Source organism: Pollicipes pollicipes, unplaced genomic scaffold (genome assembly GCF_011947565.3).
Source record: "Pollicipes pollicipes isolate AB1234 unplaced genomic scaffold, Ppol_2.1 Scaffold_6138;HRSCAF=7277_pilon_pilon_pilon, whole genome shotgun sequence".
NCBI classification, from domain to species: domain Eukaryota; kingdom Metazoa; phylum Arthropoda; class Thecostraca; order Pollicipedomorpha; family Pollicipedidae; genus Pollicipes; species Pollicipes pollicipes.
The window spans coordinates 13499367-13571455 of NW_023596818.1; the positions used below are offsets into that span (position 1 = coordinate 13499367).

Consider the following 72089-nt stretch of genomic DNA (forward strand, 5'->3'; position numbering starts at 1 on the left):
GATGTCTCACGGTGGTGATACGTCACAAAGGCGTCACAACTGCGTCCTCTGGCACGCGGCTTCTTTGTTGGCGCTTTCTGCAACGACCACGACATGCCAGAGCGACTATTTCCGACCACGACACTGCCGGAGGCCTATTCGAGACCACGGTTACTCCATCCGTACGGGGACCCGCAGCCAACAGCTCACGTTGTGTCAACTGCCAGGACACGGACGGTCCTCAGCTGGCCATAACTGTCAGGCTGTGTGGTGCGTGCTCCAGCGATCCTGTCGCGATCCATTGAGCTCCAGCGATCGGTCGTGATCCTGAGCTCCAGCGATCCTGCCGCGTGTGTCATGCTCATGTGTAGAAGAAGACAACCCACAAAGAGAGGAGACAAGGAAGATGTCAGGCCGTTGTCACGCATGACCATAGGCCAGCTGATAAGGTTCATTAAAAGTGGGGTACATGGCTCCATTAAACTCATTTGCCTCTGCTTGGGGTGAAGTCGTCCAGTTAAGTGCATGTTTCGTGACGATGTGCGGGAATGCCCATTCTAGAATAGTGTGAAATTTTCGACCTGGTATATATGAATCAATTCATCCCTCGGTTACATGTTCATGTTGTGGTTCGGAGGTTGGAATACAACACTGCTTTGAATTCGGAATTTTGTTAACTTTCTTGTGCTTGTGCTTCATGGTTTGAAAGTTGTCGATGTTTTATGTACAACATGGAAGGTCTTCTGTCCCAATTAGATTATATTACTTAAAATCTAAAATGCCTCGAAATAGATGTTTGTTTTGTGGCCTCGTGTTGGTCGAAATGCAGTAATGGCTGCAATCGTCTCAACGATCTAAAACTCCCTTTCACACCCGCGTCTCTCCGAGCCGTTTTTCATCCTGCGGCTGGAGTCAGCTTCAGCCGCTGTGGTAAATAATCCCGCCCTGACACGGCAGCAGCGATAGCTCACCGGCTGACGGGGCGTCAGTGGCTCACTATCGTTTCTGGACCGAGCCTCTGGCAACGGCAGCGCCGGTGACTCAGAGGCGTGGCGGGCCAAACACCGCGCCCGGGCCGGGCGCCGCCGCACCTGCCACCTGGCGGCGGAGGACGGCACCACCGGCGGCCTGCATTGCCGGTGGCACGCGTCTCAGGACCTAACGGGAAGCAGCGTGGGTGAGGACAGAAAGGGGTCGGTCGAAATGTCAGCGGCAGAGCTGCTGCGGTGCTGTGGACAGTCATCTAGTGGTCTATTCTGATACCCGTATTACACAGACCGCATTGGTATGGACCGTCTATTTGAAACGGTATCCACCTTGTAACTGCCACACTGCCCTATAATACGGAACTAATGTCGACGTCCATGCCATTACGTGTCTGATAGCTAAGATGGGGATCCTTGAGTGCCTTTTTAAGTGTCATGTTTATCCCTGTAACGGGCTTCATTAGATGAGAAGTGAGCTCGAATACCTGTACGCTCTTGCCAGCCAAGTACCTAAAGAGGCTCTCCTTTTATGTTTCTCCGCGTTAAGTCTCATCGTCTGTTTAATCGAAAACTGGGATGTCTACATTTGACATGAAGTGAATAAGACTCTGAAGTTAATTTCTCGCTAGGGTTTGAAGTGGGCAAGTGCCAGCACCAGTTATTCCGGGCATGAGTTCGCCATCTCTACCAATTTTCAATAAATGAACTTGCTCATAAGTAATGTTAAGAAAATGACAGGCAATTTGCGTTGCACTATCGTGAGGAATAGAAATGTTCTACAGAAAAGTCTGCTCTAAAATTATTGAAACACAATACGAACAATCTTGCCGATTTTTTGGTGACCCCGCTCATTTTATTTCATTAAGAAAACGTGCACGAGCACCAAGCAAAGTAGCACTCTCGTAGGACACTTTCATACAGTCAGAACCGAGAAATGTCCAGAAAAAACGTGACTCACTACTCACCGGCGGCCCAAGTTTCCCCATCTACCGCTTCCGATTTCTTTAGGCCACGTCCCGTTTACCCTTGCCTCCGCACTCTTCGCAACGTCCCGCATCCTCGCGACGCCTGCTGGGCTGGGAATATGTTGTCAGTACTGTCATGAGTTCGGTCTCACCGGCCGCCCTGAGTCCCGCTGGAGCAACAGCACGGCCCCTGAGTCCGCTGGAGCACCAGCACGGCCCCTGAGTCCCGCTGGGGCATTAGCACGGCCCCTGAGTCCCGTTGGAGTACTAGCACGGCCCCTGAGTCCCGCTGGAGCAACAGCAGTCCCTTGAGTCCCGCCGGAGCACGAGCACGGCCCCTGAGTCCTCGCTGGAGCACCAGCACGGCCCCTGGGTCCCGCTGGAGCAATAGCAGTCCCTGAGTCCCGCTGGAACATGAGCACGGTCCCTGAGTCTCGCTGGAGGCACTAGCACAGTCCTGGTCCGGGTATCTTGTGCAGGGCGTGTCTCGGTGTTGAAAGCCATACAGGATAGCGGGAGTGTCATTCCACTTACAGCTTTCACCTCCACGGACGGCCGTCAAAACTTCTCCGAGAGTGAGCATACACTTTGTGGTGCATTTCGACGGATAGAAAGCCTTCGCAAGCCAGAAGAGGCCTTCTCATACACAACCTTTGGCACATGTAATGCCACGAAAAATGTCGGAAGTCTTAGGGGCCGGACACTGGATCCCTCTGCCCCTCCCTCTGCCTGCGCCACAACATGGCTTCACAAGATCAGCCAACGCGTATGTATCACTGACCCTGTCTTGCTGTGTCCTCTCGATCAGTACGAGGCCTCCCACCGGCCGCGACAGGGCGTGTCCCTGGTCATGCAAGGTTATATGAGGATCTTCTCTTAGTTTGAAGAGGGTCTCGTACCTTTACCGCACCATGACCATATATCCATCAGGATAGGGGGCAGCTCGCCGTAACACAAGGTTCATCCATCCAACACCTCTCTAGTTCAGGGCGGTGGACTTCTCACGGCCATGACAGGGGCTTCCGATCATATTTAGGCTCTCTATCACACGACATGTGTACCTCATTGGATCTCCTTTCGGTCTTCGCGGGGCCTTACCTTTGGAATTCAAAGAGACATTGCTATATCAGAACTGTTTGTCACAACCGTTTTTGGCGCTCAGGCACTGGAGATCACTCGATTGATGAAGACCCTGATTCATGACAGGGACCTCATGCTGCACAATCACTCCCGACCATACCCCGTCATCGATAAACGGGGCGTCACCCTGATCATAAAGGGATATGTTGCTCATTATAAGCCAAAACCAAACTACGTACCTAGACCCATCACGGCCTTTGCGGATTCCCTTAGATTATCAGGGAAGGGTGAAATGATCCGTTCAGCCACCCTATATGATGACCGTTGGGTGGCTGCTTACTTTGCCTACACGAGACCTTGGCCCACTCTTCCGCTATCCGATACCTCTAAAGATTATAATTGATGATTTGATGAATGAGCGATTTGATGAACTGATGATGATTGATTGATGATCAAAAGATTCATACGATAACCTAACCAAACCCTCAAGAGTGTCGTCTTGAAGCTTCATTTCAGTGAGGTAAGTCGCATTGTGGAAAAATTAGTGTTGGCGTTATGTTGCAGATATCGGCGCAGCGCTGCATCCACCGGCCTCCCCGGTTACGCCTTGCATAATGTCCCAGCCCAATGCATGCGCTCTCTATCGTCTTTGATAATTTGCTAAACATCTTCCTGGGCTTCATCAGCAGACGCCACGAATTAGCACACCGCGCTGATGCATTCGGGTATAACGATTGGAGGCGGATAAAATGTCATCGCAACTGTGACGGCTTTAACGCCACTTAAATTGTTTCGTTGTTCGATTAAAGATGTCCGTCTCGCTGCTCGACCACACACCCATTTTTATGACGCTGTTTTCTGCGACCGCCTGGTGTATGCTGTGCTGCCTGCTTACTAGTACTGCGGGACAGCATACCCTGCGGCTAGTCCGGCACATTTTCACTGGCGAGGAGTGATAGTTCAAACGAGGCACGAGATTCCGCCTTTGAATGTGTCGCGATCGTGGCATACACAAGCCAAATATAACTACGTGTAAGTCTGCCAGCCCCGTCTCGAAATGGTCCTGGCGATTGGTGAAACCTGAAGCCCCATTAGTTATTGGTCTTAAAGTTTTCAGCGGTAAGATGTGATTTATTCAACGTCATATCGATAAAAATAGACACTTTTGGCCCGGACCCATTTCGATGTTGGTCAGATGGGGTCTAGATGAAGAACATCACGAGCCCTTATCACATCACAGCACACAGACTGCTCACAAAAAATCGATGTTCTGCTTGCCATGCTAGGCGTTGATCAACACATGTAGCGGTAATCCGGGCGTTCATTGGCCATAATAAGCTTTCCAAACCTCATTCACCGAAAATAAAAGGAAGATTTTATATGGGCCCTAAGGTTTTCGTAGACACTGATTTTACTTTTATCCCTGCCTTTGCGCTATTTATTGACGGGACGTCGCCAGTGCGAGATGGGGGAAGGGCGGGAGGGGGAGGGGAAGCGGTGGCGGAGCGGCGGCAGCGCTCCACTGAGACTTCGCGCGCCCCGCGTGCAGCAGAGACGATCAAACAGGCTACCCCTCCCCTGCTCAAATCAGGGTATGCCCTCCAGGTATCAAATCCTGGCAAACCGTGCCCATCTTTATCACGCTCTGTAGTGCCCTCGAGATTCAGAGGACAGCAGGCAACGCACCACGCGTCACTCAAATTGCAGGATTTTTTTAACAAGATCACAACTTCATGTAATCGCCCTACTCTGAACCAATGTTTGATACTGACAATTTTAACAGCCTATTACTTAATCTATCGCTAATACTTTCATTTCACGTTAGCTTTCGAGTGCAGTTCCTCCGTGATGACGCTAAGCTGTTTCACAGTCATGTTTTTAATGCTTATCAAGCTGCCTCGCTTGCCTTAGGACATTGGAAAGTTCCAGTCGGCCAAACTAATCTTCACAGTCGAAGAAACCCTCACCTCGTTACTATCCCACAGTTCAGGTCCGATTCATCGTTACAATCCTCTGACGCACCGAGTAAGCCAATGATGATGCGGCGTTTCAGGGAGATGTTCACTTCACATGGTAGGTGGTTTTGCCATACTTGGTTCAATTATCATAGGAGCTCAACCAAAAATACACATTTGGCTCTCTCTAAGGACAATTTTGGCTATTTTCTATGAAAGCACCCCTATTTCAACAAAAAGCTCCGGAAATGAGTCTTTCTGCAGTGCTCATTCATATGTATATTGCCTTTGCAGCTGCCAATATGAGATTTGCAAGGATGTAAATGTGATGCATTTCATTATTGTTTTTGCTTTCACTGAAGTGAAAAATTCCCTGATAGAACCCGTAATGTAATCGTTACTTACATGAAGTGCAGGTAGTGAAGGCAGATAGTCTACCTTAAATTCAGCCTACAATAGCAGTGCAAATATATATAGTTTGTCTGGTGGTAGCACCATGCCAGGGGTGTCAATCCTTTTACGTGATTAGGGGGAGGGGGTGGAAGTCATGTGCCTCGCAGCCTCCCCTTTCCTAAATGTGTTTGTCGACAGATTTAGCCAGCTTTGTTTTTATACGGACAATTTCTTTAATTTATTTGTCTTGTAGTCGACAATTCTTTATTTGAGCAGCATAGTGTTTCCGGCCAGTGAATAAAGTCCCGGATTTGATAGAGTTTATTAGTTAGTTAGAGTTAGCTGAGCGTTAGTTAGCCTTTTCGATATTTTTGCTTGTAGTCTTCCAGCTAGAAGTGTTGGACGGAAACCAGCATTAAGGTCCGAAATCAGTATTAGAGTGGCGAAATAATTTAAACTGACAAAACCTCATTGTGTACGCATCATAAGCATCATGCTATTTGATGTGCAAAGGGCTATTTTGGCTTGCCGGTTTAGTTTATGCCAGTATATGGATGTTGGCAATGAAAGGTGTCCTTCTGGCGTCCCAGCTTATTTTTCCATCGTCTGAAATGCAGATTTTTTATAATATGCGTGAAATGAATAAAAAGGATGACAACCTTCATCCTAACCTTAAATCGCCAGCTCCATAATGCGAACTGGCAGGGGAATGCGAGCCCCTACCTTTTCCAAAGAAAGAAAGGTAGAGCCTCATGGGAAACCATGGATTGTTCTCAACGAGATATCACGATTAGTTATCGGCTGTATGCCGGTAATTAACTCTACAAGACCAAATCAAAGGTCAGGTCTTCCTAAAAAAAATTATTTCAGCCCTGCATACTCGTAGGCACGGAATCATGTCCCATGACATTGAGCATAAAAAGGCATATTTCTTGCTTAATGTTGAGTACAATGGTATGCAGCTTTACTTGTTTTAGGGCTATATTTGTAAAGAAGGGCTTCGTCAATGTAACAGTGTTACCTCTCACGTGTGGTCCTCGGCTTCATAGGTTGCCTCCAGTCACCCTCGCCAGCCGTGAATTGTCCTGCAGTGCTCCTAGAAAAAAACACCGCTGCCTTGAAACCAGCAATGTAAGGAACATAATTTGGTGTTAAAACACACTCAACGGAGGCGCTAGACTACCAAGAATTTCGGCGCAGCTGCACAAAATGTCGAGCTGTTGTTCACAGAAAACCTTGGGGGTGGGAGTCGCATCCCAGCCCCTTATCAGGGCGAGGGTTAATACATGTTGTTCAGAAAAAAAACTAAGAGGCTGATGTAGGGCTAATAACATACTTGAATGTAAAAACTTCTTTGAGCACCGGTTGTGGCCCCTCGCCTTTCCGAAGGCCTTTCTAGGTACTGAGGGGTCCTCGGAACTAATCACGAGTTCCTTGGCCGTTCAGGGGTCGCATGCACCGCTCAGGGCCCTCCACGTGCTCAGGATCCCTCTGACTGCTCAAAGACCGGTTTGGCTGTTCCGAGCTGCTCTGGTCACTGTGGTCTCACCGGGTCACTTGGGGCGCTGATCATTGAACAGCTCTGATACTTACATCTAACTGCTCGCGGGCTTTGCTAGCCGCTTAAGGCACACCCGATCATCATGGGCACCCCTATTTGCTCGGCGGCTCTCCTGGCCTCTTTGAGAGCTCTTCAGGCTATGGAAAGGTTCCCGGCCTCTCAGTGACTTATTTCGTCACCAGAGTGATTTCGTTGTCCTCAAAACCTGCTGGGCACTTGGGATCTTCTTGACTAACCAGGGTCCTTTTCGCCACTGGGAGGTCCCTTCTTCCGCCCAAGAGCCCTGCTAACTACGCGTTGGAGCCCCGGACCGGTGAGGGGCACTCTGGGCACTCATGAGTTTAGTAAATGTCCAAGTCTGTCCACCTGCTTAGTGCCCCTCCTGCTTCTCAGGGACGTGGCTCTTCAGGGGCCTGTCTGGCCATGGAGAGGCCACTTTGGCCCCTACATGGTCCTTCCGGCCATCGTTTGTGGGCCATTCTGGCCATCACAGTTTTTGTTTGAATGCTGATGACCCACTAACCGCTCAGCGACCCATTTGGCCACCAGAGCATGTTTGTATTTCCTCACAGCCCTTCCGACACTTTGGGGGGGGGGGAGTAGGTCAATGATGGACCTATTCTATCATCTGAAAGCGTTTCTAGCTGCTCGTGGGCCCCTCCGGCACCCCAAGCGTACTCTGAACGTTAGGGCTCTTAGGAATCGCACAAGGCTTTCTTGTCTGCTCCGTGTCCCTCTGGCCACCCAAGAATCTTTTAGCTTCTTAGGGCCTTGAGAGGCTACTGATGGTCCGCCTCAGCACTGAAGAGCTTCTGACCACTGAGATGACCTCCGCTTTTTGGGGGACTACGGCACGTTCAGGTCCCTTTTGGCACTCAGGTCCCTTTATATCCGCATGACTCTCTGGGTGCTCGGGGTCCTTTCAGCTACACAGGGTCAATTTTCAGCCACACTCAAAGACCACCTATTCACCAAGGGGCTCCTCAGTTGCTTTCAAAGGCGGTTCAATCTTATGCGTGCCCTGTGGGCCTGTAAAGGATTCTCCGCCTGCATGAAAGCGCATCGAAAGGCGCTTTGAATCTTGTAAAGTAAAGGAGCCCTGGATCCGCCAGTATCATCCGAGTGCAGTCAAATGGAACAGCTCTTTCTTTGAGCCCCGTAGAAAGAATAAGAATTTCCAGTGGCGATGAAATTCCATACCCACGTCTTCCATCTTGCCCATATGATTCGAAATGGCTTGGATGCGATTTTCTTGCTGGAAACGATGCTGCCAATAATCATGTATCAACTAAGACCTTTGCATGCGGTCTGCGTGGAAAACATGTTAGAGTGGTGCTCAAACGGGCAGTGTATGCCAGTGTTCAGACATGTATTTGTATACAGTTTTATGGGAAAAGTCGCCAGGCTATGCCTGAAAAAACAGCAGGTCGCGCCCTCGGCATATTCAAATCAACGAATGAACTGTTTATTTTCTGTATGTGAAGTGTAATAGACAGCTAGGATCGGCAACAGCTCGTTTGCATCAAGCTGGTAGAAACAGATGCCCTTTCATTGTTCAAACGGCGGATATCATCGAGCCTTAGTCTGGAATTTCTGGCACCTTCGTTTCGTCAAAACATGCAACATTCTTCTTAGGCTGGACTACAGCCGTAAATAATAGTCTTATTACCGTTGTTTTTCTCTGCTCAGCGTGACAAAAACATGTAAGGCCTGTTTTCTTTACAAACAGTCCTGTGATCCCCACGTTTCTCTTTCCCGTGTGCATTCTTCTTCCAGTACGCCCCCGCTTCCACTTGCCCAACGTTGGTGCAGTGGCCTTCACCTGAATCTGAGCCCGACCCGAAACCCAATATGTTGCTCTTTCCCTTCGAGGCAGCATAGAAGCACAGTTTATACCCGCATATACAAATTGCTTTGGCTCAGCGAAAACGTGCCTACCAGGCAACAAATGTTGCGCCATGCTTGGAGCATGCCTGAGGTGTGATGGAGAGTATGGTAATTGAGGTGGGGCTCGAAGCGCACACGTGATTTTAATAAAGGGACATGGCTTCGAGGAGACCCACATATTAGACGTTATTTCGAGTACTACCTGCCACCGGCTCAAATTTTGTCATGCATTTAGCTATCCTGACTGTCGTGGTTTTTCGTCGTTTTTTCGCGTTCCAGAAAAGCAAATCCAACCGCAGGCCGAGCTTAAACGCAAGGCTCCGACAGGTTCCGCGGGTAGAAAAAGGCCGATATTGTGATAAGCCTGTCCTATAGTCTGGGGCCGGTAAGCCTACATTCCTAGCAGCAGCAGTTATCGCGACATTAATTGAATAACATTGCAGAAATGAACGTTTCGGTTGCGTGCATGATATTGAAAATTTCGGTGATGAGAAAGGCTTTCGGTGATTCTCAGATTGCTGATGGCACTGCGGGGCATGGACATCATTGTCATTTTATGACATATGGTATCGCGTTACGCTACGGGCGACAATTCTGCCTGCAAAACTCTGGTCTGCGACAACAAAAAAAAACTTTTAACGGCCCTTGAGTAAGGTGTTCCATAATGACAAGGAACAAGATAAGCAGTTGCTTAAGGTAATGCTCGCTATGAATAGTGACAACAGTGATGCAAATGTCATTTCCTGAAATCCTTCATCTGCTCGTGATCGGAAGTCCGTTATCTTTTACATTTCATCGTCATTTGTAACGAAAGAGGTCGCCACCTGGGCGCTTTTTGTTTTAAGTAAAGAACAATGTTCAACCTGAGCAGCATGGCCAACCCAACCGTCACGTTTTATTGAGGCTAATATCTTTGCAACCACTGATCTCAGGTTCAAGCAGCTTTCAGTAATAATATGCGCATTCTGAAAGGCTGGCCGCATAAATTACTAATCGCTTGCAAGCAAACTGTTTGGTCAGGTGGCTTCTTCTGCGACATTTTATTCTCATCGCCACTTCTCTCGCCAAACTTGATTGATATGAATTGTAAAAATGGTATATGGAATGACAGTTATACTATGAATGCTAAAAGGCGTATGTAACGGCGCATGTTTATTTCTTTATAGGTTTGTCTTCTAACATCGCCAACGGAGTATCATTCTAGTGACAGGCAAAGTCGTTTAAATATAATACAATAAATACACAGCACACAGTAGTATGAACAGCATTGAAGGATGGCATGTCTCAAAACTAAGTAAAGATGCACAGCGATAAGACCTACCTGATCGGTTAAACTCTAAAAATGTCAAAGACTGCTATGAAAGACGCCCGCGCTTGTGTTACTAGCTAAAAGAGTGTTCCTGACACTTAGCAGTCTGCAAAACAGACCGCTCTGTACTGTTCGCACACGATCGCGAGGCACAGTGAGCAGTTTGAGTGCGGGTCGATCGAGACGTCACAAGCAATGAGAAACAGCTTAGCATGGTATGAGAGACCAGTTTACCTTGGCAGATGCTTCTCAGCACAAGTAAATCGTACTGTACCCTTCGTGCTGCTAGGGATGAGACTTTGAAATGAAGCAGAAGAAAAAATATGGTAAAAAAATATATCTTCTTTTTTCTATACCGTTGACCAAGAACAGGTAACCAGGACTGTCCCTTCCTCTATCCCAGCGACGCAATAAACCGTACGTTAACACCAGAAAACATAAAGTCAAGCCGCGGCACTCCCAGTTAGGAAGAGAAAACAAATATAAAGAAGCAGACGAAGAGGTGGTGCAGACCCGTCAGGAATTGTGTTATGCGATTGGCAAGAACAATTCATACATGATAAGGCTTAAGGTAGTCATAGCCAAAGTCAGCTAATGACAGCTCACTATAGCCACCCAATAAGCTACCACCACTCATTCACAGTGTTAGTGAAGGCTGTACAATGGCACTATTCGGAGGGGCAGTTAACCGGCCATTTTCATGCTGGGTCTTGAGCTGGATGTCCAGGGAATCCACCCAGCTAAGCGGATCCTGTTGCTGGGAGAACTCCCGGAGCCAGCGCCATGAATTTGGGTACAAGTGCATGCATATAACTGTATCAGAACGTGATTATGGAGCATGAAGGAGGTTAAATATGAAATGACTTACATACGTGCTGGGCAACAAATTGCTATACCTTCAAATATGTTGGTTATGTTAACATGTATTCACGAAATGCTTGCGAATGATGTTCTTAACAATGTTTTTTGATACAAAGATATAAGCTATTCTTGGAAAATATGAAATAATGACTTCGTTCCACAGCTTAGGGACAAGGGAAGATGTTGTTAATAGTCTATACTCACAATTAGAATTAGGTTGGTCGGAATGTTTTACTTGCCTCATATCCATTTCATGTGATCCGTAGAGCTTGTGCATTAAATCGAATGATGCAGGACGCTGTTAAGTTAGAAACTTGTGCATCACAATTAAGATTTGGGATTTAGAGATGTTCGATAATTTCCAAATTTTGTATCGTTTAAAGATCGGCTCGGAAATTTGTGGATGGTACATGCTTTCTATCAGACACACAGCCCTTTTTGGCAACATTACTAACCGATCTAGTTGAGAAGCATTATTTACGCCCCAAATCGAGTAGCCGTAATCTAGATAACGAATAATCAAAGTGTTATAGAGTAGATGTGACGTTGTTTTATCAAGGAAGCATCGGACCCTACTTATCATTCCAATAGTTCCACTTAATATGTTTGCAGCTAAATAAGTGTGGCGCTTAAATTTAAAAGATTTGCCAATCAGCACACCAAGGTATTTCATTAGTTTCTTTTCTTCAATAGGTGAATTGTTTTAATTGGAAATACCAAGAAAGGGTAGTGCAATGCTGTGTGAATGTGTTTGATACGTCCAGTGAAAGAAAACTAACACCAAACTAGGAAGTCATTAGAAGCAAAAAACAAGAAAAAAGAAGAACATAGCTTAGGAAAAAGAAGGCTGTTACAAGAAAGAGAAGCTGTTGTCCCGTAGAATGTCTTCAAGGCTCCTAATTTTACATACAATGCACACATACATACATGTTCAAGCTCACTTCTACCAATTAGATACTTGTCTGGACAGGAGAACGCCTGAGGATCATGTGAACATTTTACATTTTACAGGGTTGAGGGCCAGTCCTCACCTAACCAACCACGCTACCGGATGATCGAGATCATTTAGCAGTTGCAGGCACTCAGCCTGGGACGTAATTTCGCAGATTTTTTGGGCGTCATCAGCTTAAAAAGACAACCAGGTTCAATGACACGGGGAAATTCGTTAATAAACGGTGAAAAAGGGGGGAAGCCAAGAGTGGTCGTTTCGGGACGCCGGAGGTCATCAGTTTTTAATCAGAAGTTTTTCCGTTGACGGTAATCCTCTGAGGTTTGCGGGACAGATACAAGGCAAACCAATGTAGTCCAGATTCCCTCAAATGGCATGAATGTTTTAGCCTGTGGATTTGGAGCTCGTGGTTATCACTCTGAAAAGCAGCCGAATCATCAGCGTAAATGGCATTCGTATGGCATCCGTCTGACATGGTCTCCCAAGCCGATTACAGGTAAGCACTTAAGTTCGTGCTGCGCGAACGCCTAGTACTAAAACCATGCTGATGATGGCACAACATCGGCGAGACGTGATAGAACACCTCATCATACGCAACCCGTTCCAGTACCTTTCCGAAGAGACGAGGAATGGATATGCTTCTGTAATTTGACGGCTCCTTCCGGTCGCCTTTCTTGAAGCTGGATATGATGTTGACCTGCCTCCACCTCTCCAGGGAGACACCAGAACTCACCGAGAGGTTACGAATCTCGGTGAGCCGAGCTACTGACCCCTCTGTACACTCGGTATATGCATGCTATGTGATTTCGGCATGCAACAACGTATATGCAACAGCTCATATGTAGCAAATATGAAAGCAAAATTGCCTCATTACAGAGCAGGCCGAAGAAAGCCCTGCCCCAGGTCCCGCAGAGCCGGTGTAACAGCCACGAGAGGTTAAGTTCTACTAACGAGAGCTGTACGGTTTTGTACAGACAAAACTACATCTCAGTGTGTACAGACCAGCTTGTAGTGTGGTGCGGGAATGGCTCGCTTTGGAGTGTTTTGTGGAAGGATGCCAAATCGCAATAACCAGGGCAGATGAAGATGTCAAACTCGCAGGCGAATGGCGTAGGTAAACGCGCAGGCACATCGCAGGCGGATGTGGCAGTTGCAAGTCACTGACAGATCTGAAAACTGTCCGACGCCAAGCCATCTGAATGCCAGTAATCTGTTGGGAGGTGAGCGGCGCCATCTGGTTCGAAGACAATGCCAAATACATGACGCTGTATCTTAAGTTGGCGTAGATTGGGTCATTTAGATTGGTATGTTCATTAGCCAATATCCACCAAACAATGTTTGTATTTTCATTGCCAGGATTGCCATGATAGCAATGCATATTAAGAAATAATCGATGTTCGATTACATTCGTCGAGCTTAGAATTTTGATGTGCATTTGCCTTTCCCTCTCAATCTCAAATCCCTCTACAGATCTCTGTCATGAAACCCGGGGAAACAAAACGGGACATGTATGTCTTGATTGCGACTCATCAGGCTCGAGGGCACCCGTCTAGCATTGCTGGTGCGTTACACTGGACAAAACAAGCTGCTTCACTATTTGACTCATTGAAAATACACCTATGCACTTGACGGTAAAGGACAAAGTGTGCTCTTACCGTGTACATGCTTGCCGTGATCTTAAAAAAATGACAGTGACAGACATCGATCGTTCCCATCCCACATGCACCTACGTAAGCCAAGCATGCCCATCCGTAAAGCGAACGGCCATAACTTTTCGGAGTCTCGAGGGACCGTGACGACACTCCTGAAGACGGCCTCGCCCCGACCACTCAGATCCGTCGGCTGGTGCGGCTGGGTGGGTGCGACCTGTCATTAGCGGCAACTGTCTCCAGTCCCCAGGGCGACCAAGCGAGTTCAGCGTCATATATACTGACTCGTGAGTCATACTCACTGGGGCCGGTGTGCATCGTGATTTGGCACGTCATTACTGACCGTTATCCAGTTTCTAATCATCGTCACCACCCTGTCACCTATAGACTAGGCGCACCTCCCCTCGTCATCCACGCGGGGCACCGCCACCTGCATATAGGTTACTCGACTGAGACCGGCCGCATCATGATGTGATCACGCACCGCTTTGTTCCTCCGCGCGCGGCGGCCCGCCGGCTGCGGCCTTGACCTTCGATCGGACGCCCCGCTCCACGTCTGCCTCTCCGGATTGGCTGCCGGCGGCCGGTCAGCTGTTGCGCGGTCTGCGCCAGCCACCGCTCGCCCGTACATGGTGAGGAAAACCCGTAAACGCTGGCATCACCGGCACCGTCAACGGGGTTCCCGCGGTGTTATGATCTAGAAGGCGGCCTCGGAGCTCGGCAACCTTAACATCGACGCGTGAAATATTCTGTCGCTGACACCAAAAATCATCGAAATATCTGACGACCTCAACACGTTCAGATATAACATTGTGGTCAGAAACAAAGCACGGTTGAAAACAGTGTTCAAAATAGACATTTAGTGCTTTCCGGATGCTCAGCATGCATTCCTACAGGAGATCTGATCCCGGAGGCTGTGGTGGTGTCGCGATGCTGTGTCGCGGTGGCGTTTACTAAACAAAATTAAGGTCTTCACCTCTACGAATATAGCGTCCAGAGCCGAATCCATTCGGAGTGCTCTGGACTGGGACCTCCATAGCACCCCAAACCTTTATAACAAAACTATCAAGATTGTCGGTCACTGTGCTACGTGCGTGAGGTCGTGCTCAGGAGCACGACCTCTGCTCCTGCGGGCGACTTTTATAACCTGTACGTACAGTTTCAGCATGGGTTTGTGAATTATCCCGTAAGAACGGCTGCCATTACGGGCGAGCTGAGCTGTTACAGGTTGTGAATGTCAATGGCGCCAAGCGTGAGTTAGAGACAGCCTGGATAAGCACTCTTACTCAGTCCGCAACCCAACACTCGTATTACTCGGGATCATTGTTAAGCGTTTTCACTGTCATTCGTGACTTTGTAAAATGCCTGGTTATCCGGCACTGTCATCGCACCAGCCATCAGTGCATTCGGAAGATCTGTGGCATGCCTAGACACCGCCGCTTTCCGATCATTATGGAATTTTCGCTCGCATTGATTTCGTCGCTGGGTGAAATCAATGTGGACCAGCTCCATCGTGACTCTAAGAATTGTGATAAGAGCCGCCACATCTGACAATTTGAACGTTTTCCTCAATAAATTTCAAGACCTCGTCGGGTTGCAAATGTACAGGCGGATTAGCACTCGGAATCGCTAGCATCACCTATCTCCGCCACGACCCTGGCTCTCCTGACACCGAAAGCCAGCACGGCAGGCATTGGCCCCGGCTATGATGCATGACGAGCCGTGAATAGGGTCGTATGGAGTATTATGTAATCGGCTGCGACACAGGGCGTGATGTTCCCGCTGTGCCACGCCGCGGGACTGCGGCACGGGACTGCGTTTTTAGTGAGCACCAACCGCAGCATAGCTTGAGAGAGAATCAGCGTTGTAAAGCATGTCGTACTCCTGATGAGTGGAACCAATTCTTTGTTGACGTTAGCAAACTTGACCGTACAACACATACAAAGGGAACTGAAACGATGCGTTACCAACCACGTGAATGTTTTTTTTTGCAGTGCTTGACAATTTGCCGTGTTTGTAACGGCCGCTCTTTTCTTGTTAGTCTTATCTGCTTTATATCAATCACTTGTTCTCTGGTAGCCCCTGGGTTTCGACCACGCGCAGGACAATCCTCTAATGCAAACAATTAGAAAGCAAAATATGTCACGGAAACATTTGCCACACCACCACAAGTTGTGTTGCGGACGCATTGTGCATGACGACCCAAAGCTGGTCAACCTATACGAACTCAAAACTGTTCGAGAAGAACCCGACCGTCCAACCAAGTCCAACCCAACATAGGCATGAAATACCCATCACAAGGACCGCTCTGAATTTCATCCTAAACTTAAGTCACAGTCGCGGTAATCGCCGCTTTGCAGTGTAAAAAAACATTTTGGAAATCGCCATAATGTCGATAAATTTGAAACGTGCAAAATAGGAGTACGTTTTGAACGAAACTTAGGTCTCGAGTCCAACGTTTAATTTCCCCTGAAGACAATTCCCGTCTGACGGAAACGCAGTTCAACATTCTTGTTCATAAGTGACCACCATTGTTGCTCACAGAGGCCTTTCCGCGCCACGTACTTGTAGCAGGTACGTATTTTCGAAACACTCAAAATTAATTCGCCGATGGAATCCAAAATTATCTTGGACAGTGGAACTTCTTGAGGACAGGGGAATGTGGAAAAGGAAGTTTTCGTGTCGTATGTAAAACAATATTTTCTTTAACTTGATTCGACTTGGACTGAGCTGTGGTCTATAACCTCCGAAAATTCACATAGACCGAATGTGGTAATATTTTTGCATGTAATCAAGGCGCATCAGTGCAAACGTTTTACCTCGATAAAGGATGCAATAACCGCCTCGTTCTAAGCTATGAGACGTCAACGCAAACCATTTGTCCCGCAGCAAATTTTTCAATGAGTATTTTAACTTCTAACACAGTATCATTGCATTATTCATTACAGTAACACCACCATTGAAGCGCTTCAAGCATACGATAACTTATTTCTGAATCCGTCCGATGCATGACAGACGCTATGCGTAAAAACTTCCTGACCCTAGTGACAGCCACTTCAACCGTCGACCCCTGTAACTCATATAACCCTTATAAGTTTGTGCTATTTTTCGCAATAAACTATATCTCTTGTTCAACGAGCCTTCCTCGAAAGTAAGCGGCCAAAAATGTGCTCTTAAATGGGGGGGGGGGGGGGGAGGAGGGGAGGATTTTCCTGGACTGATTCCTCTGGATCTCAGGCTCTTTATCCTGAACTTCAACACCTTTCTAGAACGATCTCCAGACCGTCTCAAACTGACGGAAAAAAGTGGGTTGGTGGGGGCGCAAGAGAAAGCACATCGGTATTTTTGTCCCCAGCTCTTGAGCATAGCGCTATAGGAATGGGTGATGTATGGACCTAATTTTAGAGACCAACATAAGCCACATTGGATGACATCCGATCACAAATATAAGTAGGTATATGTTAGGCACTTCACTCAGATATAGGGCCATCGAGCCTCAATATAGTTCACGCGGGCGTGCTTTGAATATGTCATCTGGACTCCTAAGTCACAGCCTGATGCCAGAGATCTCCCTGGCGTTAATGAATATCTGCTCCCCGATGAATGCAGCTGTTATGACCCGCTCCGACATTTCCTTCAAATTAAAGGCATTGATGTCATATAATTCCCCTCCTGGTACATATGGAAGTAGCATGACAGCGCTGAACATAATTGTCTTGCTACGAAACTGGCGCACCTCTGTTGAGTTGCGAAAACGGAGGTTGAGCAGCTATGCGTGAGTCAGTTCATTCCATCTTTGTGAACGGCTAATTTCCAGACCTGTGTGAGAAACTAGAAGGGTGACTACCAGCCGGCGTGGTTGATCCGTTTTTCTAAATTAAGTGGTGAGGCGAGAAGGATACTATCAGCATATTTTCTAACAAGTAAGCATGTTGCGTACATAATTTGATTTAGCCTCGGTGTAAGCTCTGTAGGGCAAACTAAGCATTCCCAAACCATCGTTCAGTACTTCTGTGCAGATGTGGCATGGTTTTGTACATCAAATTTGTGTAGCTGACAGAAGACATTTGGTGTGTTCCTGAACTCTTCATTTGTCACAATGGAATGTTGTGTGGAACTTTACATTGAAAAGGAGTTTGATCACACATTGCTGCCAACCTAACGCATTGCATCCCTGGACATTTTGTGCAAAAGCCAACTTTATTTTCAGTTAATTAAAGCAAGCCTTCAGAGGAGATCTATTGTGTAATGTTGCATATAGCATCTTTACAAATGTAGAAAATGATGAGTAAGAGTGCTGATTGAACTTAGCAAAACTGTTTGTCAGCAGGTGGAGTAAAAAGTTTTTTACCCCATTCATGTATCTGTGATAATTAGGTAATATTTACTGACTTCTGCATAATAACTGTGATCCATTAATTGTTGCATATCATCAGCTATTTCCACCCCTCCCCCAGTCATGCACCAGTTATGTGAAGCAAGACATGTTTCCCTCCCTTACACTGTTCAAACATTTTTCAGAATTTTTTTAGCATGATCTAGCTGCATTGCAGCACAACATAAGCTATTCAGAACATTTTCACCCTTGTTATGCTTTGTTGATACCCTTTCATAATGCTTTCCATCCCCCCATACGCAATATCATTTATGGAAGGATTCATGTTAGTTTAAAGCTTACTGAGTGCAGTGGTTGGAATATGTTTTTAGTTTTGGAAGCATGATTCTTCTACAATTAGTTAATAATCACATTATCCAGCTCTAATGATACTAAGTGTAGCCATCAGCTGAGTGGTCCTTTCTTTATTTGTAACAAAGCCTGCAGCATGAGCCACCTTGGCCAGACCAGACCCATTCTGATCAACTTGTTTTCTAGATGCTCATCTTCACCACCATGGATGACAGGTGGATGCATCTCATATCAGCAAGGAACACAATTCTTTAAAAGGTGTGCTCTATTCATTGCTGGTGTGCCAAACAATGCTGTCATTTCCAAATGATCACTTGTTTTGGGATGCTGTAAGCATTGAAATCAGGTCTCATGATCTGTGCATATGAGGAGATGTAATCAACTGCATGGTGTAGGAAAATATACCAATGGAGCTAATGTGAAAGCGAAACTCACAATGAGGTATCTCTCTGGTCTTGGGTATGGCAACAATTAATGGGAAGCCCATGTTGAATGCAAGTTGTTATGGCCTAAATGGGGGTATATTGTGCTGTGAGGGATTCTGACCTGAAAACCACTGACCCCTGCAGCTCTGGGCATGGCACCAATATCCATCCAAACTATTCATATCACTCTTGCTACTTTGATCTCAATTTCCAAACTTACTTCTCTTTGCAAATTCATTGCTATCCTTAATTGAAATTACTGGGTGGACTGGGCTCATATCCGAGTTTTCTTGCAATATTATCTGTGGAGTAGTGCATAAATGCTTTTCAGTGGACCTTTGCATAATATGTTTTAATCAATAGTGCCTCTCAATGGATTACTTATTTGTATTATTTTATTTTTAAGAACCCAAACTTATTTTTATTGCTGGCCAGTGGAGTTGGGCTGCATTAACTTAGTCCTTGGCACCATCTGCGTGGTAAGAATTTACACCATTCACATCTCAACTTGCATTGCATCTGACAACCAAACAAGTTATCTTATTAGCTGGTAGTGATGGCAATATGTCATGAGGACCAAATGACAACATATCATGAGTACCAAATCAACAAGCCTCATACATGGTGGTAACATTCAAGGTATTGTTATATGTCCTTTTTATTTATTCCACTTAGCACTCATGTGTACTTTATACTTCAACCTTTCCCTTGTCACACAAGGAGGTTGAATGAATGAGGATGCTTGTTTTGGAAATTTGCATAAGCTTGGTCATGACTAAGCAGCCAGTTTAGCTTTGCACTTATCAATAATTGTTGAAATTTGCTTTGTGGTCCACTAGCTGAACCATGTGAATGTCCATAGTTACCATGCATATCCACATGCATGCCTTTTCATCAATTTGATGACTACTCAAGATATGAATATGTGAAATTTCCGAGCTGGCATGTAACTACATGCCTGCTTGCAACATATCAAACATCTTTGAAGATGAAAAAACAATGTGATGTCCATCTGTGAAGGCTGGAACCTTACTAAGCCAGGTTGATGAAACTGAAAATAATTGTGCGGCCATGAAGTTCAGGTGCTCTTGCCTGGTGGCTTCAAAGCAAGCTCCCCAAGATAATGAGCATTGGTGACTGACAAAGCTTCCTGTTCCAGCCGCTGTCTACACGCCCGTGATGGCGTCGATGGAGGTGGACACGATGGACGAAGAGGTGGCGGCCGGCTCGTCCAAGGGCGACAAGAAGCGCTTCGAGGTGAAGAAGTGGAACGCCGTCGCGCTGTGGGCCTGGGACATCGTGGTCGACAACTGCGCCATCTGCCGCAACCACATCATGGACCACTGCATCGAGTGCCAGGCCAACCAAGCCTCGGCCACCAGCGAGGAGTGCACGGTGGCGTGGGGTGTGTGCAACCACGCCTTCCACTTCCACTGCATCTCGCGCTGGCTCAAGACGCGCCAGGTGTGCCCGCTTGACAACAGGGAGTGGGAGTTCCAGAAGTACGGCCACTAGGCGGCGCGCGGCTCGCGCCGGCAGGGGCCGCGGCGGCCGCGGTGGCCGCGCTCTCCGGCGTGCCGCGGTCGCCAGGCGGCTCCGAGTCGGACGCGCTCGACGACGGCTCGAAGTCGGACGCGGTCGGCTCGGACATGTGCCCGCTGACATGGACTTAAGCGCGGATGGACGGCCCGGCGCGGGCGCGGGGAATCGCGTGTGGTTTGCTATTGGGCCGCCGAGTGTGGTGTAGTGCCGATGCGAGGAAAAGGTCGCGAGCGTCGCATTTTGTTCAGTTTTCCCGCCGGACCTTTGACAGGAATTGCGTACTCTGGATCGTGAGCGTTTCCTCAGTTTCCGCGGAGTCCCGGACGAAACCTCAAATCATCATTGTTTTAATGTTTGCCATCACGAATGTTCCTGTGCGTTGCTAGTTGCTACATGTAATTAATAAAGCTGTGAAATTGTATGTTTGGTCAGCGTTTTCGCCAGCAATAACCGTAGCTTTTCTGCCACGTATGCATAACAAAAACTGGAATGTCGGGCACTGCCGGGATTGACAATGCTGCCCGAGATCTTTATCGTGATTAAGGCGAGCCCTGAGTAATGTAAAAGTCCGGCGGTGAACATCCCCTACAGAGCGGAAGATCAATGTCATCACCGACAATAGGCCTCATCCCAGTAAAGAAGACAAGTCAGACATGCAGGTCAGTTGTCAGCTTCAGACACATCAATCAAATACCTTGCCATTAATGAGAAGAGCCTTGAAATGCTGTTTTTTCTCGAAATTACGAATTTGAAATTCGTCTCCTGACAATCGGCCACCAACATACCAGGAGCTGGCGTTAGACGATGTTATCACCCGTGCCAGGGCGTACGCCCTGAAAGCTGTGTTCTATCAATACAGCCAATGCTTGCTTGGTAACGTCGCTTAATTAGCACCGGGCACATGCAAGGCTGATTGCTGTCGTAATGTGAACTCCCAGCTGATAAAGCAGGTGCGTTATGCCGCTAATATAATCATGCAGCCTTGGATGTGCTCAGCCAGATGTGCAATTATTCAGATAAACACGACTGCTTGGGCGGAGAGCACCCATTGAATTCCAGCGGGAGGACATGCCATCGCCGGGGGAGGTTAAGATCTTGCCAATAAGTTAAGCGCCCGCTGCGAGAAAGAAGCTGCTGTCACGACGGAGGGAGGGTCCCCTGCCCTGCACCATACGCATGCGATGTGTAGGGCCGTGACAGGGCCGTATGATTCGGACTGGAAACTTCGATTAGATATGATTGAAATTTGCATTCTTTCACGGGATTTGTCCTGGCAGCCCCTCAAGTATCATCGAAACATGCCGTATCACTGTGTGGATCTAATGAGGGTCAGTTGGCCTACACTCGTTCTCTTCTCATGTGGTACACGATACTAATATATATATATATATATATATATATATATATATATATATATATATACATATATATGCATATTTGTAGATATGTGTGTATGTATATATGAGTGTGTATATACATGGTGTGGGCGGATGTGTATACAATCTTCGATGCAGACGCAGGGCGCTCCCTACCTTTCGCTCCCGGCATCCCGTGCTCTACGCTCTCAGACACCGGCTCTGGCTACCAGACAAAGGGACCGGCGGGCACTCGTGCCGACCCTGCCAAGGCCGCCCGGTGTGCCCCTCTCTTCCGCTTTCTCTGCCTCTCCCGAGCTCTGCCCCGGCCGCACATTACTTGAAAAGCGGGTGGGATGCTGCACGCCAGGCGTGCTCCCATTTTAGCTCCGGGCAAGGTGAAATGAACCGCGGCAAATGAAGCCCTTGCGGTCTCCGTGTGTTGTGTTCGAGGGCAGTCGTAATGTTGGCCGCATGAGAGTAAATTGTAAAGCGATATCGTCTGCTTTGCCTTATTGTCAGCCTTTCATATTGCCCAGACATGTGATTAAAATAAGTTGCCCAGACCAGGGCCTAAATTGAAAGCCGGTCTCCACAGGGTCGAGCCTTTCTAAAGGCGCTATGTGTACGCTGGAAATGCGTGCTCTAGAGCTTGCTGTCTTGCAAGATGGGAATTATGTCATTCCACGGGCGATAATCTTGTTTGCTGACGTCTTGATGCCATTGTGCAATGACATCCTATCCTTAGAGCTGCAAACTCGTTTAGTCATTAACCAAACAGGCCCAACGAACCTCCGCGGACCGGTTCCACAGATTATATTTTCCTCATTTCTAAAGTGCGTTTAAAGGATTCTGACTCTAGGGTTACCTCACTTGAAACGTTCAATCACCACGACCAGACACAGCTAGATGTTCAATGGGCCCAAGGAATGGGGCCGCCTAAGCGTTAGTTACCTAAACGCGTAGACGGGTGCAGCTGCGGGATATCCCCGGTTCCTAATTTGTTTTTGGCAGTGGTTTAACATTTACGCTTCAATATTTTCACGAAGTTTTTCCTTTAGCACGTGCAGCATAAAAGTTCAGGATGATGGAAGGGTCCCCGGATTTCGATGATGCATTGGTAGACCATAGCTGTGTGGCTCTTTAAACTGAAGCAAATAATGTGAGGATGGGACTTGTTGAGCTAAAATCTGTCTATTCAATTAAGAAATGTTGCATGCTTTCCACCGAACTAAAACTGCAGAACGTTTCGCTAAATGTAGTTAATTTGAGGACAACAAATGAGCATCCAACGATAACTCACTAAATATGCTCCGAAACGTCCATAGATGAGACTTTCATCGCTCAGTGTTTTAGCTGTACACCCACTCCTTAACGCAATCAAACCTGTCGTCGGCACGATTATTCCTTAATTACCTTCGTCGTTTACCAAGCCCCGCTTCCATCGCAGTCCCGTCATGCCAGGTCGGGAACCTAATGTGAAGATTGGCCCGTTCTTCAAGGCACATAAGGAATCTCATTAGCATTCATTCAGTTTGTTCCGGCAAACCTGTGAAAAGGAATTGTAAATTGTCATTTACAAGGCAGCTTGCACAGGGCTCTGAGATGAAAGCTTATAAGAGCACACTCGGCATAGCACACATGTTCCACCAGTTTGCAGTTACTGCACGATATTGTACGGATTTCTTGCTTGATTCTCCGGGAAATCCATGCTTATCATTAAGTGACACCTGTCCTGACACATCTCCCCATCTCATTGTCCTCGACAGGATCCTTGCCAGGCCTGTGCTGACATGCGGCCCAGAGCTCCAGATCTCTGCCGTGGGTTTCACCAATCGCCGTTGGAGCTCGCAACTCCCAGTCACCAGTGGTGACAGGTCCCGCGGGCCTCCGGTCACCTGTGGTGACAGGTCCCACGTGTTCCTACTACCGCGGGTGACAGATCCCGCAGGGCCCCGGTCACCTGTGATGACAGGTCCCACGTGTTCCTACCATTGCCGGCGACACATCCCGCAGGGCCCCGGTCACCTGTGGTGACAGGTCCCACGTGTTCCCACCATCGCCGGCGACAGATCCCGCAGGGCCCCGGTCACCTGTGGTGACAGGTCCCGCGCACCCCGGCTGGGGCGCCGAGCGGCGCGACGGCGCATCGCGGCGACCCGACCCGGAGGTCAGCGGCGACCGGCGCGCCCTTGGCTGCCGACCGACCGGCTGTGAAAGTGGTCGGACCGGGCAGGGGCGCCCCGCCAGACCTCACACCAGCCGTGCCCGGACCGCACGCGCCAGGTGGCCGCGCACGGAACGCCACCCCGCACCCCCAGACCCGCTCCCGAGCGTCGAGTGACGGTGGTGTGACGCCGGAAGCTTCGCAGCGAGCCGGGTCCATAGGGGCTCTCGCACCGCGTTGGTGACACCCAGTGACCGTTGGTGATCGGCGGGTAATCCAGGCGTGACCTAAAGCTGGACAGTGAGGCGCTCTTCAGGGAGACTGCCTTGAGGTTGGCTCGAGCCTCCGATCTCCTTTTCTGGTGTGCTAACTGACCCCTGGTCAGTCGCTCGCCAGGGAAGGCCGAAAGCGGCGAGGCAGGACAGTGCTGTGACCGAAGTCGAGTCGCGATGGGAGCTGGCACGGTGGTGTGCGTTCGCGGCTGTGCTGTGGCTTTGGTAATGCTGGCCGTGGCTGTGACTGGAGTCAGTTTTCCCGGAGTCAGGAACAAGTCCTTCCGCAGCAATTCAGGTTAGACGTCAGAAACATTCTGTGCCGTGCTCAGTGTATTCCTGGGGTCATGCTGGATACTCGGCAACAAGGGAGCAGCTACAGCTTACAAAAACGGGCTCGTGTGCATTGATTCAGAACCAGTGGGGAACATTTGAGATCAAAAGTGCATTGGGACGCGTGAGATGAAGATGGCTTTTTAGCTCATCACATTACTGCATAATTTAGATACATGCGTCATAATGGAGACTATCGCTAGAATTTCAATGCGTTGGTTTGAGAAGACATGCGTTTTAAGGCGTTTTGCTGAAGACTTAATAAAAATAACATTTAAATGGACGTTCTCACCTTTTTAGAAGCGTGCTGAGTGATAGACATACTCCGGTGACGCGAGCTGTATTATCTAACTGTTTTTACCCCTAAAATACCAAATCATATGCACACTGATTGCATCAAATGTGACAATATTGATTGCTTGCGTAGTACTTGAATTCAAGGGTAAAACGAATCAGGGAACTATAGAAAGGTCACGCGTATTTATGAGCAAATCCCAAAATGAGCGCGCCATGGTTTTTGAAGCGAACTGGTACCACAGTCCTCTGAATTATTCGTAAAATGGATGGGTTGCGGCTTATCAGGGAAGCGAAACCAGTCAAGGATGGTCAAGTTTAGAAAACGTTGAAAACTTAATGGGATCTAGCGAACGTGATGCTCCAATGCCATTGGATGCAGTATTAAAGAGACTGCTCCACATTTGAAGATATTGACGCAGGCATCACGCATGCTGGAAAAGGCTGACTTGCCACCACTGGTATGCTTCTAAGAGCAAAAGACTGCCTTAAGTATCAAAACTTCACTTTTCAGCAGATGTCTTCCTGAATACGTAATGGTTTGATTACATCATGAAACGTTTTTAGGGCGTCAGAGTCAAAGCCAGACTGACTGTGTCAAGGCTCCCACAGAAGCGGACAGCATGACTCGGTTGTGATACTTCTACGTGTTGTAAGGTGGCGCTGGTGGTTAATTCGTGTAAATCATTCGTTCCAATGTGATATGCATGTGTTTAATTCCTTTCTTGTGGTGTGCATGTATATTTTCCGTGATGAAATCTCCCTTCCTTGCATTTTCACTTCCGTTCATGGTGCTATTCTTAGGTTAACCGACCCTCAGGCCGATATCCGTCATAAGCAGCAGTTGCCTTTCAGTTTGTGTTATTTTGCACGGAACGCTGTTCGTGATTGAGCATCCACTCTTTTATCCGCTTTTTTGTTTTAGCTTGCATCCTCCCAACGCCTCGCTCGTGCGGGGCCGGCTGCACGCGCCAGCAACGAACGGCCGTCGGGCTCCTGATAGGGACCCCCTCTGAGCGCCGGCGCTCGCCCTGCAGCGGGTTACTGCGTGCGCTTAGTCTCAGCCGTTGGGACCCCAGGTGCATGTAGCTCTGCCCCCGTTAGCCATTCTCCTTCATTCCATGGTCCTGAAATGGTCGCCACTGAACGAAAGAAATTTAATCCAAATAACCAGGCGTGATCGAGACGTAGCACTGTTTGCTCGATCCCATTAACCCAAAGTTAGCCATAAGTTAGCCAATTACGCTATACCGTTGGGACACTTGGTGTTGAACCACTGCAAACATGAAAGTTTCTCTGGCCACATTTTATTTGTCCAAGAGCCAATGAGGTGGGGTGCTTGCGTAGCGTTCCTATGACGTCATGTTTTGGTGGGTTCCGAACAGGGAGCGCGAAAGAACTGCACAAGTTTGCATGCGTCAAGCTCAGACACAAGATATTTTGAGCTCTAAAAATTTAGCCTGGCTGTGAGCTGCAGGGAACAAATTTGCAAACTAGTTATCTCGATCTAAAACCCCGTACAACTGTGGACAATGCCATCAGCAATCCGTTTCAGTTATTATCTTCAGCACAATGATTATCAGGTTACTAATACGACCAACTTGCGTAAATTTAAAATATGTATTTTTGAGACCATCCTTCGCGTCTTGAGGTCTCAAATGCAGTAAAGTAAAATAAAACAAGCTGTGCGTCCTCCGAATATCTACGTGTAGTCTTCATGTTACAATTCATGCAGTGCAGGTAATATTGGCCGGACCGAGGTCACTAGCGTGCTATATTTAACCAGTAATTGTTTTCGTTTGAAGGCTGCATCGGTATCATTCCATTTAACACGCCCGAGCAGACAAATTACCAAATTTATATTCACTACCCATGTCGTTGAGTTGTGCCACTGTCTCGTAAACCAACACATAATTTGACCAGCTATCGACAATTGGCTCGCGGCAGTCACTAGAGATCAGTGGGCTTTTAGCGTCGACTGATTTAGTTTGGCTGTTAGCGCGAGAGGGCGGGGCTGACGACGTGGTTATGCATTGCGCCGTATCAATAAGCCGTCCATTGAAGATCACTTGCCGATAACACATGCCCGGGGAAGTGGCGATGCTTATCACACAGCACGCAAACGCAACGTCAGCTCCGCCGAGGCCGGTCCGCGATGGACGAGTCCATTCGTACTCGCATCAGGCGCCGCTCGAAGCACCTGAAAGCCCGTTAGCACCGTCGAGGTCGGGCCGCGGTAGACGAGTCCACTTGGACTCCAGTAGACGAGTCCATTCGTACTCGCATCAAACACCGCCCGAAGCGCCTCGAATTATTGACGTGCAGCCGCCGGTATCGGTGAGTCGCCTGCACGAAATTCGACCAGCGCTGGTGCGGAGCGGCCCATTCTCGGGATATTGCACAGCGATGTTTATCGGTGATTACTGTGCAGCTTCATCAGGCCGCTGTTTACGCCGCCAGGCGGAGTTCGAGAGGGCACGGCGCGCTCGGTGATCTGACGCAGCTAGGTCATTTGTCAGTGTCCCCCGGCACCGGTAGGGCTGAGGTCAGGGAACGTTCGTCCAAATACAAAACAGGAGTATGGAGTACGGCCGGCTGGCGGCCCCAGCCGGCATTCTGACCCCGATCGAGCTATGCGCCGCTGGGGGCGATTTGGAAGCACTGTGGACTGCCCAAAGTTTGGTATTTGACCTATGGCGCGATATCATGATGCCGAGTGCAACTGCTCAGAGACAATCAACGTTGCTGCCCGTGTTTGCCTTGCTCTAACGTGCGCACCAAGCAGTGTTAGCCCCACCAAAATGCGCACACCAAACGACGTGATCAAACGACCTGACGGCCGTTAACCGTCCCGCAATGTGAACATCTTACTGCGCGTTGGCTAAAACATCCAGATTGTGAACACACGGTTGGAGATTTTCTGAAAGATGAATGTCTTTTCAGAACTGTTGAAACATTGGGGGACGTTTCCCGTCTTCTTTCGACCACAGAGAAGAGCTTTGTAATGCCAATACATGTAACGAATGCACCCAGCAACAAGTGTTGCCAACATCACCACCACCATCAGACATACATCACTGCAGCACTGGGTGGGCCATCATAAGTTTTCACGTCCGTCGGTCATTTCTAACCACCCATCGCCTCTTTGTTTCCATTTATGAGCATTCTAAGTTGATGAGCAAACATCGCCGTCACGGGTGTCAGGCGATTACTTCAAACAATGCACGCGCGATGCCTCGAACAGCTGCGTCACGATCAGCATGCGCACTCTAACGGACCAATGAGAGACAGTGGGGCGTGACCCAGCCGCTGCAAACGATATCAATGTTGCCCAACTGACCTTGAGCATGTGGCAGCAATGGGCCGTAAAGAAAGAATCAAGGCCACACCACACACGAGTCCCTGACCTGCATGATCTCTTGCAAATTCGTGTCAGGTAATTACGTCGCTTAATAGCCCAGTCGGTTGGTGACAGCTAGGAGCATACGCACTGAGCGTTCGAAACTTTTCCATAACGAGGGAGTTACGCGTGTTAACTGCGATTCGTGCATGGGAGCAAGACCCATATTTCGAGAACTGTTCTTCTATAAAAGAACGCCAAAGGCATTGATATCGACTTACCGTGCTGACCTAACCTAGTCCTGCAGTTCCGAAGACAAGCGGACCATGGTCCCTTTCCAGGCGACGCCGGGCGCCGGCGAAGGATAGGTGGGAGAAAACGCGACCCAACACCCCCAACGTCGAAACCGGTTTACGCTTTCACCAGGGCCTCGTAGATAAGGTCCTAATACACTGGGAAGGCACGCCTATCTAGGCGTGGCGCTCCTGGTGCTCGGAGCCATTGGGCTGCACGGCATAACTCGAAGGTGGTTTTAACAAGAGGATGCGGCTGGCGTACAGTCGCCAGTTTATGCCAGCCGAGTTTCGTCCTTCGCGAGCCGGGGGCGACGATAAGCGTATAGCGCGGCGATACCGCTCCGCCTCCACTGATTTACATATGCTGCAGCATTTGGAAGCATCGTTCCTGGCTCAGACGTATTGAGGAGAGATCGCATTGCGAATGCACGCGAGCTGGCCTGAGCATCAGGGACGAGGGAGCAATGTCTAGCGACGTCATGAACAAGAATTTGTGACAACCCACAGCCGCCAAGAATTATGCCCATGGAAACCATGCTCAAGTGGTTTCCAATCTAGTGGTGGCTGGCACTTTTACAGACCGGGCGTCAACTCTTTAACATCATCTTCTTTTGGCAAATACAGTGTGGGTGAAATTAACGCATGTAACGACATTCAAAACGTAAGAAAGACATAAGAACTATCCACACTTGTTACAATCCCGGATAATTGCAATTGAAATCTGCTGAATCTCTAAACTGAAATTCTTACATAAATCCTCGACAAATCCCAAGCCTGGTGTTTTTATACCACTCTAGATATATTTGACCATAACGTCAGTGCATATTTACTGAATATTCCCTGATGTTTCAGTGTGCGACAGCTGCGTGGATGAAAAAGGATCATCTGCCTTGGACCGATGGAAAATGCCGGTCCAAACCCTAGGAAGGAAGCAATACTACCTTGGGATCTTCTTCAAGGTGAGGCAATACTTTGAACGTTAACAGTTGTCTAGGGAAATCCTCCTGAGCTGTTATTTGCTTCTCCTGACCTTAATTTGCAATTAACTCGCAATGCTGTACACCAGTGACGCCACTTTCCACTCTTCGCCCCAGGCCTAGTATTCAAAATCTGAATTTGTGAGAGGGGCGGAGAATCAGGAGCGCAGAAAATGTCACCCCTGTTGTCCGCATGATAATTAAAGTGTCCTATGTGGTACACAATGAATACGTTGTCTTGACTGTAACCCATCATCAGCCGGCTAGGATGCTTCGTTCTTCTTTCCAGCAATCATCAGTGTCGTACGTTATCATGACATAACAGCCATGATAGGTAAAGCAAAGTATTTGAGTGCATGCGAATTTTAGAATGTTGAGATAAACAATATAGGAGAGAGTATAGAGGAATTAACAATATATCATGTACTTTCGATTTAATGGGACAAGTGGTACACAACACTTTTTTAGCAATTTGGTAACACAACCTAAAAAAATTAACCATCTGGACGACACAACTCTTAAAGTTCAATTCGGATTTGTATTTTGCCAATGTTGGCAGAGTGAGCTGGCATGGGGCACGTATGGCCACATCGACTCTCCTGCGTACAGCAAAAATCCATGTCCCTGGATAATAACGTTAACTGATTACTTGCAGTATCAAGTTTTGGCGGCTGACATACGTATATTGCAAAGCGTACTACATCGGTAATATACAGAACGTTACTGACACTGGTAGTGGCTTCTGACATTCCTTCAACCAAGATTCGTGACAGGTACCAAGTACAAAGCATGACATAACTAAACTTATTCCTTGGCGTGAAAATTGTCCTGGCAACAAAATTGTCTGACGGAAAACTAAACCAGGTGACGGTCCTGACAGACGCACGACGCATTTCAGCCGGTATGTTTGACTGCCGAGCGGTGGTGACATGACCTTCCTCCAGCAAGCCAACCTACACCCCTCAATCAGTCGTCTCCCATACTCAGAACGTTGGTTTGTCACCCCTCTGGATTGGAACGTCAGCCAGCGGACCTTTCGTGCTCGCTTCCATCGCGTTCATAGCTGCCGCAAGCAGTCCGCAGAGAGCGCTCTCCGGAAGGATAGGCACGAAGCCAAAATTCTCCCGGGTTTGGGGGTCAGATGTTAAATTTCATCCAAAATCCTGCAAATTTGGACCAAAGCACTATGAAGCTGCCCACTATCTAGTGTAAACGTCTTGGCCCAGGGTGGAGGAAGAGGCCCAGCCCCTTTGCCTGCCCCCTTAGCTATGTCTCTGATCTATAGACATAATATGCATGCGTAGAAATAAAACTGCACACTGCAAGTTCAAACTGGCGAGCTACGAGTTCAAAAGGCATTGTCCGCATGTTTTCTTTTTGCTAAGACCAGCGCAGGGTATTGCGCGATGTCGTAATAACGACCAGCGCCAGAGACTGGGGTGAACCAGCAGCCAGCACCGAGAACTCCCTTCGTGACCCCGACAGGCGCTGGCACAGACTGGTGACCCTCGCGCCTGGTGTGCTGCTTCTCCGGCGTGGTGTGGTCCGACATGAGAAACCAAAGCGCGGCAGCAGCAGACACGGTATCAGCGCGCCCGCCACCACGCTGAAGCCTTATACGTGCCGACCAGTGGCGGTCATGTTTGTTTGGGAAGGAGCGTCATTAGCGGCTCTCCGCTGGACTCCGAGCGTCACCAGCGCCGCGTCAGATAAGGTCGACCAGCCACGGATGCGCCGCTAACTCCTGAGCTCCCAGCTGGTAGGTGGCACGGCCGGGAGCCTGTGGCAGCCGCCCGTCGCCCGGATACGCACCCAAAAGAGAGACCTGCAGCCTGCCACAGCCAACACCAGCCACGAACACACCGCCACCGTTGCGCCGTCATTGCTAGAAACCTGTTGTATTTTGCGGATAAGGCGTGGCGCTGTCTACATCTGAAGCGAGAAGATTTTATGATGCTTTAAGAAGACGCCATAAGGTGATGCAACCCACACTAGCTGATTCCACCATGGGCGACCACTTACAAGTTTGAGCTCATTTGTAGACCAAAAAAAAAAAAACATTTTCCACACCTGACCACACCCTCGCAGTTTGAGTCACTTGCGTGGCGCACATAAGCACACAGTTCGACAATGGCATATACAACATACTGTGGCACAAAGGTAGCATCGCTTTCATAGCCATGGTCACGATTAAGAGTCCGCACTGGTTAATGAGTAGTTCAGCGATGCTCTTGGGCAAAGTTGTTAGCTTCACTAATATGAATGCTAAAAACCAGGACAGCGTGGCGACAACAATACGAGATTCCCCTGCACAGATGTCATTCCGACGAGACACCGATCACAGCGCTGCAGCGCCCAGGCTCACTGCATCTCGACCGCGCCGCACTGGCGCTGCTCCACATCCTGGATGGTCTCCGCCAGCCGCCTGCGGACCGTCTCGGGCAGCAGGAACGTCACCAGGCCGGCCGAGGCGGCGCACACGGCGAACGCGCAGCTCGGGGCGGCCCAGTGGACCGCGCCGAGCAGGTACACCATGTACGGCGCCGCCACGGAGCCGATCCGAGCACACATGGACGACGTGCCGACGCCCATGGTGCGCACCGATGTCGGGAACAGCTCGGCCGAGTAGACGTAGAGGATGCTGAAGGCGGCCGCTATAGCCAGCTTGCCGGCGGTGACCAGCGTCATGCGCGCCCACGCCGGCGACGCTGGGATGCCGAGGGTAGCGGGCAGGGCGGCGGCCACGGCCAGGAAGAGGCAGGCTGTGACCGGGCGCCGGCCGAATCGGTCGATCAGCGGAATCGAGACGACGTAGGTGGGAATCTCCAGTGCGGCTGATACGGTCAGACTGACGTACATATTGCTGCTGAGGTCGGCCATGTCGAAGGTGATGCCGTAGAAGAGCATACTGACCACCAGCCAGGCCCAGCAGCTGGAGAGGGTGATAACGCGCAGGCGAGGCGTGGCCAGCAGCACCAGCGGACCTCGCGAGTAGCACGGCCCCACGCAGCAGCCGCGCCGCGCCGACCCCGCCTCGCGCGGCCGACCCTCTGACCGGTAGCTGACTGCGGTCACCTGCTGGAGCTCCTTGTCTCGCACGGCGCTTACCATGCGTCTCACCTCCTGGTCGTCGGGCAGGGATCTCTTGTTCACGCGGGCCATCTTCTGCAGAATGACGACAGCTTCGTCCACTCTGCCCTGGATGAGGAGCCAACGCGGTGACTCGTCTAACACCCAAGGGGTAGACTAGCAAAAGCAGAGCGGGAGCAGTGATAACTAGCTGAAGCTTCCACCACGTTCTGCAGTGGAACGCTACCAGCGCCAGGATCATGTTTCCGATGCATGTAGGAATCTGGAAGAGCATTCCCAGCCTGCCTCGCAGATGCGGCGGGAACATTTCCATGAAGAGCACGAAACTGACTGTGAAAAGACAGCTGATAAACACAGCCGTCAGGCACCGCAGACTGATAAAGGCGACGTAGGAGGTCGCGAAGGCGACGGACGTGCTGAAGACGATGAAGAACACGGACGACACCACGAGCATCCTTTTTCTACCAAACTGGTCACTGAGAATGCCACTGCCAAACACCCCGACCAGGATGCCCAGCATGAAAACGGCCTGGTCGGTGGCGCGCAGTGCCCGTCTGTGACAGACCAGGTTCCACTCGGTGACGATCGTGGACGGGTACTCCGACCGGTCATACGTCCACCGCTCACACCACTGCGTCGCGTTCGTCACCACCACGCCATCCTCCGTGTAGATGACCTCGAACCGCACACACCGGTCGTATTTTTTGGCGCCGCTGGAGTCGGTGGTGGACGGTATGAACTTGTGTTCGGGTAGGTCGCCGCTAGATGTCCGGTTCCGGATGTCACTTGGCAGCTCGCACCAATGCGGGGGAGTGACGCCGAAATATATGTTCGCCATCATTTGGAAAGGCGACAGGACCGATATGATCGCAATCCAAAAATACAGCCAGGCGTGCCACCGGCCAAAGCCACCAACCAGGCGTAAAATGTCCTCAAATGTTTGCGCATGGTCGAAACCACCTGGCGTAGCATTGCTGTCACCGCCACCGGTACACTGGTGAGACAAAGTCCTCATATTTCGCCACGGCCGCCGCAAACCACTGCTGGACCCTGACTGGACCGCTGTCTGGTCAGGCCGGGGCTGCCCGTCTGTTTATTATTCCACGTCGTCGACAAGTGTGCGGCCTAATCTGCGCTGGGTGCGGTCAAAGTTAACGCAGCTGCCGAGGGAAGACGCACATACTTAAACGCACACAGCGTAGCGCTTATGCTTCTTGCGACAGTGGAGCGCAAGCGGATTAGTCATCATGTGCGGCGAGCAGTAAGGAAGGATCACTTTTGAGCTAGGATGAGAGTGAAAAATTCCAGTGCAAAAAGAACGTACAGGAGTGAAAAATTATATTAACAAAAGCTGAAACTTGTAAGTCGTGAGAGATAGTTCTGCAAACAGAGGCATACGTTTCAAGTTGGCATTGACGCAATACCATAAACATTACAAAAAAGTATTTGTTTTGCACATGTTAGGTCATTACACTGAAACAGAATACATTTAAAAAAGTAATTCATAACAGTGTGATGAGCACCAATACTACGTAGCATCAATGTCTTTGATGCTATACTTTGCAGTTCACCTCCATAGGATTTCAAACGACGAAGCAAAAGAGTTCAACAACAATGAATTCAGCATGCAGACAGCATTCAAACAAAAGAAGTATTGACTCCGGCACATCGACATATCACCAAATCAAACAAACGACTGACATACTGTTGGCTTCTGTTAAGATCGGGTCAGGAAATACAAATATACCACTGTTTCTTGAAAAATGCATATGCTGACATATGCACATAGATAAAGTAATCCTAACTAAGCCTAAACTAAAGAAGCCTTACCTCATCTCATCCTGCCCAAACTATTTGTATCACAGCAGCATTTGTGAATCGCTGATTCTAACAAAATTCCTACTGTTGCTTACAATCCAAGTAACCAACTTAACCTAACTTGAAGTAGTCCATACTCTGAACATTATCTCAACCTACCCCACATATTTCTTGACAACAGCAGCTGTGATGAAAACATGGAAGAGTTTATTTCCGACTGATTTTCACCTTGTGTTTTGGTTGAGTTCATTTGCGTCAGCTTGACACCAATGAAAGATGACAACACTTCTCTCATAATAAAAATTTGATGTACATTCAAAAAGCGAAGGGGTCAATTTGGTTTAAAAAATCAGGTTTTGAAAGCAGGTAAGACTGGCAATTGGGTACCCAACAGGCGAAAATTACTGGCTTTTTAAGAGCAGGTTTCTTTCTACTTCCCCAAACAAAGTCAAGGTCTATTGCATGGTTCGCTGGCAGACAAGGTCAACCAACCCACCCATAAAATATAAATATGAATAATGCCCATCAGCATATCAATAATACCCACCAAGCGACCTTCCTATGTGAGAAAGCAACCATCGCTGCCCAGCTATTTTTGATATGAGCGCAATGACGCCTACTTGCCCGAAAACATCTGTATTAGAGTACTTCACAACTGGAAAATTATAAGGGACGGTAAACTCGCAGCATATGTGGAAAAAACAACATAGACACCGAAAGTTAGGTAGAATGCAACTATTGCTAGACATATTTTATAGTACAGCCAATCAATCTTGTGAGCTAAACACCCGAAAAGCATAAGCGAAATAGCATTTTATAATAATGGCGAAAAAACGAAAAGAACATGACAGGTGATGCCTGTTACGACCATAACTGCCGTAGCGCTGCAAACTCGCAAGGTAACAAACCCCAAGAGCTATACACAAGAGCTAGATATATACTTTATACAAGAGCTATATTATAGAATAATAACAGCGAAAAAACGAAAAGAACATGACAGGTGATGCCTGTTACGCCATAACTGCCGCAACACCGCAAACTCGCAATATAACAAGCCCCAAGAGCTTTGTTTAAACGGCTAAACTTACCTCGCGTATCGATTTTAAGCAAGTCACGCATGAGGTGTATAGTCGCCTAGCAGGTTTTGACCGTCGCATTTCTTGCCAAAAATACGTGGCAAGTTGGTAAGCACATACAACTCACGAGAAGTGTTTGGTTTCTGTTTACATAATCCCTTGTTTCTAAATAAAAGTTTTGCTCACGTTTTTTTGCTGGATACCGTGTATCTATTACCTCGTACAAGGCGCACAATTTCTTTCACTTCCATGACGTTCGAAAAATTCCTTCACGTGCTTCCTGTTCCATGCGTTTTCTCTCCGTCAGAACATGCGCGTGGAATGTCTGTATGTGTATCCTATGTGTATGTGTATCCTAACGCCACTGACAATGCAATGTGATGATAAATGCACAGGATATATTGTAAGCAGTGGCCGAGTAAAGCAGAGGTGTGTTTCCGATTCAAATATCGCCGGACGAGTTCCAGGAACAGAAAATTAGCTTGCGCCCACGGTGGTCCACGCTGCGCCAGTCACTGTTAACTGCAGCGTTGCTGTCCCGTTACACGACAGTTACATAACGCACGCACGTTACATTCCAGGCCAACTGGTACCGGGCGATGCAGTACTGCCGGTACCACAACATGCACCTGGCCAGCATACAGAGCGCAGAGGAGAACGACGAGTTGGAGCAGCTCATCAAGGACAACAGTAAGATTCCCCCAGGGGCGCCCTTTTGAAGGGAACTGAGGGGGAGACCTTGACTCTCGGCTGGAACCCTTTCAGGTCACTCGTTTCATGTATTGCCACAGATCCAACATTTGAAGTGTAAATGAATGGAGAATGAGGGAGGGCCGACCCGGAAACGTATACAAAAAGCGGCATTCTTGGAGCCTACCACCGCCTGAGCACAAATGTCCAGGCACATGTCACAGAACATATGTAAGGCATATTACATGCTTTATATGCTATGTGGGCGCCCTAGGCCGCTCCACGTCAGTTGGTACGCCTTTAAACCCGATGTGTGGAGAGGGCTCATCAGGCAGAAATTATGCGCTATCTTTGAGATAAGAACTACCAGGCATGACAGGTGACCGGTGATGTAAACTAAGTTTTGTCGAGTACTCACTGACGCTGAAATTGGATGTCAGCAGTTCACCACACACCTCAGTATTGCAAGAGCATGAATTCGTATTCTAGCACCGCGAGACACACCGTGGTCCCAGCAGACATATAGCCAAGGGAACGGGGTAAGTGGACATCCCCGCCTTTTCCCTTAGTGAACATATTTACTCTAGATTGTGGGGATAATAAGACACCCACACACCGCTCCCCGAATTGGTGATATAACTGCTGCTTTCTGCTTAACTATGCTGCTATAACTATAACTGCTTTCTTATGCATGCGAAAGAAAGCAGCTGTGCTTTCTTTTATTGGTGCGTAGCAAATCGTAACGGTTATGGGAGAGACCATGCGTTTCTTTTCCGAATTGACGAATGTCTGACATAAGTACCCACGTTAAGCAGCGCTGGTTTTTTGTGTGCTCGCCCCACCATCTGATCTTTAAATTCCGAGTCAGTGGCAAAATTTACGGCGAAAGCTTTACATGCCGCAATGCTCGACACGGCTCGTGCACCCTCTCTGGAAATACGTGACCGGTTAGCGCGGCCGCTACCGCCGACCGCAGGCTATCCCAGTCAGAGGCAAATAGCTGACGTCTACAGCGGCTCAAACTTACCTCCAGACGGCTAAGGGAATCGCGAAGCAGGCGCTCTTACCAACTGAACTATGGCGGGGGGGGGGGGACGAGCTAAGATGCATTTTGGGACGGGACTGTACAGTGCAGTTTGACTGTTAATTGTATATATATATATATATATACATATATATATATATACATATATATATACACACATATATATATATATACACATATATATATATATATATATAATATATATATATATATATATATATACAAACAATATGCAGTCGAATGCATACGTATCTGAGTGTATACACACACACACACACATATATATATATATATATATATATATATATATATATATATATATATATATATATATATATATATATATATATATGTGTGTGTGTGTGTGGGTGTGTGGGTGTGGGTGGGTGTGTACCTTCAGTAGAACATATTTACATATTTGACTGTATACTGTTTATTAGTCACCTGGTTGTGCCACGAAAAGGGGTGTCGAAGGACGGTATGGGCGCGTTCAGTGCGATGTGCTAAGAGTAACAGGAACACTGGGTGGTCATCGTCGTCATTGGGGCTTTACCACACGTTTAGCTGGCGAGGCCATGCGGTGCCGCCTGCGTCTCGCCCTCACGGGGAGGGCGGACACTGCAAGGACTTGGGATGATGCTAATCGTTTTTTTAGAACAAATCTGGCCTAGAGCACAGCTTTCAAGCGTCGAGATTTCTCCATATAACTCATGGTTTTTTGATGACGTCACTTATCCGCTATCGTCTGGTACACTGAAGGCCGTTTATTTTCAACATGAGGACTTCCAACTCATAACGTCGAATCACCAACAGTTCCTGGCCTTTCTTGCTGATACCAGGTTCCCACACACGTCAAGGCGTTGACCTGGCCATTTGTGAATGCGACCCCTTTGGTTGCCCCGTCCGGTCCCCCGCTACTCTGTCTTTGACGTGCCTGGAGAAAACATCGTGCAAGCTGCGCTTCATGCACAAGTACATCCTATAAGTACATCATAGCAGTGTGCAAGAAAATTGTCCATAGCCTCTAGTCTGTGAGGGTGGCCGCACCATTCTGCATAAAACCGTCTTTTTGCGCCTTGGACCAACTTTGATGATAGAAAAACAACACATTTTCTGTGCTAACACCTCATTCTGATCTTTTCACAAAAATGCGACGCTACCTTTTGTTCTCACTGATGGGAATTTATGCAGCAAAACCAAAATGGCATCGACCAAAACTGGATATTTTTTAATATCACATCTGAAACGCAAAGCAAAGTGACAGAAAGCCGGGAAAAAATCAGGTTTTGGATGGGGTTAAGTCTATGTTATCGGCTTGGCCCCCTCCCCTACCGATTTTAGAAAATGACGCTCCTGATACTGAAGACGGTTGTAAAAGCACGTCAAAACTCGTAACGTTTGCGGCCAACTGTTATCGCAGTCACGATCAACCGGTTAATGATGAACGCATTTATCTGAAATTTGATCATCTCATGGTGTTTAGATGCAGTTGTGATCTTTTTAAATGCCTTTGCTTTAACTTTAGCCCTGATTTGGCCTTTCATAGCGCTGACTGAGAGGGGAGGGTTCACTGTGATCCCTGCCACTTCCAGCTAAGAAAGACAGAACCTCTAGTAAACCTCCAGCTAGGAAAGGGTCGATTTCCCTGAAAGTCGCGTAATTTCAGCTTTACGTGCCAATAATTTAAAACTACATCAAGTGGCAATATGAAACTTACACAGGCCTGTTCGTTATTTGAGTTTGAGCACACTGATTTGTAGTTTTATTTGTTTTAGCATATATAGATATGATGAAGATTTTCGTTAATATGACAGTATCGGCCTGCCACGCACAATCGGCGGATTCGTCGGTTGTCAACCGCTGCCCACTCTGGCAGTGGATCGCCGTGCAGTCTTCTTAAAAAACCGTCGCTGTTTGAAAACCTTAACTGCTAGAGACACTTCAAAACACATGCAAAGTATGCTTCAAAGCCTACTAAAAATGTGGGCGCGGTGAAACTGCATGCTCACGATATCCTCATATAACCCTGGGGGATCACATCGACCCTGTCCTATCAGGGCTGGGGTTAATGTGTACAAAATTGCATTGTCTTACAGTACACAAATGTAACTACCGCTTGACATACTAGTACAGCTACCGCTGTGCAAGGCCGAGGCCAAATCTGGCGCCACAACAGCGCTATGTTGTTGCATTCCCTCGACCTTCCCGCAGGTTTCGGTCACGAACATTTTTGGATATCGGGCACGGACCAGGGCGAGGAGGGCCGCTTCTTCTGGATCTCCAGTGGCCGACCCATCACCTTCACCAACTGGAACGCCGGCGAACCCAACAACTTCGAGTACGAGAACGGCGAGCTGGAGCACTGCATGGAGCTCTGGGACCGCGACGGGAAGGGCATGAAGTGGAACGACTCACCGTGCTCGTTTGAGACCTATTTCGTGTGCCAGGTGAACCCGTGACCCGGCGCCCAACTCCTGACCGCCAGGGTCACGGGGTCGTGGACATCAATGCCTGCCGGCAGATGAATTGGCTTCGTGCAAGGCGGAGTCGTGACGATGGATTTTGCGCAATATTTTGCATCAGGGACCGCATAGTGTGCATCAGTATTGGATTGTCGATCGCCGGATGGCAGCTGGATGATGCAGCTCACGATATGAAATGCCGGTTTTTACAAATAGTTATGGGTATAGCTTATGCCACTGCTGTTAGCATCTCACTATTTAGCTTCAGTCGAGCTGATTTCACTGGTGCATCCATCACCTACTACGATGACTGTATCCGACACGTGATGACCGTTTCTTGAAAGAAGTCTTGAGGTGCCTCACTTGCAATATGAAGAGTAGGTCTTGAAAACCATGACGCAATCACTGAAGAATCGCCCTCGAATGTCGTCATTACAATCACTGACGCCAGAACTGGCATTGCCACTTACGTACGCTTGCTTTTCTCGAGCCTTGAGAGGCGGCACGAGCTGAAGAATGTTGGCACTCGGTCTGCTTTGGCAGCCACTTACATGTGGAGTTTGACTCGGTGGAAAGGTGGCGGCAATTGCCATCCGAAAGATGGCAGCATATCCTAATGGTGATCGCACATGTCAAATGGGGCAACAAAAACAACAGTCTAAATACCCTCTAACCTAGAATTTTACCACACACCACACAGCTTACAAGGGCATGAGCTGATTGAAGAACCAATATAAGCACAATTAATGCTTATCTCACTTCTCAACGAGAGACAAAACAAGAGTACACCTCCGTCACATCGTGCCCCCAGATGAAAATGGTTGAATGCCATGCGTATGTATGTTTATGTACAAGTTTGTGAACGAAAGAAGCATTTGAGACATGGTATGATAGACATCGATTTACCACGTAAGTTGGTCAGTGCAGCTGGGAGGAACATTACAAATCCATTAGAGCACTTCTCATGGCCCTATTCTGGTCTTATCCAAAACTATGTAAGGGGCTAAATGCACCTGCGAGAAACATCACGCATACATAAGATCGTTTTTCTTGGCACTTTCTTGTTAGACTTAAGAATAACCGAAAGTCAGTTCTGTTCACAAATTCCTGTTTGCGCCAGCAGGAGCAATGCTAAGAAGTGCTCTCAATACACTACAAAATAACAGTGTATTGGCATTTCGATAATATGTCTATGTCAAAACCGTAATAATGCAATATTCCAATGTGCATATATTTGAAATCCCAAAGCAATTCGGACCTCATTTCTAAACTTTTTTCTAGCGAGGCACATTTTTAGCAGATTGCCTTCAGGTCATCAATATGGTGCTCTCTAGAAAGCGTGACTTACTATTTAAAACGTTGTTTGAAAAAACCGAACAGGAAACACAGGTAGGTTTAAAGCCAACGCTCATTCACCTATTACGCCATGAATTTGGGCCAAGACCCGTAACTGGAATATCAACACATTATCATTTGGTACTTTGTTTGCTACCAACAAGTAAGACGGCTAGTAGAAGTACTCATGTGGGTTAATTGCCACTAGTGTTGTGTTACATCATGTTTGGCATGCTTTCTTGCTTCTCACACAACGTTTTTGCCACCATCGCTGCTGAATATGATTAATCTATGATGATTTCTCCCAACATAACGTGACTCAGCCATACCTGGCAACCGAGGCAGGTGTATATTTTTTATTATCACGTGGCGTGCAAACTTAAGCGGTTGCGCCTGCACGTAGGAAACCAAACGTAACCGCGCGCAATGTATACATGTGTGAATTCCGTTGCATGTTTGCTGTATTTTCCTTCATCAAATCAGACAGGTACAAGCGGAACGCGGTATGAGTGAAACAACAACAGCTGGGAATATTTCGGAGAACAACTTGCCAGCGGGCTCTGCACCGTCGCGCGCACCGGGCCACAAATGTAATACGTACGCTCCAGGTGTGCTGCTGTCGGATTCAGAGTAGCATACTCACACGGTCGACACACGAGGGCGTAGTGTTAAGCAATTCCTAGTGCAAGCCTCGAAGCGCTTGGCAACTATCTTCAAGCATTCCAACATCCATTTACCAGACCGTTTCACCAATGCAGCTGAAGAGAGCCCCATGACCCAAATCTCACACCCTGCCAGTTAGGCGGTGGGTGGGGCCTTGCCGTGGTGGTGCGTGTACCGGCCCCAAGCAGGAGCCTCTGCGCAAGTCGGACCCTTCGACGACGTGCCTAGCAAAGCGTTGCGGTCTGTGGAGAGAAGTCGGTCTGCGGTCCAGCTTTGACCGACTGTTTGAAACACTACCTCTGGGAGCGTTGAGTTGAACTGAAACATTGTGCGCCATTGAGCCATCGTTTCAAATCGCATTTTCATGAGCGACGTGAGGAAGGATGAAAACCGATGGAACGCTGACGTCGGAGGGCTGTTTCGGGTGGTGAGCCTTGGACCAGACTTTTGCAATATCATTTGACTGAGTCAGATCGTGACATCCGTGTTGTGTGAAAGGTGGCCGCGCTCCTGAATGTACTTGCATGATGGTTCGATGCTGGGTACACATGTGGGAACAATGCTTGTAACAATTAATGTGCTCAATATACGCATAAGGCGACGGCATATTGCGTGATGTTTGTTCACCATCAGAATGTATTCATGTTCCTGTAATATGTTCCCCAATCCCCAGAATTTCCCTCTGACCCCATGCTCACAAGGTGATACGCACTTCTAAAGTCATTTTCTCTCTCCGTTGGGGGACTGTGATGACACCTAGTGCAGCCGGTTGGATAATTCACCCGATGTCACGCTTGATTGTGCACTGATTGGGCGTGCCACGACGACTGGTTTGAGGTACGAAATGTGACGACCCAAATCGTTGTCAATTTCACACGCGTGGCTGTGATAGATTGAGCCACACGGTGCCTCGCGGTGCTGAGAATGGTTGGCAGGGGGCCAGACCCGGAGAGATCTCGCAGCGGCGTGGCGCAACCCCGCCCGGACGTGCGGGTACGCCCCTGAATATCGCGAGCGAACGATGTTTTGGTGATGTTCCCGGTCGGCGTCGGCGTAACGAAGCATCCATGATTAAAGCACACGCGTGTGACCATAAACGGCACGATTGTACATGGGTAATATGTTCCTCTAAAGTGCGATCTCTACACCGAGACAAATGTGTCTAAAACAGCATTGCTTACCCAGTTAATGCAGAAAATCATGCAGATGCAATGCTATGCGATGGAGCTTCAGTTCCCGCACCATAATGCCATATGTCATAAATTCTGAGGACATGCCTCATCGGCGGGCAATATGACAGATGCATATGAATCGGGCCACTCCTCAGGATTCTCTGTAAGCATGCAGCTAAGCCAAGCGTCATGTTTTGGCAGGACCGGTTCCCCTCAAAACTCGACCACAGCTGCGGTTGACCTCACCCACATCAATATTGCCCTGACACCCCGCCGACACGCTGAGCGTTGTGTTGGGTGGGGTGCTGAATGTTGCAGCGCGGCTCCCAGCGAGGCGTCAACGTCAAACAAACACGACTTCCGCGGCGGCAGGCAGCCGGCTGTCTACACTTGGCCGACGAACGCTGCATCGGCCCGCATTTAGCCGTGGGCATTAGTCTCTCGCCCGGCCGGGCCAGGGTTTATCGGAACTATTGGCGTCACACGTGTCCAACAATAACAGTGCCCGGTGGCGTCTGAGTGTGCCCGAGAGGAGGCGGAGGCGGAGGGGAGGGGGGGGGGGGGGGCTGGCCGGCGCTCAGCGGCAGTTGACAGTTGGAACCGGGCGACGGTGGAGGCTCGCGCGGGCGAATCTGATGCTTCGGTGAGCTGGTGCCGGTAGTGATGTAGCTCGCGAGCCCCGTTTGGTGATCGTCGGTGCTTTTAGTGGTGCTGGTGCCTCTCACAGCGACATCTCTGACGAACGGTGACGATGGTGGCGATGGTGACGGTGACGGTGCTGGTTTCTCAGCTGTTTTGTAAGTGAGTTATCGCGGTGGTGCGCCTGACAAAATGCCGTAAGTGACCCATTGACAGGGTAGTGCGGTTGATGAACACAGAACGGTAACGGCAAAACTTCACCGGGGTCGGTAGTTGTGACCGCGGGAAACTGTTCTACGCGGAAGCTGCCCACATACCGAAGGCTCTAGGTGACCACCCAAGTGAAAAACAGAATCATTGCTGATTCTTGCCACCCGGTGACCTTTTGGGAACGGTGGACATGCTCTTGACCTCATGCCGTAGTGATGACGTGCCACGGACCGCGAAACACGACTTAAAACCTGCTCGAAGCTGAAGAGACAGTGAACGTATGTGACGGCCCAGATCAGCTTGATCCCACGGCGTATGACATACCACCGATCTCCTCGAGACCTGGCTAGCGGCCTGTGAGACATACCACCGATCTCACCGAGACCTGGCTAGTGGCCTGTGAGACATACCACCGATCTCCTCGAGACCTGGCTAGCGGCCTGTGAGGCATACTACCGATCTCCTCGAGACCGGGCTAGCGGCAGCTTTGCTTCTGGACTGACGCCTGCTCCACGCGTCGCCTGCCGTGCAACAGAGCAGGCAACTGAACTCTGAGTCGATCGCAGTCAGGAAAGACTACCAGAGGCGTGAGCGAAACGGAGCTAGGCAAATCCGAGCGGTCGACGGAGCAGGGAGTGATGTCATCCGACTCGCAGGGCTACTACACCGCCTATGCGGACGAGGTAAGTGGAATGTCCGCCGTTGGCCGGCCGCGGCAGCTCAGCGGGCGGTCGGCCGTGACACCAGCCCCGATGCCATGCGTCGTTTGCTGAGATTCGGTCAAACGCACTACAGCGAGTGAGTATTCCTTCTTCCGTAGCTGTCAGAGCCTGATTGTGCTCGGTGGTGTCAACCCATTTTTGATGGTGTGTTTCTTGAGAATCATCAGGAAATGTACTGACAGCGAGCACAATGAATAATTTAGGGAATTCCTCAAGATTAGTCCCTAAAATAAAATCACGAACTCATAATCTGCGACTTCTACGGCTGTTGCTATGCCTTACTTCCTTGACCGGCTGCGGCATATGATGGGCGAGTATTTCCCTCCACGGGGTGGCTTTTGCTGGTGCCTCGCTGCGAGTGTGGCCCGGGCCTCTCCAAATGGTGGGGTGCTAACGAGGGCAGGGCACGCGCACAACGGTCCGCTCGCTCACGGTCAGCGTAGGACTGGCCGGCGCCCTCTAGCTTGACCTGTCGCATTCCGTGCGTTCCGACGCTTCGGTGCTTCCAAGTGTCAAGGACCGCGGCGCTCGGGGACCGCTTGCTCTCGGGCTAACTCTGGCGCAATCCGAGACGAAACTTTCGCGGCCTCGCCTCAGAGGCATCGCCGCTATTGCCGAAAGTTTGCCAGCATTCAGCTGTGTGGGGCGGCAGCGAGAGGACTCCTCCTGGGACGCTGGAGCCTTGCGCGCGACCACAGGAGTCACGCGGTCCCGCGGGATCAACCCCGCCCAGACGCAGGTCCCGCGTCGGCGGCCCGGTGGAGACCATGCCGTGGGTACGACGCTGCGCCGTCGCCTCGACCCGCGTCGGTGCCGACGGCGCTCGCGCCCGGCGTCGGCGACGACGGCAGATGTCACGGGCCCCGCCCCCGGCTGGCGCCGCCGAGCGAAGGGCGGCCAACGCCGCTCCTGCGTGACGCGCCGGACGACAGACTGAGGGGCGAGAGCAGCAGGGCGACGGCGTGACGCGGTCGGCTGGCGGGGCTGGGGCGTGATGCCGGCGTGACGGCGGTTCGCACCGTCTCGAACAACTGGAGTACTGTTCGTGTCTGTGTGTAATAGGCAGCTAGCATACTGTTGAAACAGTAGGAGGCCAGGCGCTGTGAGCGATGATCGGAACCAATAGGTGTGAAAGCTGTCCGTTGTTATCATGTTATCAAAGATAGGATCCAAACTTTTTTGAATACACGGATTTCCGGGATCGGAGTTTCCTTCAAGCAATGCTCGCTGTGTGAGCCCTCATCCCTGCCACCCAATCGCCAATCGCGCCATTCCGGGTAAATGGTGTAAGTTGGCAGCAAAAGCTCAACGTGCCGCCATGTTCGGCACGGTTTGTCCTCTGACCTCACCTGACTTTTAGCGCGACCGCTGTCACCGGCCGCAGGGCATACCTGTCAAAACAAATAGCGGGGCTTAAACCGACCCGATCGCGCCCGCCACGGGTGGTTAGGTCCGAATTAAGGCGCTCCATCCAACTTAACTTTCTGAAGCTGTCAACAGGGTTGACAAATTCAGTCAACGATCTTCGTAAAGCTGTATTAGTTTACGAACTTGGCAATGGTGACCGAATCGTTGCAAAAAACAGCATTTACATGTGAATATTGGCAACAAGAAATAGATTAACACCAGTGAAATTTGCATGGCCTAGTATCCGGTTTAGGATACAGCGTGTTGTATGTGAGACTGGTTTTGAAAAGTGCGCCATCGGTCGCTTTCGGCTTCAATTCTGACGCACGTGTGGACTGGACACTTTTACGATCCCTTGACGAGTTGCAGCCGACACGCTCACCCACACCGTGCAGTTGGCTGCAGGTGTCACGTTTTATTTCCCCCAGTTGCTGACATCTAAAACAAATCCTTAAAGGGCTCCGAAATGGGCGGTCTAGTCGGCTGCGCTCGAGAGCATGTGACAGTCCAGTCGGCTGCGCTCGAGAGCATGTGACAGTCCAGTCGGCTGCGCTCGAGAGCTTGTGACAGTCCAGTCGGCTGCGCTCGAGAGCTTGTGACAGTCCAGTCGGCTGCGCTCGAGAGCATGTGACAGTCCAGTCGGCTGCGCTCGAGAGCATGTGACAGTCTGCACAAGTCTACCCATACTTTTGACAACACGATTGTCATTTTTATTTGTTTGGTAGAGTTTTTAACCTTATATCTCCACAACACCAGTTATCGAGATCTGGATTTAATGTTAACCATTGTTCGTCCGGTTTTTCTTCGTAATTTGAGCATTTCACCGTTCAAAGTGAATCGGAAGGGAGAGATAGTGGAATTGTGATGACAGTGTGATATTGCGGGGAAAATATGTACGATAAAACAGTCTGCACATAAATTTCTGACAATTTCAACGGCGCAATTTCTAGAATTGTGTGCTTTACCGCTGAAAGCTGTATAATCTTTAAACCTGTGACGGAAAAAATATGACCTTTCAGAAAAGGTGACGGCCGAGTGGGACCGGGCCGGAGCACTCAAATCAAAATTTTGGCCGAGTTCAAGTAAGTCGCTCTTGGCTGATGATCTCGCTCGAATCAAGTTATTCTTTTTACGTCCATATGTAGTAAAAAATGGTATGTGCATATAAACATATACCAAAATTTATATATGTGTTTGTATATATACACATAATTGAAGCTACAGACCAATCTTCCCGTGTGTATAAATATGCGTGCTTATAGGGGAAACGCAACGCACGTCGTCACGCACTTTCATAGGGTGACAGCGACCGTATTGGCCATATTAACGTTCAAGGGCCACGGCGCAAGTGGAATTTAGCCCACCCCCACGTGGGAGTCAAAGGCGCTAACCACGCGGTGAGTACCGCCGCGCCGTCCCTTTAAATTGTTTTCATGAATGCATGTGATAACATACGCACCGAGCTAAAAAAAAAAATGGAGGCCTGCATCCATACGCAAATATATGGACACATGCAGACATATTGATATTACCTTGTTTGCAACAGGCAGATCGGATTTATTCAGATAAGATATCCTTTGCGTGATATTTCGATAGCTTCGGAACAGAAGTAAGAACAGGCCATTTGTTTAAATTCCAAAACCTTTAACTTTCGTCATCAACTTTGACAGCTCGCTTCACAAATGAAATTATAACTTGTGTGTTTGTTCTGCCCACAGATATCACAAACCGATCAAATTCTCAACCGTAGATGGAGGCGTTCCATCTCGCTAACACGTCCCCTGCCATCTGCTCGCCCCCAACACCAGGGAACGCATCGAATGCACTCCGTTCGAGACGGCCTCTTTCATGTTAAAGGGAATGTTTCACAATTGAAGACATTGAAAGCAAGAATCAGATATAATGACACAAGCTCACTTATGAATGTTGCTATACTTTTATGTAGAGAAGACCCGCTTCAGGCAACACAATTTCTCCGTTTAGTTAGCATGCTCCTCAATAGATCATTGTTTGATTACATCATCGCACCCGCACAACATTGTTTGATAGGCAATGAAAGGCCGTTATATATGGAAATCGTGTTTACGAACGCAAGATATGAACGACTCGACCATTAGAGTTTTCTCGGCCATGGTCGTCGCATGGCGTATGGAATGGTAGGATTTTGGATGACATTGTTATGATGTCATGAATGCCAAGGTGACATGGGAATACTCTCCCCCATTTTCGCGGGGGTTGTAGCTCAGAAGCTTAATGGATTTAGCTCTTCAGGAAGGCAGGGCTGTGAACTGCACCGAAAGGTGGTCAAGATGGCTATTTCAGTTCAAAACCCCCACACAAATGTGGGGCACTCTCTTTAAGGGCGCTTCGCAGTCTTATCCGAACTGACGTCACCTCGTGCCGGTCGCTGATTGGCGCGGCCGGTCGTTCAATTACTGCCGGCGAGTGCGGCCCACGGGCGGTGCGGCCGGCGGTGACAGGGACCCCGTGGCACGCACTGCCTGCCGCCAGTCGCCCCGTAAGCTGGGCGAGACGCGCAGAGGCCGGGGCCTCTGCCTCGGAGCTCCACATCGGGGACGGGCGGCCTCACATCGCTCGATGTTATGCCTTGGTGGTCAGCGCTCGTCGTGGGGAACGCGCTGCGCTTGTGTGTTACACGTGATGTGGAAAGTCGCCCAGGTGCAAAGCGCATGCACAGCGCAAACCACTTTTTCCATTGGATGTCAGTGGAACGCACGCAAGCACGAGCCCGCTGACATCGCGGTCTTTTTCAGTATGCGAGCGTTCTGGGCCGTGCCGAGCCGACCCGTGACAAACCGCACGGCGCCTCTGGGGGTGGGGGACCGAAGGTGGTGTGTGTCTGGCACGATCGTCTGCCTCAACTAGCCGCTGATGGGGATGGAACTGGGCCAATGTGTCATCACGCGTCATCCTTTGGCTGTCCGTCAGCTTATTTTATATTAATGGTGTTGGTGCGCGATATTAATGGTGTTAGGATAGTAGGGGCTGGGTGACGCTCGTTAATTTTCATTCGTTGTCACTTTTTCGTGGAATGAAGCGGCACAACAAGTGGTTTCGAAGCCAAGGGGTGAACGGGACATGACGAAAAGCCAGGAAAAATAATTAATGTTGTATCTACCAGCTATGACCCGAACTTTCCTACATCATAAGCAAGATGCGAAATCAGTGACTACAGGCTTTGTCAGATGGGCGGCAGAGAGATGGACAGGGGCAAGGAAACTTTTGCCCTGTTCGCTTTCAGGTTACAATAGAGCGTTAAAGCGTTATTTGTATAGAGATGGAATGCCTGCCTCTGTGTTCCTCCCCCTCCACATCCACTGCTCCCACATTCGCTTTGGTACATAACAGTACAGGGCCAATGAATGTGTCGGACTATTCTAGTAGTGAAGGTGGCCGAGTACGGTCGTGATGCAACCTGGATTGTGACTTACGGTTAACCGCCACTTCGTCTACGACCCGTGTGGACAGCTGCGTTGCGGGGATACGATGTACCATGGCCATTCTACGCGCGGTGTTCAACGCCGCACATCAAGCTTCGATGTTGTCCGGTAGGTGGCTATGGGAGATCAGAAAGCTGCAGGCATCTTTTGCCGTCAGACCAACGAGCTTAGCGGAAAACGCACGACGCGCGGGCGGGCTGGTGACGCAGGAAAGTATGCTTTAAGCGATGCACCTTCATTATGGATGCAGAGGCCACTCATCTGCTGTATCGATATACTTTTCAAGAAGGCTAACCGAGGCAGTGTTATAAACTAGCGTTGAGAGCATAAGTGCTCGATTTAGCGTCAGTTGAATCGAATTACCCTCTCACACAGAAGTTTTGCAGCTGGGAGGCGAGTCAAATCAAATCAGCTCTGGTAGAAGCGAATCAATTTCGTTCTGTTCCAAACGCCTTCAGCAGTACCGACGCATTCAGAGGCCATGATTTAAGACGATGCTAGGCTGCCTTGCGTCTCGAGAACAGAAACAATGCCTCATTTGCAATGTTCTTTAGGGAACCCACAACCTAATTACGACGACCACGCACCTGAGTTTGTGTGCGCTAGAACTTGATGACCTAAAAGATTGTGAGCGCAAAACGCGACAAAGGATGCGTGCGGTAAAGCCATCGATAACTTACAGCACAAGCCTCAAAACACGCACAGAGGCCAAAACGGGAGGGTACCTAGGTCATACGGCAGCATGAGGTTTTGATCGGCATGAGACGAACAAAGAGATGACAGGCGTAAGTTGCTTCTTGCCGTGATCCAAGCAACGTTCAGACCTATGCCCACATATATATATATATATATATATATATATATATATATATATATATATAAAAGCAAATATATGTCTATGTACATATATGTATTTGTATATGTACATGCATATATATATATATATATATATATATATATCACCGACGATCTAAAACCAACGGGTCTGTGTCTATGTGTTAAAGACTTTGCCTGTCATGAGGTGTGGACCTTCCCACGCATCACGTAACGGGCTAGGTTGAATTATCTGACAATCACAAGATGATTCACAACTGAGGTTGACCAGGCGTGGTAGTCTCAGTCCACGAAATGGTCGGGCTGGTAATGGATTGCGGTTTTGGCAATTGCAACCGAGGTATCGCGAAAAACGCCAATATCTTGGATGAATATTAGAAACAATGAACAACAGCACACATCCGCACAGATTCCATGGATTTTCACTCCGGTTTAGTCCACAGTGACTAGCATTCAAAGTGGGTCTTGGAAAAGATGACATTGGTCGCTTTTCCGTCAATTGCTGACGCACATGAGTCAAGCAGTTTGGAGGTCCTGTAGTGAGTTGTAGCCGGTGCTGTCGCATATCTGGCAGCTAGTTTTACATCATAATCTACTCCGGTTGCTGAGATCCGACGTAAATCCTAAAAAAACTAAAACAACCGGTCCATCGGTTGAGCACGAGAATCCGTAGCCAGCTCCAGGCCTCGATCCAAGCTTTTTCAAATGCGATTGTCCGTGTTCTCATCCGTCAGATCCTGCTAGGCTCGTGTCGCCCCGGTGCCGGGTCGTCGAGATATGGACGTGGTCTCAACTTGTGTTCTTCTTTTTACGTCGTCGGAGCTAATCCAATGCAGGAGATTGAGTTGTGGTCGTTTTCCAAATTCAGTGTTGCAGAAGATGTCCGTCTGACTCAGCAGCCCATATGGAAAAATTATGCTACTTAAAACATAATTTCTAAACAAATGCACTTCCTGTTACGAAAATGGCATCAGCCTGCGATTCATGTTGCAGCTGTGCAAATCAACCCCTTAGAGAAGGTCTACCTTCAGAACCTAGCCCAACCGTTTCAAGTTGAAGATATTATCAAAGTTCAATTCAGACTAGTTCCTTCCGCGATCGTCTCGTAAACCTAAAAGATTTGCCCAAATGGACAAAATAGTATGCAGCTACGTACTATTACCAACTAATCACGTGCAACTTAACAAGTAATGCGTGCCTGGGTGTGGATTCGTAAAATAAGTTGGGTACCTCTACCAAGTTTGACGCACTTCCTTATCAATGTTGGGGAGCCAGGGGGCGGGGGGACAGTCGTGCGCTAATTGTTTAGGAAGGTACACCCCTCATCGCATAAATCTGGTAACCCCCAAACATTTGCAGGAAAGGGAATGTGTAAGACCATGGGAAGTCTGGGCGTTTTCCCAACACAAGTGAATGGTCCGTGAAGTCTGGACCATGCCAGTCAGTGATTATTATGAGCGCAGCCGCAGCTAATGGTGCCGTAGAGGATGAGACAGGAATTTTGCAGCTTCAACGGCCTGGCCCGGGACAGTCAGTCACAATTTTGAAGGGCATAGCCATCATAACTGAAGGGACAAGCACTTGTTGCGCCTCATTTGAAGGCATCTCACTTGGAAGAAGAAATATGGTTTGCAGCCAATGACTGATTTTAGCCCGAAGCTTTCAACAAAAAAAGAACTTTATGTAAAATGTGCAACAGTATTTTCAAAACGTTTAAAATAGCGGCCGCGTTATCGTGACCTATTTCTGCAGCATTGCTCTATTATCCCGGTTTAACCACCTTCAACCGACACATATGAAATGCACAATTTTCAAATAATGTGGAAGCTGAAGACCATGTGGTGGAAAAAGGCCTGGATTTCGACGAGCAGGTATCGCAGCAAATAACCTATCTTATGCTGGCGGCAAAAAACAAAAAATTTACTGGCAAACTTGTGGGACGATGTCAGCAGCCTCTAAGCAGCATGATGCGTAAATTATGGATCCATCTGCTTTGAGGCGTTTGCTGGTCTAATGTCAGGCCTCGACAATCAGAGCAGGTAAAGACATGAGACCTACTGGACGGCGGATGTCAATATACCGGCTATGAATGACCAGCGGCCATCAGAACTGTCCGATGTATTGGTGTGTCAGCGATGGGTCGGAATTCTGCCATTACCATCTTTTCTGAAACCAACCTCGAATACAAAACATTGTGGCATACAAAGCCGTGATAAACTGAGCTATGAAATATTGATAGGCATGCAACCAAGTTCATTTCGGTCTATATATACACAACTTTATATTCATATTGAACAGTGTTCTAGTAACAATTATCAAGGCGTAAATCATTGAAGATTCATCGATCGCGCGATGTGAAGGTAGAGCAGCCCGGGAAAGCCTAACAATCTATCAATTTTTAAGCCAAGCTTTTTTAGATCTGTAGGCAGACGCCAAACATCAGAGCATCTCTGCCTGCCAAGCTCACGCAAGAAGGATATCTCAATGCATTGGTAAGTGCGATTTTGGTACCATCTACAACGCAATAACAATCGCGTCTTTAATCATCTTGCTCCTGCCGCATCGCGGGAGGTGTTTCGCTGTCCACTATGTCATTCGAAACGAGTCTTATTTGAACTTCGAAAAAGGCTCTAGTTTGAGCCCCCTTGTCCAGCCGTCACGCCTCCTAAAAGGCATTTTTGTAAACACAGATCCACCACAGATCCACCACTGACCCAAGGATCGCGAAGTTTCAGCGCAAAGGATAGCAATTTCTATAAAAAAACTGCACGAAACTTGCAAGGCGTTGGCGCACAAGCTCTTTGGTCGGGATAACTTTTCTTTTAGCATTGAAATGTCACCGCAACTTCAGCGTCCTGCTTCGCCAACATGAAAAACATCAAATGCTCAAATCGCGAGTGTGTAAGAAATAGGTCATGCCCGGACCCGGAAATATGGTGCCCAACAGTACGACGCAAGGCTGAGACGAGACAGGAGCAGGTCCTCACGGAGGAGAACATTAATGATGCATTGGCTGGAGTTTGGTTCAATGTGCACTTGAGCAGAGGAAGGCTCGAAGGAGGCTCACGGTGGAAACGAATATACTGGCTTCAACTCACTAAGCAATAAAAGACGTTGACTTGAGACCCTTTATAGTTCCAAGAAACACAACATAAACCGAAAAAGCGTCGCTATATTCCGGAGGTGAGATGTCTCAAACGCACATTCCATTGCGAACGTGAAATAAATTGCCTAAACACTGTGCGTTTTCAGAAGTTACTGAGACAAGCACCCCACTGACAGGGAAAAAGCAAATGCGCGATGCAGACAGTATACAAGTGCAACATTACGCAGTGCCAAATCACAGAAAATTTACGATGACCGTATTCCGCTTACGGCAGACTATTAGCTCAATAACCACTAACATGCCATTTTTCCACGGCTGGTACTTCAAGATCGACATTAAAATATTGTTAAGCATGAACGTGAAGCCCATCAGCGTTGTTGATATCGTTCTTAAAGACGACGCGGCGATGATCAAGGAGACGCTCCCACACGGGGGCGCCCGCTCCTAGAGAGACTGAGCGTGAGGGTATTCACCGCGTAGGTGGCAGGGCACAGAGTGCATCTAACTTGACTAACTACGTTGTCATTCGCACAGGTTTGATCAAAGCCAGACTTGCAGCGAATGCATGCGCGTCGCTTAAAGGGGCAGGTGTTTAAATTGACACTCGCACAAAAGCCAGGGGGCGAGGGGGGGGGAGAAGGAGGGGTACTCCGGTGTATTCAGTCTTGCGAAGAAGTTTCACTGTTTTTAACCCCCGTATTTGTATTACGGAAAAGTTTCACTGGTTTCTAACCCCTGCTACGAATTCAGACGCCAACCTACTCTTGTGATTGGTCAAAGAAAAGGCAAGGGAAGGAAGTGGTGTCGTCGCAGTTTTAGACCCTGTCAAACCCGGGTTGCCATGGTGATTAATGCCGTGGCATCGGGTAAAAACTCATACTCAGCGCTGTTTTTGCTTCGGCCAGAAGTGTGCGATATACCGGTGTTATAAGAGGTATGAGGTTGAATTAAAACTGAAAATTGTCGACAAACTCAGATTTATGGGCGAGGATCATAAGTACCCAACTGTCAGTTTCTACGAGATTCACTTTTAATTTCAAGTGTTTACTTCGTTGGCATCTCCCTCTCCTGGGTCGCGACCCCGCTCCTGTCACTAACCACCGCTGACCGATCGGAGGCCTGCTGAAGGTGCTCTTCATTTCCGAAGTGATGTCGTCCCTCCTGGCATCGGCGCCCGCACCGCTGCCTATTCGCTGATCACATGGCTGTTGGTGCGACCCCCTCGCCCCTTCGAAGGAGCTTTTGCATGTTACACCATTATGAACGCGATGAACAAGCTGCATGAGGCACCACGTTTTGAGCTGCGGGGTCGAGAAATGTCAGACTCCCTATGAAGCCACGCGACAGATACATAAATGCTTCATTCATGGTGCCCTTTAAAATGCAGTTTTTTTTTAAACTGAATGCTTCCACGCATTGCAATCCTCAATGGCAAAATGGCCAGAACTTGTTCCGACTAACTCGGTCTTGAAGGCGTATTTCGAGACCGGTCTCATTGCGCTTTTAATACTTAAGCTGTTAAGTGCATTTAGAAGGAGCATTATGCGCACACATAAGACGGTACTAATAGCTGTATTCTTCAGAGAAAAACCAGAAGAATGAAGATATAGATGCATTGATATATCGGCAACACGCCTGTATCGAAACGAATAGCAGACGTGAATGCGCTTTTGCTGCTCGTTTCGATAAAGGCATGCTACCAAAATATCAGCGCATCTATGTCGCCATTCTCCTGGTTTTTCTCCGAGGAATAAGACTACTAGTACGGTTTTTTTACACCAGCAAACCGATGACCCGAGCGGACCGAGCCGCCCCATACTGAGACGGGCAGGCGCGCGACGATGCTGGCAAACGTGATCGCGCATACCGGCAAGACGTCATGTGCCTAGCTCCCGATATTTCTTTCCGGGATCCAATTTCTACTAGTTCCTAGTTCCTGGTACCGGAACCAGAACAAAGCAAAAACCGGTTTAGCTAAATTCGGAGATTATATATATATATATATATATATATATATATATATATATATATATATATATATATATATATATATAGCATCGCGGGTTGCAGGCGTGTACACGTTGTCTGCCTCATTTCAAGAAGCAAATAAAAAGCGAACTTGCGAATTTTAATCTACGGACCTACGAAATAATCTCATGTAAAATTACGAAGCATAGATAAGCAAGTTCCACGAAAGTTCGTAGCTTCGTAGACCCGTTAATCTTAATGTATCTTTGGATGGCGTAGATTCTTTTTAGTGGCGACTTGATTGTGCTTAATTTGGGAAGTAGTTGGAACTGCAGAAGGCACTTTATTTTCACTTTAAGTGGCGAAACAAATCATGCATTATCGGTGAAATAGTCTCAAAACAACTGGAAAGCGAAGAAGCCAACAAGAATCCCTTCACCCAAACGTAGATAAAGCAAGCTATGTACCATGTTTACTTCCAGGAACGGCGCAATGCCTACGATGCATGCCGCACATCGACGAGCGTCAGTAAAGGTAAGGCAGCTAAAATCTATGTCGAGCTCATCATCTTAACACGCGCCCGGGTGGCCGGTTAGATATCCTTCGCCCGGGTGGGGAGAGGTCAATTTGGCCCCCTTGAGATCTCGGGAACCAAAAAAAGCTAGAGACACCAAATTCACAGGGTGTCTTAACCTGTACGTGAACTCACTTAGATCAAAGTTTGAGTTTCCTAGATCATTATCTTTAAGTCAAATAAGGTCAAACAAGGTCAAATTCCAGGCTGGTCTTTAAAGTGTCTAACCCAGAACCTAGGTAACTGTTTCTAAGCAAAAGATCACAAGCCCATTTGAGATCAGTGACCTTGTTTGATCTTTTGAAAGTCATGGTGGCCAAAATCATACAAGACCGTTCTGAGTTTTGCATTTAAGTAAGCGACAAAGATTACGCTAGGCAATGTCTTCCTAAGACAAAGTGTCGGCCCGGGTCATCTTAGGTTAATGACCTGTTTTGATACCTAAGAAGTCAATGGAAGATGCATAATGCGGTTCCTGCTGTCAATACATTCGAAATGAGCACCAGAAACTATCCTATACAGCAAGTCCTAGAGTAATAAATCAAGTTGGTTTTGACCTAGGCCTTACCTTAATACCTGACTTTAGGTCAACGTAATTTGCTCATTCAATATTCGTGGTGCCTAAGAAAGCATATCAGAAATGCATGACTTCGTCAAACACTCCGTTGTTTTATCACATTGAACAATTCCTTAGAAATTGCCTCCGCTGAAACCATGGCCTGACTTTTACCTGCCACAGGTCAGCGACCTTACAAAGTACTTTTAAATTTCTTATGCTGAACGTTTTGCTGTTCAATTGTCTATAGCTATGCACAATTTGGCGCGGCTTGTCGCGCCGTTCGGAAACCATTCTGGAAAACCTTTTTTTTGGGGGGGGTCAATTTGATCCCCCTCCACCCGAGTGCGTGTTGAGTTTGAAAGAAATAAAATTGTTGCAACTATATATATATATATATATATATATATATATATATATATATATACATATACATATATAATCAAGTGAAAGTTAACAGAAACCAAGAATAAACGTTAGAAAAAAAGCCGAATGGCATGCCTTAATATTGCTCACATTGTTTCGAGCAACAACTCAAAACTAAATGATGCCATGAGGCACCACAAAATTTTTTCAAGTCTTCGACAAAGAGGACATAAATTGACACGTCTACCCACTAGAATTAGAAATAGAAAGAAGTACTAGAATTAAGGGGGTTAGAACAGATTTAGTGCTGGTTTTGTTTTCCCAGCCTAAACAGATTTAGTGATGGCACACAAGAGCTGGTAGTATACAACAAGGCGGATGGTGGTTTACCGTATGCGTACATCATGATAGATGGTAGTTTACAACATGGTGAATGATAGTAAAACATATGATGGGTAATAACACACAACGTGATGAATTGTAGTGTACAGCCAATATACCATATTTGAACTGTGTGCATGCCAATTTATGCATCTGTACGATGCTCGGCTAGACTCATAAAAGTAGTTTCAGTTTTGCTTCTGGCGTGGGCAAAAATGAAAAAAAGCTGATCCGGCATCATCTGACACCCTAGGCAGTGGGGTATGAAATCTAGCAAATGCTTTTTTTCTGGAAAATTATGGCAAACAACACCTAACCCAGCGAACTGTTGTGTGCATGGATTACAGTTCGATTCAGCCAGTTATCAAGCAGTTAGTGGTTTCAGGTTGTGTCGTAACGTAACAGTAAGTGTGTGTACCGCTGCCTGCGTGCGACTCCGCCTAGCATTGTCTGCCCAGGTGGCGGGGCGACCTGCCTCCCCTGGCCTGGCCTGGCCGGTCCGGCTCGGTCTGGGCCGAGCCGAGCTCGGGTCACCTTGACCGGCGAGATGCGTCGAGGCGCAGCCCTGCGTGATGCGCAGTGATTGGCCCATGGTCACGTGACCCGTGTCTGAGTCAGGTCGCCGGCGTGCGGGGAGTGGGATTACACCAGCGGAGCCGGGCAGGTACGGGGGGGGGGGGGGGTTAGATGTCGGCGTCCAGCGGAGCGGAGTGCATAAGCAACCCCTGGAGTGCCTAACGCAACCACCAGTCACGCACCGTTACCGATTTCGACCACGATTTTATTTTTGTATCCAAGAGAACTAGCACATTTTGCATTATAATTCGGGAGATATGGCCGTCTTATTTGGTCAGACGTCATGCTCTATGGGTGCCTGCCTGCTTTTTACAACTGGGACATGCATCAGCTACGCGTCGCCTGGTTGCGCTGTGCCGGAATCTCGTCACAACCGATTACAATGCTGCTGGGACTCCGGGCCATGTTCAGACACATTTCACCCGACGCGATGTCCTGAAAAGTGAAATGTTATTCTCACGCCATGATGTTAGTGCAGGCAGAGGTGAACTTTTCGACATGTGGTGCGGTGGTGCATATTGTGTTATAACCAGGTTGTATCAACCATATTATCGGTTTTGTTTGCGTGTGATGTTAATGCTGAATGATATTCTAGAAGGCATCAAACCAGATTCATTATGATGGGATACAAATTAAGAATGATATGTGCTTTTACTTGCAACCGACAGCTAACGGGAATAAGCATGATTTCATTTGATTGATGAAATGAGAATGATGATTGCCATTAACGTGCATAGGAAAGACAAATTTAATACACTCATATGTATCATGTTGTAGTGCTTTCAAAGTCTAAAATGTAAAACTGGATCGGCATAGCTTCATCATCAATGCTCAGGTGAGCCGGACCGGGTCGGATTATATGTATAAAAAACGAATTAAACACTGAAAACAAAATAAAACATTGAAAAAACAGATTAATGGACCGATGTGCCTCCAGACTGATCGAACCAGACTCGGTCGGACCCAGCAACTCGAGCCGCGAAGAGGTTTGTTCCACAAACATGCAGTCCTGCTCATTGGTACCAATGCCCAGCAGAGATAATGGCGTGTTTGGTGACGTGCCGTAGTGCCAACGTGCCGTTCACCATTGCCGCAATAGTAAATCAGGCCGAAGAGTTGAGGACGTTTTTCTACGCAGATCGTCGGACCTAGTAAATAAGCGAAGCCTTTTAAGCTCTTGAAATGCGGGTTTCCATCGCATTGGCAAAATCCATTGGATTTTTTTGCAAAATGTGTTTGATCCCGCCAGCCAATTTTTGACATCATCTATGTAATGATTTGTGGCTTTCACGTTGTTCATGAACCCATTCGTTTCTTGCAAAGACGTTGTACTGTTTAGTATTTGGGTTTATTAGAAAGAACTGTCTATGATGCCCTTTATCCTAAAATATCCCCAGCAAAACACTACCTTTCGATCTGCGAGGGCGGGGGTCCTTGAGGCTCCTAAGGTTTCCTGGGCTAACTTCTGGACGGTATTAAGTACGCAGAAAAGTTTTGGGTTGCCCGACTTTGCGTCATGTTTACAAATCCTGTAAAAATAAAAAAGTCCCTGACCTTTACTTTTTATGATCTATGACCGCTTTCTTGAGCAGTCTACAAACTCCCGGAACTGTTTCTACAAGATACCCGCGAATAATCACCTGTCTCATCACTGTTTGTGCCATTGAAAACAATATTCAAATGAGGTCACTTGTTCTTGTGGTCTCGACTCCTATCTCATAATTAAAAAAAAGAATATTTGACAGCGTGGGTGTGTATTTTAGTGGTTCAATCACCTAAAAGCAAAAGAAAAATAGAAGAACTTCACACAGGGGACACACTGTTTTTGAAACATTAGCACCAATACTACCATAACCACTTTTATATGCACATCTATCCATCACCATAGGCTTCTTCAATTCAGTTCATGACCTTAATAACAAAATGGCACTAACACACCATAATAAATTGACGCATTGTGGGCCTAAGATATATTCTAAACCTACGATACCTTCTAAGCCATTTCTGCCGCTGAAAATGCTAGCTGGCTCTGTTCAAGCATAACATACAGAACATGATGATGCTGACTGGAACCACGCACCGAATATATGGACGGTACAGACTATTGGTCGGCAAAACATCTGTTCATGTGTTCATTACGAGCAAGGCTACATAAAGTGCCCAACCAGGCTGTTCAGCAACAACAGATTGCGCCGACCAGCGCTGCTTTCTGAAGTGTCAGTGTGTATGAAATGATTAATATCATGGCTCGCCAGCAGTTCATGGTACCCAAGGACTCCGGACACCAACTCCAAAAGGACCATTACGTAGGGCCACGGTCCCACCACTATGTACACATAGCTAGTGCCGTTTATAGGTTTGTGGTTCGCCTTGAAACATACCATCTTTATAGACACATTGTTCATACTTCCGTGATGGAGCAATCACCTTCCTTCTCACACGTTTATTTGTTTATTTATTTATTTAAGAAATAAGCATTCTGCAGGCAAAAGCCCAATTACGGAAGCAATCCAGTTTAAGAACAATAAATATACGACACACACACAACAAAAAACCTAACCAAACACACACACACACACACACACACACACCACACACACACACACACACACACACACACACACCACACACACACACACACACACACACACACACACACACACACACACACATACATACGCACACACACACACACACACACACACACACACACAAACACACACACATACATACGCACACACACACACACACACACACACACACACACACACACACACGCAAACTCACTCACGCAGTCGCGCATCAAGTCATTAAGAAAATGTTCCACGTGTGCCTAGAAAAAATCAGATCGGAACGATTTTGTTGACTGAAAAAAGACAGTTGAAGGAAAAATGCTGCAAAAGTTGATTGCAGACAGCGGGTCGTCGTGCAACAAATCTATTTTTAACAGCGTTGACCATTACAAATGGCTGGTGGAAAAGGCCGATATACCGAGAACGCCGGACGGGTGTAGCCAGACTGAACAGTGCTGTCAGGGGAGCGCAGTTAAACCTGTGATGAAATACGTTGTATAGAATAAAATGTCACACTGCGTGAAGTGTGCCTTGATAGATGATGTTTTGAAGAAAATGATAAGATGTCCATGATCCAGTGGAGGACACCGAGACGGGCTACTCGAACCCAACCATATGAGAACGGGCCTTTCTTGTGAGCCCATGCAAATCCAAAGGGGTTGTCTCGTGTAGGCGGCTCGGAGGAAGTCAAATGACGGCTAAATCTATGGCATAACCAATCGGTTAAAAGCTGTTACGCGGCAGTGGAAATGAATTGTCGCAATTAAAGTAAAGAGCGGGTTCCGTAACATGCTGTGAGGAGCTTTTTTTCTTTTAAATTCATCGAATATCTCTTAAGGTGATGGGTAGAAATCAAAATTCTGTCTCACAAGACCAGCCTCCCACATCCTGTTTTATCGTTTACATTGTAAGCAAGTGTGAGGATTCGTGCACCTCTGTTCTCGGGGTCATGTCGGTAGCATTTTGTTCAAAGCGACAAACAACGCTTATCCATCGCAAGCAATGCATTCCAAACAGGTTTTCTAGACCTTTATTCTTAGCAATGACATCCAAAAGTGCAATACAATCGCTCTGTTGAATTTTGTAAGGTCACAGAATCCAAGTTTAACGTAGGTAAAACTTTGAACTTTGGGACCACATTTTTTACCGTTTGAAGGTGATGCGATTCGAATTTTAATGATGTGCGTCTTAAGGAATAGGGAGCCTTTTCTGAACCACTTTTCCACTTGATGTGGCTTAACAAGCTTTAGAACGCACGACCGCAATATGATAACCAGCAACGAACAGATCTTTACCTCTCTGACCTCACATGACATATGACAGGTCGTATGCGTCGGTCAGTTGATACCGATGTGGTAGAGTTTGTTGAAAACTTCTTAACGCTGCCTTTTGCATTGCTGTAACATGCTCAATTCGTAAGATGACATGAGCTTGTGAAGTGCCAATTTCATTTCTTTGAGCTGTCGAGGGCTGCATTCACCATCGCTAAGCCAAGCCTATTTGGTGTTATTTAATAGCGGCTTTCCAGCACCGTTCTCCTCGTTGCTTTAGCTGGCTTAATTATGAAATAGTTAGGGGGCCCCCTTGATGTTTTTCTTGTAGGGCGAGCGTGAAAAAACTCCCGCAGGCGAGGGTTGGATATAAGCTACGCCTTAACCCTGGGATTATCCCCGGTCGCCCATCCCAGGCTAGTAATTATTCATCCATGTTGTCTGCCTCGCAAGAGATAATTACTCTGCCATTCTTCGCAGATTTGCCCCAGTATGCCATCGTCCAAAGTAGCCACTTCCAGCTGAATCTGCTAATTTATTTAACATCAGTCTGTTTTGATAGTCGTGACTTGTTACGCGCCCCTTCTTGTCAAATATTTCTCAAACGTGGTCTGTGCGCCCCTCCGGCGTGGCTGTCGTTTGCTCCACGGACGGAACCGCTGGATGGACTGTGGTCCCACGATATTTCAACTTTCTAATCAAATTATTGCCCTCCTAATGCACCGGGCCGTAAAAACCAATAAATGTCTCATTGACTGACACACCTCACAAAAAGCGTGACCACCAATGGATTGTCGATCGGGCTGAAGCCATGCGTGAAGGTGGCACGATCGACCCGCTCTGGAATTGTTCGGCTGCGCAGCTTCAGAAACCCAGCGCCTACGTGCCGAATAAAGAGGCTGCAGCTCCTAGCGCCGGGCGAGGCAGGGGAGAAATGACGTTCTTGGGTTTTGCGGCGTGAGAACGCAGACCAAGATCTCTTAATTTCATTTATTTGTTACGTTAAGTGGATGTAAAATAATGGCTCATTTTTATTAACTTCGTACGAAAATGCAAGCATGATTTAAGCATAATTTGATTAGAAAGTTGAAATATCGTGGGACCACAGTCCATCCAGCGGTTCCATCCGCGGAGCAAACGACAACTACGCCGGGAAGCCGCACAGACCACGTTTGAGAAATATTTGGAGATTCACAGCATTGTCTAGATGAGATCACCCCTCCGGTTCGACAAGAAGGGGGCGCGTAACAAGTCCCGACTATCAAACAGACTGATGTTAAATAAATTAGCAGGTTCAGCTGGAAGTGGCTATTTTGGACGATGGCGCACTGGGGAAAATCTGCTATGTAACGCTTTATATCCCTCGACCCATAATCTTACAAGCCGCTATGAGAAGTTTAACACTATAACATTTCCCATCCAGAAGTTTCCCTCTGCCTTCTACCATGTTCTGACCTCTTCAGCCCTGTATCCTTTCCCTCAGCTCTGTTTTCACTGTATTTAGTCTTTACGTTTAGAGCCCAGGGATAATCGCCTCACACGGCTCCCACCAAGCTCGCCATGTCGTTCACGGAGCTGAGGATTCCCTGCTCCGCTCGGCTGAGAGCCACGGCAGCGGCACGCCGGGGCTGAGGAAGGATAAGATCAGCATTTGGAAGGCAGGGAAACCATTTCAGTTGGCGCACTTTCTACAAAGACGTTGCCTTGCAATTCTTACTGACTATGGAGCGTGCAGGATAAACACCTCATTAGGTTAGTCCTAAACGTCTTCATTTCCCTACGTCTACCGTGCTCCTTGTTTATTTGGTGCTGCCAGTACAAACGAATATCATGATCTGAGGTGTTTATGTCCTCGAGTTCTGATGTGGCCAGTAAATTGCCTTTACAAAGTCGGTGGTCTCCGTGATCTGTTGTGTCGGTTCCTGTGATCGATGGTGAGCTTGTTTTTTTCATTTCGAACAGGTCCTGCCAATTTATACGTTAAAGTCTTCTTAAACACCGTGTTACTTCATCCCTCACCTCTACACTACACACCGCGACGCCGCGTATGTACCTTGGAAGCAGCCGAAGGTCAAACGACACGTGTGCAGACGGTCTAGACGGCGACAGCTAAGCCAGGTCTGCGCCATTTCCTCTCGGCAGCGCCCTGACCCGGTTAGCGTGGCCAATATCCCCCCGTAAATCCACAGCATGCGCCGCGTGAGACGGACGGCCCAGTGTCGGCGGCGGCCCCGCGGGCGCCGCGGCCCGCGCAGGCCGGCCGCCGGTCCAATATCGGGCCCGGCCAGGCCGCTGGGCCCACAGCGACGGCCCCGTCTCAAATAAAGTCGCCGGTCGGAGGCCGCGCCCCCTCCCCCGCAGCCGCTCGCCATCCGCCGGCGACCATTCAAGCCGCCCCGAGCGTCGCTAACTTGTCTCCCGTTCTCCGCCGCCGGGCGGGATTTGGCGGCGCGAGTTGGCAGCGCGAGGCCCGGCGGCGGAGGCGGCCGCGCCGCACCGAGAGCGCGCCGGTTCACTGGGTGCTGATTGGCGGAGGGCGGCGCAGGAGGTGGTTGTCTAGACGGACACGCGAGCCGTAGCAAGGGACGTGGCGTCCGTCCACACGCGGCACGCCCCGTCCATTTGGTGATGTGTGTTTGCCCTGCTTGACCTTGAGGTTTCGGTGGGCTGGATAAACACCCCTGGAAGGTTTACCGAAGTGCTGGAACACAGCCCACTGATACAGACCCGGCTGGCTCTGTCCCATTGGGGTTTTGAAGTCTTTTTGTCGGTGGAAGCCATTAAGTCAGAAAGGCTTCTTATTTTGATCCCAGTCAAACATGCGAATGGCCAGGTCAACAAATAAGGTTTTCCGTCATTCTGCCAGACGCTAAGACTGCCGGACTCTTCCACCAGTCCTGCAAAACTGAATGCTTGCAACGCTTGTGTTATTAAGATCACATGCTCCTGAGAAGTGCTCCCAAAACAACCAAATGCTGCGTGTGCCGACCTCTTGCATCCGATAGACGCAATGGCGAAATAGCGAAAACAGTTATGGCGAGCACGGTTTTAATCCTTTTAGCCCTGGCTGCATTACAAGATTCGGAACTGCCTGCCGATGGACCACGCTCACGTGATACGCCGCAGGATGCACTTGCCAATACGTCCATGTGAATTGTGTAAGCACGTACTTACATCTACCCCACGAATGCCAAGAATGGCTAACATTCAAATCGATCACCAGTCCGTATAATCCAACGTGCCTAGTGCATATTATTTATTTACGCAAATGACTGGGTGTGTGCTCAATCAAACGTGTTTTGGTTACGTAACGTGACGTGACGTGACGTGACGTGACGTGACGTGACGTGACGTGTTTGGTGACGTTAAGCTGAATCATCTCTTTGCAGAGGGAAACAAAGCTTTGGTGGGAACTGCTGACAATAGCATGGACTTGCCACTCGACTTGCCTTATCAAGTGCGGTCCAAGGTTTACCCCCACATTGTCCTCGACAACAATGTGGCTAAAGCTGCCATACCACGACCGGAACAGCATCTCCTTCATCATGCTCAGCGTGACGCGCACCGCGCATTCAGCGGCGCCACTTACATGATGAATGTAGTCAACGGAGACAACCGTCGCGGCGCTCCGGTTTTATACGTTTACGGCGAACGTCGCGCCATCACCCGAGGGTCGCATGAGTGTGACGGCTGCCTCCCGCGGTCCCCCCTGTGGGGAGTCCATTTAGTTGAAACGACCCTCGCTCAGCATGCGACTCGTGGCGCGGGGACGTCAAAAGCGAACCAAACTGAGGCCAAGCGTGACGGGGCACTGGCGAGGCTTCGACTCCACCCGATGATTGTGAAGGGGTGATCATGCTGCGGATGATAGCTGCGCCTGCTGTACGTGACAAGAACGGCCGACCTGAAATTATGCTATCTGTAACAAGCAGCTGGTACTTTCCTTATAATGGCTTCCTCGACTGATGACGGCATTGAGGACAGGGACGTTGCTTCAGTTTGAACAGATGAATCCGTTCAGCGTGCCAGGAGCGGATGTGAAGTGACTGGGACACGCGGGTGAGGACGTGTCTTTGCTTAACACGCGCCCGCGTGGCCGGTTGACCACCTCACCCTTCGCTCGGGTGAAGGGGTCAACTTGACCATCCCCCGGAGATCTTCGGAACTAACAGAGCTAGATACACCAAATTTACAGGATGCGTTGGCCTGTACGTGAACTAATTTAGGTCAAAGTTTGAGATTCCTAGGTTATGACCTCTGGGTCAATTAAGGTCAAACAAGGTCAAACTCCAGATTGGTCTCCAAAGTGAACCCAGAGCTTAGATATCTGCTCTAAAGAAAAGATAACGTTTTTATTTAGGGTCAGTGACCTTTTTCGACCTTTTGAAGGTTATGGTGGTCAAATCATACAGGGCTGCTTTGAGTTTTGCATTTGAACAAGCGACAAAGATTGCGCTAGACAGTATGTTCATAAAAACAAAATGTTGACCTGGGCCATTTAAGGTTAGTGGCCTATTGTAACCTATCAGAAGTCCATAGAAGATGTACAATGTGGTTCCTGTTATAAATCAATTCAAAATGGGCACTAGAAGCTACCCCATACAGCAAGCCCTAAAGTAATGAAACATGTTGGTTGTGACCGTAGTTTGATCTTCACCTGGACTTACGTCAATAAAATGTGTTCATTTAATTGTTGCGTTGCTCGATTAAGCATCTCAGAGATGTATGGCTTCGTCTAACACTCCATTCTTGCATCGCAATGAACCATTCGCTAGAAATGGACTTCATTGTATCTATGGCCTGACTTTGAACTGCTGTAGGTCAGCGACCTGACCAAGTTCATCTAACTGTCTTATAGTAAACAATCCGCTTTTTAATTATCCACAGGCGCACAGAATTTCACGCGGCTACGCCAAGCCTTTCGGATACCATTCCGGAAAACTTTTAGGGGGGTCAAATTAACCCCCACCCGAGCACGCGTTAAGACCCACAAAAGCGACAGGGCAAGGTGACCAATACACAGACCGTGAACGTATTGCTCACTGCGTTCGCCTCATCCCCATCTTAGCTTGTCAACCTTTGAACTGCCTATGTGACCTGATCTATGGCTGCCATGTACCCGGTGACCTTCTCCTGGCCAAGCAGCTTCCAAAGTCGTGCGAGCTCAGCCCAAATCGGTCTACGGAGCTGTCAGAAGCTGCCGGAACCAGCGGCGGCCACCCGGAATCAAGGCTAACTTCGGCGGCGGCCGACACTGCGACTAAAGCCTCCACACACTGACCCGAAGTCCAAATTTGGCGGAAAGATGCCATCTGCCACCGAGAAATCAAATGAAGACGACTACTTAACTGAAGCAATCATATGGAAACAGGTGCTTGGGACTAGGCCAATCTATTTTTCTCATCGCATAGTTTCTACACGATGGGAATCATTGTCCACTAAAATTGGTTCTCCAGCCGTGACCAGTCGTGCGGGCTAAATGTGCAATGACCGGCACAATGCAAATGGTTCTGTGCAACATGAGACTTGATAACGGATTTAGGCTCACTGTACCGTGACGGAATGTTGGGAATGCCGCACTGCGAGTTGTACGTCATATGCATGCCGGCCTCCAATAGGGCCAATGATGAGAACGCAGCTATGTAGAAACATTGCAGAACAAATCTGAGGTGGATGGCAAGACAAATAATGTAGTAGCGAGGAGTAAATGCTGCAGCCTACTGCAATGCAATTACAATTCCCCTTGCTGCCCTCGGGCCGTTAAGTTCCATTCTTCACCGGGGAGCGCGCTTCAACCCACTCGCTTTGGTTTGTGTTCCTGACGGTGCACACAGCTGCTGACGTCGTGCGCCGGACGGGGACGGGGCTGGAGTGGCGCCGGTTGTCAGGCCTGGCTCTGTCGCCGGCCCGCTACCTCTCCACGCTGGCGCGGCCGACAAAAGCTGATGGCACCCAGGGCGCGGCATAACAGGCCGCCGACGGAGACCCGGCCGCCTCATCTTCAGGCGAGCGCTGCACTTGCCTAACAAGCGGCAGGCGGACGCCGCCCGCGTGCGCCGCTCCCCGGCGCATGGACCGGGCCTGATGGAATCAGCAGGCGAGATGGAATCAGCGGCCGAGTTTGAGTCAGAACGTGCGGGCGGACTGCCGAACCCCGCGAAAATACCAGCCGGGACGATTTCTGGTCTCGGCGGAGAGCTCACGGCGTATTGGCAGCGGAGGAGACCCTTGTTTACAGACCGGCGCGCGGGCAGCAGCAGCTGGACTTGGCGGAACCGTCTTCTGACATGCGTCATATCCAGCAGCGAAACGACAGCATATCACATTGATCGATCGAGTGACGCGCTCCGTCTCCCGGCTGTCGCTGTGCTGGCGGCGTAGTTGGCTAGCAACAGTATTGAAATGAGCAGCTGGCAGAGCACACGGGTGCACACGGATGTTTAGCGTCATCCCTGAGGAGATCAGCGCGCTGCCGGAACACCTGAAGTTTCCCGGATTACCGAGCCAAATTGATGAATAACATCCGGCTCCAGGCAGTGCCGCTGGAGGTGAATGTTAAGCGATTTGCGCTCCAACGCTAAGTGCTCCGGGCTGTGCTTATCATGTATTTAAACCAGACGTCAGAGTGCTCAAAGTCGCCCACAACATATAATTCTGGGAATGACAAGTTCGGAGCACCTCATTAGGGACACGAAAAACATGCTAAAGTGCATGTTGGACCGTAAGCGTGTCGTGGGTGGACTAGCCTTATTGAGCCTTCACGTGAACGACACAGACCCACACAGCTAATGGCGCCGCGCCGCCAACACAAGTCACAGTCACCAGCTGCTCCAGGTCGCGAACCCGCTGACCCCAGGCCCGGGGCTCGGGACCCTACACCCGGCGAGGACGAGCGCGCGCTGACGGCCGAGCTGACCCGGCGTGACCCGCACGAGTCCGCTTACGTACCAGCCCCGAGCACAGCATGTAAGTTCAAGCTATAGCTTTGAACTTAAGGTGCCGTCTGTAGCGCTGACATATGGCACAGCGTTACGACTGATAGCTTAAGAACTGTCCTAAGCATCATCAATTTCCAATCGCATACGGGTTCGCACTCCCGTATCTTGACTACCCCAAGTAAATGTCCTCCTTTTTCTGTTCAACAATGTCCAGTTTCCTCACTCTAGCAAGACCCAAATGATGCTCACGAAACAGTCGTAGCCCTCTTCCGAAAGATGGGAACCATAGCGTCGTGAGCAATCCTGATGAGGTAGGCCCCGCCGCTCCCCCCCCCCCCCCCCTACCCACGCATCGCGGTCAGGCGGCGGCCGATTCGCAGCTCCCGGACGGCCGAAGCCTTGCCGGTCTAAGTGAGGAGGTAACGTTGGGCGCTTTCGTCCGCCTCCACGAAGCTCCCAGCAAAGCGGGCTCGGCAGGCCGACCGGAAACCAGACTGCAAGGTGTTGTATCATCATCAGCAGCTGGTCTCTGCCCTGCGCGGGCTCGTTCCCGTCGCCAAAACGACCGTGGATGTCATCGTCGCCCAGCAACCCGACGAGGTGGACGGGGGCGATCCGCAGCTCCGATCTGTTGATCGCAGTGTCGCAGGACGTTCTGGAACCAATCTTCTCACGTTCCGATCGTGTCTCCCCCTTCCACCATGACGGGTCGGTCAGTAAATGGTCGGTCGATTGGTCAATGTTCGGTCGGTTGGTCAATGTTCGGTCGGTCAGTCAATGGTCGGTCGGTTCCGCCATGGTCGGTCGGTCGGTCGATGGTCAGTCCGTTCCACCATTGCCGGTCGGTCGGTCAATGGTCGGTCGGTCAGTCAATGGTCGGTCGGTTCCATCATGGTCGGTCGGTCGGTCAATGGTCGGTCGGTCGGCCAATGCTCGGTCGGTCAGCCGATGGTCGGTCAGTTCCACTAACATCGGTCGGTCGATCAATGGTCGGTCGGTTCCACCACGGTCGGTCGGTCGGTGCATGGTCAGTTGGTCGGTCAATATTCGGTCGGTCGGCCAACGGTCGGTCGGTCCATGGTCGGTCGGTCAATCTGGCTACACCTGACCACGAAGTCGCCCAGAGACAAGCGGGGCTTTAACACTGAGCTCTCCTCTACGGGCTCAGTCGCGGCTGGCCTACCAGCGCCACTGTCTGTTCCCTTTGTCTCCAGTCCCACAGAGGAGGTCTGGCTTTTATGTGGGACGGTGGCACGAGTGTTGGTCTCCTTGCTGTGCTCTCCCGACGCCTGGACAAGAACATTAGCCTCCACGAGGTCCCCAAGAGCTTGTCACACTTGCGGGTGAGGTGAGCTCCGTCGGCCGATGGTTGGTGAACGTAGCAAACTGCTGCTTTCCTTGACGATGCCGCTTGCAGCATCTGCTCTCTCTATTTGTCTTGATCTGATCTCACGGGCGTAAGGGCATTCGGGTGGGTTTCTGTTTGATCGATGCTGAGCCGCGGGTGTCGACTTCATGTCGAATTAGATTAATGCTGCCGATCTTATTGCACACAGTCGTACTGACTACAAATCGATGCGTGTCTGTCGATCAGTGTCCTCAGCTTTAGTTTGCCTTCTGAGAAACGCTTCAATCGTGTAAGCTCAAGTTCGGAAAGCGGCATTTTTCTTCACTTTTGTGGATGGTGTTTCCTGTTTTTCTTCGCACACATCACAGAGACCCAATCAGCAACCTTTCAACGTGAAAATGTGATGCCTTCAAAATCTTGGCTTTGCTGGAGGCGCAATTTATAACTTGAACAGAAGCCATGAGATCATCACGCATTGCCGCCACCGTTTTCAGCGTCGTGACGCCATCGTGCCTACTCACAGTTCTATACTCCGGTGCTTCCTCCCACACGTCGTCCTGATGACCACACAGACGCCAGTCAACAGGATCTGTCAACCCCAACGCGACAGGTGTTGTTCTTGGTGGACCGACACTGTCGCGCCGTCTCGAACTGCGGACCTCGGCTGCCGCACTTCGTCGTAAGTTTTCAGCTGAATCGCCTGGCTGGTTACTGACAAGGTACCACCACTGATAAGACACTTGTACCTTGTACCAAGGTACAAGGCACGATGGTAGACTGTTATACCTCAATGGTACCAAATGCCTCGGACCAATGATGATGAGTTGGAGTTTAAGGGCACATCGACGAGTAAATGGTCATACAACGCCCAAAAGTGCCTCGGCCCGAAATTACGTCCTGGATCAGACCTCCGACTACGCCAATCTTGCCATTAAGTTGTGCGATCTGAATCGGGACTTTCAACCCGCCGACTCGAAGAATAGTCAGCGGTCCCCACCGGCGTCAACAGCCCGGTCCGCCGGTCGCGACTCCGAATGCGTTGGGAGCATCGATTGTATCCCCAATTGGACCGCAATGGCTTCTTTAATCAGCGAAAAGTCCACCCCGAATCGATCGGCACCCACACCGGCTTCTCGCTCACCGCGATCCGGACCTTGCCCATCCGCGCCTGGAGGCGGGAGGACGGTTCCAAGACCAAGCTTGCCTCACCGACCCAGACCTGGTTTCCGGTCCAATACGACAGAAATAGGCCCGCTACGGAGTTCGGTGTCGGGCTGCTTAGTTCGGCAGCCACACGCGCGCGACATTCAGTCATCCAGTGACCGACTTCGTCGGAAACGAGGCAGAATGCTGCTCAGCTGCCCGCCTGCCGACCAGCAAATCTTGGTGTTTCCCACTGGGAACATATGCGTCTGAAACAGCCCGGTTGTTTGCAGTGAAAACAAACAGGTTAAACCATTTCCTTGCTTCGCGTTTACAGCCGTTTCGGGGCGCAAATAGTGTGTGCAATAACGCACCCTTAAAACCAAATAACACACACGGCTGTTTCAATCTCGCTCGCAGGGCCGCGAGGGACGCGGTGACGTTTTCTATCTGATAATACATTTTGTTCAGGATGCCCCAGATTTCCGGTGATGTTTTAGTTGAATTCGATGCTCTGGCGACTGCCAAAGCTGCCCCATTACCTCTGATCTCAGGTCCGCTGAAATAGTCTGTTTTTTTCGGGATCCGTGCTATGACTGCTATGGCCTGGCTCGCTCAACGTCACATCGTCTGTACACACCACCCATTGCTAAAATCGGGAATACTGCAGCTGCACAAACGAATGTTCTGTTGGGCGTTTCTGAAATGTGACAATGCCCCTTCAGGATTAGCCAGGTGCGATGCGACCGTTGAGATTTTGTAATTTTTCACCTGTGCTTGAAATTTATGGTTGAGGCGTCATGGGTTCTTGCCTACTTGTAATCCGGCAGCGGTTCTGTTGTTCCATGTTGGGGTTGTGGATATATATATATATATATATATATATATAAATATATATGTTTATATGAGCAACATCCTGCAATATGAGCTCATCGATGGACCACTAGTTACTTTCTGGTGGCGGCGCGCGGCTCGAGCTAATCAGGTTTATCATTTGCAGCTCTGTCTGTCCGCTCCTGATCAACGATCCGTGCCGGCACAGCGTTCTCTGATGTATTATCCCCGATCTCATCATGAAAGGAATGCCGCCGGGACTCTACAGAGAGGTGGATCAAGCGGAGCAGCACGCCGCAGTCAGCAGATGGCCGGCCACCGAGCCGGGCGTGCTCTGGGCCGGTCATTTGGGTGATGGTTGAGTTAAATTAAATATGTCCTTATAACTGCAGGTTTTCCTTGCGAGAATTTCAATATTGGAAGCATGAGAGGTAAACTGAAACGCTCCAATTTATGTCTAATCTCGATTTCTTGCGTGTGAATTGTGAATGAGAATGCGCTATGTCTGAGATGAGCAAGGGTCTGCCAAAAGCGTGCTATAATTTCAAATGACAAGACTAGCAAGTTTTA

General features: G+C 48.8%; 2 protein-coding genes across 2 annotated transcripts; both read left to right on the forward strand.

Annotated features, from left to right (window-relative positions):
* The first annotated feature begins 17383 nt into the window (after positions 1–17383).
* Positions 17384–20648, forward strand: LOC119105838 (RING-box protein 1A). The gene is made up of 2 exons (XM_037229387.1): positions 17384–17496; positions 19845–20648. The coding sequence occupies exon 2, from the start codon at positions 19865–19867 to the stop codon at positions 20198–20200; it is 336 nt and encodes a 111-aa protein (XP_037085282.1). The 5' UTR covers positions 17384–17496; positions 19845–19864; the 3' UTR covers positions 20201–20648.
* A 3197-nt stretch (positions 20649–23845) lies between these two features.
* On the forward strand, positions 23846–39637 carry LOC119106365 (C-type lectin 37Db-like). Its single transcript, XM_037229991.1, has 4 exons — positions 23846–24319; positions 29137–29243; positions 35827–35935; positions 39192–39637. The coding sequence occupies exons 1-4, from the start codon at positions 24199–24201 to the stop codon at positions 39437–39439; spliced, it is 585 nt and encodes a 194-aa protein (XP_037085886.1). The 5' UTR covers positions 23846–24198; the 3' UTR covers positions 39440–39637.
* Positions 39638–72089: the final 32452 nt, after the last annotated feature.

What these genes read in the sequence shown, in the direction of transcription:
- LOC119105838 (XM_037229387.1), top strand. Translation starts at nt 19,865, where the DNA reads ATGGCGTCGATGGAGGTGGACACGATGGACGAAGAGGTGGCGGCCGGC.
- LOC119106365 (XM_037229991.1), top strand. Translation starts at nt 24,199, where the DNA reads ATGGGAGCTGGCACGGTGGTGTGCGTTCGCGGCTGTGCTGTGGCTTTG. An exon ending in GTCCTTCCGCAGCAATTCAG is followed by an intron (nt 24,320 to 29,136) that starts GTTAGACGTCAG and finishes CTGATGTTTCAG; the next exon opens with TGTGCGACAGCTGCGTGGAT. An exon ending in GCAGCTCATCAAGGACAACA is followed by an intron (nt 35,936 to 39,191) that starts GTAAGATTCCCC and finishes ACCTTCCCGCAG; the next exon opens with GTTTCGGTCACGAACATTTT.